The sequence below is a fragment of the Amblyomma maculatum genome, chromosome 1 (genome assembly GCF_055883805.1).
Source record: "Amblyomma maculatum isolate TAMU_Amacu chromosome 1, ASM5588380v1, whole genome shotgun sequence".
Taxonomy (NCBI): domain Eukaryota; kingdom Metazoa; phylum Arthropoda; class Arachnida; order Ixodida; family Ixodidae; genus Amblyomma; species Amblyomma maculatum.
Window position 1 is genome coordinate 277,668,464 of NC_139344.1, and position 70,850 is coordinate 277,739,313.

Here is a 70,850-nt window from a genome sequence, read left to right on the forward strand (position 1 = left end):
AATGACTAATTAATAATTTTCCCCAGTTGCGTAGCAGAATGCGGAACTCAGGCTTTCGCCTTTCACTACTTTAGTCGCTAAAGTCCCTCGTAATTTTTATTTAATAGACAGCTTTAGCAGACCGTGTTGCGTTTTGCTGTCTGCGTCATTGGAATTGCGTGATCCCTCCCACCGGCAGTGCGCACGCGCTTCATTGGTCCCGACGTGTGGCAGCTAGCCTTGAGGGCGCCAGATCGCGCTAGTTGCTAGCGCATTCTAGAGAGCCTATACATGTCCGTCTTTTACCGGGAGCCGCGGCGCCACATGTAGGCTCCCTAGGTACAACCGCTGCTAGCAGGCGAGCTGCCGCGGCAAATTTCCGCAAACGGCGGGGACCTACCATTCCCAGCCCCGTAGGGCCAGGAGCAGCCACCCTCCCCAAACAATAAAGCGTCTATTGCTCGGTGGTCCGAAGCCCTCCACTACGACACCTTTTTCTCTTTTACAGACAGCCAGGGGACAAGGTAAGGTGTGCGTGTGTGTGTGTGGGGGGGGGGGGGGGGGGAGGTCCAGAGGCTCTCAGTGACATTACGTAGATAAACAATTCTGACCTCCATTTTCTTTAAATGTGTTCACGATACATTATGGTTCAAAAGGGACACTCCCTATCCATCTCGAAGTGTGACCTAAAATCCACTGCTGTAGACGTCTTACCTTCCTCTGAGCTCTGCAAGAGACGGGCATGACAGTAAGGGTATAGTACATCCGTAGGCGAGTCTGCATTAATCAATCAACCATGGAACATTTGATAAGCTATAAGATTTCATGAACGCGAGAAGTAGCACCTACGAAAACGACATCACGACACAGATCTTCATCTGCAGCACACATGATTTGGAGTCTAAAAAAAAAAAAAAAAAAAAAAAAAAAACACATCTGCTCCATAAGAACAAGCTCAGCACGAAGCATCTAGTCTTACTAAAATTAAACGACCTACCTTTTGAACCATTTTACCATTTTATTCGTCCTCTCGAACTTAGAAAAAAAAAAAAAAAAGGAGAGGGAGCCCGGACCAGCAAAAGCTTTGCCAGGCTTAAAACCAATTAAAGATAAATAAAAGAGAACCATGTAGCCTTAGACACTGCTGCGTAGTTGTCGATCAGCGAAGATGTCTTATAAATAAAAAAAAATTATGACAAAGTGTTTATTATGCGTCGCACAACACTAAGCTGGCGTTTTGACAACAGGACACCACAATAACAGCTCAAATAAACGAAGTTCTGATTATCAATACATGTTGCTGACTCAAAGAATAATCCAAGCTTATATTAGAACAACAGGGAACTAGCCAGAAATATATTATTTTGCGACAATTTTCGCTAGAGAGCAGCCGGGGTTGTGAGTGCAATGTTGAATACTGTTTCAGCATGCCTTTTCGACGTTTGCAATTTATTCGTTTCTCAGTAAGCTAATTAATGAAATCGCGAACTTCCAGCAGCGTTCCCCCCAATCTTTATATCTATATAGCTTCCCCGCCGGGGTGGCGCAGTGGTTACGGCGCTCGACTACTGCGCCCAAGGACGCGGTATCGAATCCCGGCCTCGGCGGCCGCTTTTCGGTGGAGGCGAAAAGCAAGGCGCCCGTGTGCTGCGCGATGTCAGTGCACGTTAAAGAACCCCAGGTGGTCCAAATTTCCGGAGTCCTCCACTACGGCGTCTGTCATAGCCTGAGTCACTTTGGGACGTTAAACCCCACAAACCAACCTATATAGCTTATAGAGGAGGAGGAGGAGGAGCAGCAGCAACAGCAGCAGCAGTATTAGTAGTCACAGCAGTGTTGGCACCGCGTGTCTACAATAATCGGGGGCAGCGTAAAAAAAAAATGCCGCATAATGGTAATTTGTGGTTCTAGTGATTGAAGATTGATTGCCGTGGGATAAGTGATGAAAATTTAATGAAATCATTATAATTATTAATTATTGAAGCAAAAATATGAAAAACCAGAAACAAATGAAAAAAAGGGAGTTCAAAGGTACCAATATGCTCAAGAGGAAAAGGCAGTACTTCATGGTGCTAATTAAGGCAATTTAGAGGGTGTAATTGATCCATTACCTGAAATAACCTGAAAAATGAAAGGTGTTCGACTGCTCAGAAGGGAAAGTCAGTGTTTACTTATGCTAAGTATTGGTGTATAAAATTAATAACATTAAAACCAAAAATAGAAAATTTTAAAAGTGAAAAACGTTGTGTGCGTGATGCGCTATCGACGCCCTGAACGGCGAAGCTGAAGTGTCGCCCTAATTTTTAATATTTATTTCAAGCTTTTTAGGAAAAATGACACGTTTGATTATGAAGGGAAGGTATGTGCGCAAGAAATACGATCACAAGAGTAGAGGAGACAGGACGAAACGAGCGCAAACTTCAACTGCAAGCAACTCGCCCAACAACGTATCCTGCTGAACATTTGATTACGGTCTTTTCTCCGTTCATATTTCGCAATAGTTGCGTTCATCAGTTTGTCTTTTTACTGGTTTTTGAAGTTTTTGAAAATAATCGGCCCTTTTTCAAATTTTTCAATTTCCCCATTAATTTCATGAATCAATTTATCAAATATACACTCTCTAAATTTTCTTAAAGCATCCCCAAGCATTGGCTTTTCATTCTGAGGATTTCGGCTCATTTGAACCCACTTTTTCCAATTTGTTTTCATTTATTGCATAACATATAACCAATTAATTGCAATTATTTCATTAACTCATTATCGCGTATCCCACACCTATTAATCGTCGATTATTACAACCACAAATTACACGATACGATTTGTTTACGCAGCCCCCAATTATTTCCAACACGCGGTGCCGACTACTAATACTACTACAGCGCTAACACTAAGCCGACGGCTTCTCGACCGAACGAGCTGTATAAGCTATCGCTTAAAACGGATACCACGCCAACATCCAAGAGCAGCTCACTCATACTCACCTCTGGAATGGGATCAGCTGCACCGAATTCATACTGTTTGTGCATCCATATGCTACGTATGATGAAACCATAGTTGAATTGCACGCTCGTGTTTACAAGGACGTTGCTTTACGCGGGAAAAATCCCGGTACTACGTGCGACCTCCTAGCGTGCAGCCGCCCGACGTTTTTATTTATTTATTTATTTTTTTGTCCAGCACAAAATGGCGCCGTATGGCTTCCCTTCCTCCGCGCCGTCTCCACTCCAGCAATTTTCTTATATCCTCATAGGTCAGGACACAACGCACGGACTGATCCGGGCATGACCGTCGCTTCCGAATCCGTAAAGCCGACTCAGTGGCAACACTTTGGGCAGTTGTGAAGGACACGGCTTCAGTAAAACATACAGGCCATTATATTATTCAAAGAAGGGATGTGAAAATCCGCTACGCTAGGTGCTCTAACCTCTTCCACAGAATCATCAGTGAAAGTTTTAAGGTTGCGGGCATACTCTGTTTCAAAATAAGTACGAGCGAACTCGTTGCCGCCAAAGGAGAATTGATTTTAGAGCGAACGTGAGGTATAGTGACTGTATAGTCAAGGTTAGGAAATGAACAGGGAGGATTCAAAGGCTTGTTTCGCCTTCCATCATTAAGGCCTAGTTAACTGAAGGTACCAAATGCCAAGTAAGCCCGAGACTCAGTTCTCTTGTGTAGCTGTTGGAGAATGGCTCGTCCAGCTACCGATTCTAAAAGAAGGCCAGTTCGCATTAATAGTCTCTGTGAAGCCATAAAGCTGCAGAGGTTTGGATAGTTCCTCATGAAGCACAGCAATTTTCGCTGCCGCCTGAGGAACTCTATAATGGCTCTTCTTAGGCCCTTTCTTTGGAAAGTTTCAAGGCGATCGAGCGGACTTATCGAGGGGGAAATAAAATGTAATTGATGCATAATGCAACTAACCCCAAGAGCTCAGTGAAGTCTGACAACTGAAGAAGGGTGGTTTCTCCATTACTCACTTGCGATTCTACGGACCACGTTGAAACGCGAAGATAGAGATGGGACAATGGTGCCCACAGCTCGTCACTTCTGCAGACTGGAGTCAATAATGACACCCAAAAAGCACACGTGATTAAATTACCGAATGCAAGAATGCCCAAAGTTCATCTTCAGCCTTGCAGAACGTCCTCCTATACCCGGAAACAAGACGAAGCCTGATTTTTCCACTTTTGAGCTATCAAGGATAAGCTCTTGTGTTGGTATAGCCGGTAAACCAAATATAAATGTCATCCGATATCGACATGCACGGATGGCTGCAATATTTTTTCAGCGAACTAGGAAGGCCAGCCATTACGCCTTAGAACACTTCTTTGAAGCACACCTTGCGACACAGCCATTTCGGTGCAATCCTAACCCCAGTCGAATTGTACGATCACTCAGAAAAGAGCGAATGAATTTCAGCAGATTGTTCAGAAAACACCTATTCTTTGCAAACTATTCAAGACTGAACTCTGAAGAACGCTATCATAGGCTTTTGCGACGTCAGGGAAAATGGCTAGTGTGGAAAGTTCGAAAGCTCTCTGGCGCTTTTTAGTGTGTCTTACCAAGTCCAAGACGCTACCTTGCTCACTTCAACCTCGACGGAATCCAGTTATACATGTTGGCAATGCCTTACTGTCCCCGAGCCACCACGATAAACGTTCACTTGTCAGCATCTGCATCAGCTTAGTCACACAGGATGTCAGTGACACAGGAATATACGAAGCCAGGTCCGTTCTCTTTGCCAGGCTTGAGCACTGGGACAACATATGCCGCCTTCTATGGCGGAGGATCATCGCTAATCTTAGAGACATGATTGAGGTGGCATCTGCAGCATTTGGTTGGTGATGCCGTCGGGACTTGGTGCACACCGGCGCCGCTGGCCGTTCAGTGCTGCCTGAAGCTCCCTGAGTGTGAATGGGACATCCAGGAAAGACGTGGGGGCAGAGGGTGAAGGACATAGGTCGATTCCAGAATTTCCACGTACAAACGCATCTGCGAATTCCTTTGCCAGACACGCAAAATATTTCTGCTTGCGCATTGGAAGAAGCTTCAATTGGCTTCCAAGGACGAGATTGTCCAGCTGGATTGCAAGTTACTCGTCATAATCTAGTCATCGGTGAGAAAGCTTGTTTGTGTGTCGTCGAATTGCTGAATTCATCCTATCGAAAGTCGTCTTCAAGGATCTGGCGTCTTTCTTCCGAATGCATTGTCTCTCCGCCCGTCTGCGCGCTGCACAAAGGTTATCAGAAGCCGTAAAATGGCTGCAGGTAGATGTGTTAGGAAAAAGTTTGTTTACATATGTGCGATTGATCCATTACGCAACACGTGAACATTCACACTAGACACTCGTACGAAGGTTCACACTGGATGCGTTAAGCGAGACAAGCAAAGAAGTACATGAGCACAGATGAGTGGCATAACAAGAATTATGACGTAACATTACACAAAAGGGCGGCCTCGATTAGCTTGACCGCCGTAGTTGCTCTGCTATCTCACTGGAAATAATTTCATCAATAACACCAACAGAAATACGTCCTAGGTGCTCCCTGTAGTTGTCTCAGTTGACAACATGACTGATTTTACAGCCATGCTTACGGAAGTCAGCAGCAAACACAAAAATTGGGTTGCTATTGAGGCAGCTGTACGCCAACAACTCCCCTTCATTACGCGAAGCGTGTACAGCTCGTCCGGTCGAAACGGCGTCGTTGTCGCCGCAACCCATAATTTACAAAAATGGTGTCGGCGAAAATACGCACGTGATCTCATATAAAAGTTGTGACGCCACCGTTTCTTGTGCAGCTTTCAAGGGGTCTCATACCATTTCGCTTCCCATTTAGGACGTATCTCAGCTTTTAGTGGCTTTGCAGCGGGAGCAGGAAAGGGAAGGAGACACGCCTTTGTTACCATGACAGGGCGTCTATTGCTCCGAATAAGGGTTCGAGGGGGAGTAGAATTAGGTAGCCCAATCTCCATGGAATGGGTATGAAGGCCTCTTTCTTTCCCTTTCCTGCCTCGCCTTCATGGCTGTAGAGGCACATAATGCTGTCAGCAAGTAAGTTTCAGATAATCATAGTATAGACGAGCTTAATGAAGCTTTCATGAATTGTATTTATCCTTCCGCGCTCCTAGCCCTTCTTTAGTCCTCTAGGGTGGCAAAAAAAAAAAAAAACAGAGAGTTGGGTATAAAAAAGAATTTAAAGAATGGAAATGTACTTAAATAAAAAATTTAAACGTATACCTATGCGAAATAGCGCTTCGCGTCTGTTCTCAAGGCGAGGCTTAAAGTCAATCCTCTTTTTTTTTTTTTTCTTTCTTGGAGAGACGAGTTGGCTGACATCAGACTAACTGCAACAAATACATATTTTCTCTACTTTCAGCACTTCTGCTGGTAGCAGCGCTTTCTAGCTGCATTATTATAATAACCACATAGTCATAGACCTATTTCTTCTGGGTGCTGACGGGGCACTGGGCGATGTTTTGATCTGCCGGCTGTCGCGGATATTGACGGAGAGTATGCAGTGAGTAATGCCGTTGAACCAGCAGGAAGGAGGCACGAGTTCGACCTTACCGGGGAGCCGGCTGGCGAAGCAGGTTGCAAGCGCTGACAGCATGTCACTTTTTTTTCTTTTTTTTTTTGACACTAGTCTGGAAACATGAAATTAAAAACGGCTAACATAATCATTCCTTTTCTGTATTTGGACGGCACAGGAAAAACTCTTGTAAATCTTTTACTTTAGCTTAACTGTAATCAGGAAGCTCGGACGATCTCTCTCGTGTCACAAATTTCTGTCTAGTAGGATATGCATATGGCAAGCTTAATTCTTTGGATGGGAAGTAATTGGCATAATGGTACTGATATCGTGCAACTAGGTTTGAAACCGAAAAGCATCATTATTCTACATTTTATTTATCGGTAAACGCTTTCTCGTCCTCAGGTGGAGTCGTGCTCCCGCAGCCCATTTTATTTACGAGGTCACAAACAAGTGTTCAACGAAATATAGATTTCAGAAGAGCCGTTTGCAAAATGACCCTGTTGCGTAAGTGCAAAATGCTGCCCTAAGAAACTCTGCCCTAAGCGCAAAATAAAAAGGAACGGCAGCGGGGGGTTTATAGTAGCAGCTGAAAAATACATACGCGTCAACTGCGACCGCGTTGTCTCTGTAACTAGCCTCTATGACCCCACTGCCACGATTGTGTCGTTGACAGCCAAGGCAATTCTGAGTTGTTTCCCTCGCACTGATGTAGGCCTCCGTGTTGCAAAATATCCCGAGCAGTCCTCAGGAGTTACTAAACAAAACTTGCGGACCACTTAAGCTCCACCTTTAAGAGTGTGACACTCCCATCTGCGGTCCCAGTTGCTGACTCTCGTTCGAGTACATGAACGTCTCTAAACCCTCGATTTGTGCTTTTAAAAACGGAAGCTTTTGCTGCTGCCCTCCATAGCTTCTTCGCCGTGTGCGCCCTGTGCGCGTGTTTCACCTTGAACTGAGAAGAAACCACGTGGCAGCTATGATGTTATTCAGCCGCCGAGCGCCGCCGCCCAAACCGAGGTAACCGCACGCTCGCGTCTGTCAAGTGACAACCATGACGTCCCTCAACCGCAGCTATACGCTGGAGCCGTGGTGCTCGCTCTCTGCTGCCTCTTAGCCGGTGTCAACGGACCGCAACAGCACAGGCTGCGAAGACGACAGGCCGAATTCGATCATCCAGTGGACGTAGCTCGCCCAGAGGCGAAGAGAGGCGGGTCGAGCGAAACGTGCCGCGCCGCTTTCGCTTTGGTTACTTAGGGTTAGCAGGGTTAAACCATTGCCTAAATTTTATTATCTCGCACTTACTGAATAGTCATAAGTTATCGCGTTGCTAAAAGGCCGCTCGACTAAGCCTCACTTTAAACAACCGTACGAACGCGCGTGCGTAACGTAGGAGCAGCGTCTGACTCAAGGATACCGGAGGGTTCGACTCCCATCGCACCGTCCCACTCAAAGCAGCTGCCACGTGGTCTGGTGACGTCACATAAACAGCTGACCAATCAGTGTGCCCGGCCATGTCGCCTGCCAACTACCATCTGCCAGAGGCATTCCCGTCATTCTTCGCTCACAAAGGTGACAACGCTGATGGCGGATTTCTGAATGACGGGGCCTTTAACGCTAACGCGTTAATAGGAGCCCTGTTGCATCTCGCAAGAAGAAAGTACCACCTCTAAACAGCCGGCGTTTTCATGGACCGCTTGTCTTCTACTTTTCTTCCGGTCTGTTTTGTAGTGCGTATATATATAGTAATAACCTCAAATAATAACACATGTCCGCTTTCAAACTCAAAACTAATTTGCTGTTGCTTTCTTACTCGAGTTTATTAATAAACAGCTAGAGGAAGCGTCTAGACTGAAGAATAATTCGAAGTTGGAGCTATGCTCGTTCTCTGATCATGGTGCACAGTAAAAGAAAAGGCAGCCATTTCATGAGCGCGCCTCCGCAACTCCCGCGCTATCTCCGACAAACTTTCTGGCGTTTATCGCCATGAATTCATGCATTATCTTCGAAGCGTAGAAGCTTCGAGCGGAACTAGACACTTCGCTCAAATGCTTATATTTAGCTCGGTAGGAGTGTGGCCTCAAGATAAGGGCATAGAATTTGCCTGCGACTTGTTCTAATTAACAGATATGCGTGTACACATTTCTCTCCTATTGCCGCTTTGTTCGGCATATCAATTAACCTGACCCGAAAAAAATACACGTAACCGTGCCCCGTTCGCTAAAATTCCTAGCTTCCGCGCAGGTTCGGCCCACATGCTTCTGAAGCGTGGCCCGTATACGCACGAATGTTCCTCTTTTGCTGTCTCTCTTTTTTGGCGCTAGCTGCACCGCCGTTCGAGAGGGGCGTGTGATTAGGCGGGCGAATGAGAAGCGAGGTCACGATTTGCACAAGCGCACAGTTGCCTGCAATCGTGGCCGTGAAACGTAGCACAGCCGACGTCTTGCGGGAAGTCGCGAGGCGTTTATCTGTCGTCGCTTTTTCCTGCAGTCGGAGAATCGAGGACTGCTGTACGGCTAGCTTGCTTGGCAGAGAGGAAACTAGGGGTATTCGTTACAAGTCGCGCTGAGGATGCTTTCTTTTGCTTCGTTGCCCTCTTCTATCCACCCTTTCTTCTTTCCTTTTTTTTGTTTTTCTCTTTTCGTCCACTTCAAGTGGCATGTAGTACACTCGAGGAACCATGCCAATGAAGAAAAAGAAAGCAGGCAAACACCCCATGATGGGCACCCGTTCTGTCCGGGGCCCTTTCGATGAAGCGAGAGGCTGTTCTTGCACCCGTGTTGCCTACTCAGGTGAAGCAACCCCACAGACACGCGCTTTGCCTTTACTGCACGTGCGAGGTCATGTGACAATAAAATCAAATAACAGAAAGTGCCGACCAGGGTGAAACTGTCGCTGTTTATCACTCCGGCACTTTGAAATCGTGAACAGGTCTAACAGGGGCAGTACTGATGCTTGGGTGGGAGCCGTGCAAGAGTAACCCGATTATGATACTACGGAGAGATCCGATTATGCTACGGATCGGATCTCTCTATGCTACCGATGTCCGCCCAGTGCAAGTACTTTCCACGTCAAAAGTCTTCAGGCTATAGGGGTTTTCTTTTTTTTGTGTGTGCTCTGGCATTAAGGCTCCCACCTCGCATTTCGCCACCGTTCATTCGTTCCTCCGTCCGTCCGTTCATTAGTTAGTCAGTCAGTCAGTCAGTCAGTCAGTCAGTCAGTCAGTCAGTCAGTCAGTCAGTCAGTCAGTCAGTCAGTCAGTCAGTCAGTCAGTCAGTCAGTCAGTCAGTCAGTCAGTCAGTTAGTTAGTTAGTTAGTTAGTTAGTTAGTTAGTTAGTTAGTTAGTTAGTTAGTTAGTTAGTTAGTTAGTTAGTTAGTTAGTTAGTTAGTTAGTTAGTTAGTTAGTTAGTTAGTTAGTTAGTTAGTTAGTTAGTTAGTTTATATATTTAGGCATTTGTCCGGTACCCTTCACGAGCATGCCTCAATGAGGTGGTAGTCTGCCACTGACACAGTCAGGCACTCATTGGTTGGCGGCTTGTGTGATCACGAGTAGAGATGTCATGGCCGAATTGGTAGAAGCTGCATTCTACAAAAAAAAAAAAAAACAAAAAAAAGGCTGGTGGCACTGCATTTCGTCCACCATGGACGTTTCAAGCATCATGGCCGGTGCGCTACTTGGCGCGGAACAGTCGGACTTTTTCTAGCTCACAGAGTCATTTCAGTGAAATGTCTATTTAGGAGCTGTAGTGGAGAATCCGTACAGAAAATTTCTCAGTTGGGATTAAGAGGGAAAGATGGATGTTAAGCGCAAAACTGCTGTTGATTGCTTAACTGTTATTTCATCTAGGTCAAGAAAAGGTTGCGTTATGAGCTCGGTCTGCGCTTCGTTGCTTTTCCGACGTCTACAATTTACTTTTACTTTTTTTTTTTGTTAAGTGTTTAAAAATTTTTTTTATCGTTTGTTTTTTAGCTTTCGTTTTTGTTTTATTTTAGCTTCTGTTTTTATTTCTTGAGTTTTTTTTTTTTTTTTACTTACTTACTTCACTTTTATTTTCAGTCTTCTTTTTTTTTTTACCTTCAGCGACCTTCGGCGTATACGCTAGACAAGGAGAATTATGGACGCATTTGCAAGAAGTAGTGGTTAGCGCGCTCGGCTGGGACGGAAAGATGGTGGCTCCAGTCCTGGCGTGGACTCGAATTGTTTTCTTACTAATGCATTCTCAGTTCATAAGGACGGGCTCTGATGACGCCTCTCATGAGGCAAGGCTTTCGCCATAACGGTTTCAGAAGCGCAAGGTACTTTGTCAAGCGACAGCCTTTTAAACTTTAATACCTTCCATTTTCTCTCTTTTTTTTTCTCACTATACAGTGAAAAAGAAGCCAAGGCAAAACCGTTCAAACACGGCTTGGGGTGTCCTTGGTCTCATTTAGGAGGCACTGACAGCGGCGAGACCAGCACAAGAAAACAACTACTAGGAGCAACTTGCTCCGACATGTATGAAACAGTACATCATCCCAGCAAATATGACACATATATCAACGGACACGAAACTTTAAGCTGAAATACAGTACTATAAACTGCATGAGTTGAGCCCTAACACACAGTACATGAAATTATTAGAAGATAGAGCAAATTCATAAACATGGTAAGGGAATCAGAAAGATTAAGCTTAGTAATATCGATGGCCCAATTTATATAGACCATTTAGCCAATGTGGTGAAATATAATTAAGCATTTGTCGACCGTTATTAAGGTTAAGAAGTTTGCAGGAGTCAATTGGATGTAGCTAGCACAGGGTCGGGTTAATTCGAGGAACATGGGAGAGGCCTTCGCCCTACAGTGGGTATAGTCCGGCTGATGATGATGACGACGATTAGTACGGAAAGTTGAACTTTTCCAATACTGTGTTCACCTGTGTGTAAACCGAATCGGCTAGGTATAGTCTGGCCATGCTGGTAAGGGTATTGTTTTCCCGCTTATCACTAACATATTATTCCCGTGTCAACATATACTTTATAGCTTGCTAACCGTGGTGATATTGAACAGTTTTAAGAGAAGAGAGGTAGATTCTAGAAATAGTACGTTACTGATACCACGCAATTATGATTTTTGTTGTTATACGGATCTATATAATTAGCTTCACTCTGTCATGCAAGGGGTACCGGTTTCGACTGATAATTTCTATCATACTGGTTACTTTCATGAACACAAAGTTTACATGATCATCCTACTGTAAATGATAAAAAAAATATACACCAAAAATTTAACGCACTGCCTGATATAAATCTTCGAATATTTAATTGTGGCATCATTAGGTAAGTTCGCCTTTTGTATTCGTCGTATTTACCTTTCAGTGGTTGTTTATCGCCCACATTTATAACGGTCGTGATACATCATCTGTCTTTACAATAGCATCACTGACATTAGAAGAGGCGGTAAATATACTAATATCGTAAGCATACAGCATAAGTTTAATGTCAGAGGAGACAAGATCATTCATACACAGGATGAAGCGCAAAAGGGCTTAAAAATTCTACCTTGTTGGAAACGATTTTCTTTTAGTTCAATAGCAGATTATCAATGAAAACAAATTTATAGTTGTGTGAGAGATAACTTTTCAATAAACTCACTGGTAGTCCACGGATTTGATTACTATAGCTAATCAAATATCGAGAAGAATATGTTATGATAAATAAAATCAAAGACTTGTGTAACGTCTAAAAACATATATTACGACGAAATGTTTTATCTCTGTACGTTGTGCAAAATATGCTCTTTTTTGTGCGGCAGTGCTAGTTCTGTAGACAGGCTCTTTTGAAAGGCATTCTACGATCTTTTTACACACACACACACACACACACACGCACGCACGCACGCACGCACGCACGCACGCACGCACGCACGCACACACACACACACACACACACACACACACACACACACACACACACACACACACACACACACACACACACACACACACACACACACACACACACACACACACACACACACACACACACACACACACACACACACACGCACGCACGCACGCACGCACGCACACACACACGCACGCACGCACGCACGCACGCACGCACGCACACACACACACACACACACGCACGCACGCACGCACGCACGCACGCACGCACGCACGCACACGCACGCACGCACGCACGCACGCGCACGCACGCACGCACGCACGCACAGATATATATATATATATATATATATATATATATATATATATATATATATATATATATATATATATTGCAAAAGGAATGCGAATGCTTACGAATTATTTTTTCTAGCCCTTTAGAAGAAACGAAGGATTTAACGAAGTTGTTAACTTCTCACCTGAAACCGTTTCTATAAACATGTGCGACATATGCTAGCATTTCAGACAGCAATAGAGTTGACTATATCAAAATGTTATAAATATAGGCAAGGACGGGGCTTATCGCATCGATAATATATTTAACACTCCTAATCTGAAAGCCATTTTCGTCAGAGGCGTGTGCATTTTTAAGACCGAAAAATATGGACAACACTTCGTTTGTATCTGTAGGTTCTAAGAAAAACTAATTTGTATTTGTCTTATCCAAGGCTTCATGAGAAACCTGTGATGCAACATTAAAACCGCCATAAACATATAATCATTGAATGTATGTACCATACCTGATTGCTTACGGGAAATATCCGTATGCTGCGCTTACCAACATGAATATGGCGGTCACTGTCGGCAGGACAGGTTTCCACTTCTAATTTCATGTTTTTATTTGCAACCCCGTGCGCGCAGCGTCAGGACACAGTAAGAGCAGGAAGTTGGCGCGTTCAGACCACTTTCTGAAAGAGTAAACATAGGGCGCAAAAGCATAGTGGTGAAAGCGCAACAGCAAAAACACGCATGAAACGTTTGTTTTCCGAAATGAAATAAAAAGGTTCTTAAAGTGTATAAGGAGATTTTTTTTTTTTTAGATTCTTATTAAGTGCAAAAAAGAAAAAATTGCTCGATTTCAACGGAGAACCTATTAAGAGAAGGCCATCTTTCAGTGTGGGCGAATTTTGCACATATGTGCTTTTCTGCGCGCTTGTTGCAATTTATACCAAGCCTATAGAATGTTCGCATGTTTATGATTGTCAAAAAAAATTCAGGTTATCTTTGAATTATTTATTGGTCAGTCGACAGTCGTAGCGTACCGACCAGCTTAAGGCGCAATGAGGGCTGAAGTTACCTTTAGGAAACTCGTATAGACAGTGGCGCCAGCTTTCCATGTTGGCAGTTGTAAAAAGCTCCGTGTGTGAAACGGCAAGCGAGCCTACCAGGACTCCTGAATCCCGACACGCTTCTCCATGCAGGTGCGTTCGTAGCGCTTAGTTAAAGTGCCGATTTAAGGCCAGTTTTCCGCTGAAAACGCTTTTAATTGTGAGGCAACTGTGGGGGCACACGTTGACGGGAATGGTCTAAACTTTGGCTTCGTAGCAAAAATTTGTTGCCAACCTTTTTCCTGCGCTCGCAACGAGTAGTAAGTAGTAGTAGTAGTAGTAGTAGTAAAAGCACTTTATTTTAATGTGGCACTGAAAACCAGTGAGCTGCGGTTTTTTTTTTTTTTTTTTAGAATACTGGGAAATGTAATTATGTCACTTATTTTAGTACCTACATATCTCTTGTTGGGCGTTTCAGAAAAAAGGGGGGGGGGGGGGGGGAGGGGTTGCGTGGCTGAGAAACGCTTGACTGTCTCAAAGCTGTGAGATAAACCAGGTTCAAAACATAACGTAAACTACAGTCGAAGGATGTCGTAAACCAAACAAAGACTTCATTACACTAATGTTGGAAACAACATATACGCAAGCAAACCAGCAAGGCAGATGCAAGCAAAGGAGCAGAACCAAGTTAAACGTGCTATAAGCTCATTTGAAAACCTTGTGTCATCAGCATCTTCAATAACGCCAGTATGACTATAGAGCCGATTCCACTGACTGATAGTGAGCGGAAAAAAATGCGTGCTTATATACAGAGGCGCAGGGTAAAATTTGTTTTATATTTAGGTTGTGCCTTTCTCAGGCGCTCAGGCACGTAACTCGGTGCCTGTGAATATCGGTTTTTGTCTAAAGAGTACTTGATTACAGAGTACATCCTGCAAACATATAAAGCGAAATATTTTGCGGCGCGAAGACAGGTCGACCCAGTTAATTTGGTCTTTAATATCAGAGGTGCTTCTTGGAAACTGGTAACAATTTGTTAGAAAGCGGGCGGCGTGATTCTCAATAGCTTTGAAGTCACACCAGCTGTCACTCGGACGTGGTCTCACTTCCGACACTCATATCTCCGCCCAGGGTGTCCGATATGTAAAGACGAAAATGTTGAAGCTCGACATTCACCACTTGCTTGTGGGTCTGCCCAGCTCTGAAACCGGCACGAATCCGGCACTTGATGACAGCTGTCCTTTCAGCAAGCAATCCTGCCTCGTATACCGCTTGTACGCAGGGACCACATCATCGCTCACTCCTGGACTTCATAAAATCAGCCGACCTTTTTCCATTCATTTGATCATTTCCTCATTCTTCATCTCATACGCTACTGATGCGCTGAGGCAATAAATATTGTTACAAAAAAATAAAAAGATTTTAAGTTGTTATAAGATATGGACAAAAATAGTCTAAGCGTTCGATGCGGAGCCAAATTCTGCTTCCGAATTCTTTCCTGCGCTCACAACGAGTAATCTAGACGTCCATAGAAAACCAACGGGATGGGAAAATAGATGGCATACAAGCCTAGCGAGGGAGCATCTGTGTATGTATTGATTGGTATGGTACAGTTTTACAATACCTGGAAAAGAAATACGTAGAAAAAATCTTCAGAATGTGTCCAACATTTCTGACCATGGTCGTGCAGGCTTTTAGAGGTTGTTGTTCCTCTTCATTCACAGCCGACCAAATTCGCTGGGTTTCCAAGTTTTGTAATGGCAGTTATTCACCTAATAAAAAGGCATTCCTTATCCACCGACGAAAGCGATTTATTCAATGCAGCAGCAGTACGGAGCAAGCGTAACTATAGGGCACGCTGTTCAACTCAAAATATTTTTCTCACCTTAAACCAAAGTTCCCCGATGACAACCGCTGAGCGAAATTACAATAAAACTATCAATCAGGCCACATTTTATACTGTTACTATAAACACCACTGTATGAAATATATGCCCTAAAACTCCGAAAAACGTTTTTGTTTGCGGCATTTTTTTTAACGTTGGTTTTATTTCACTTTTGAATGAGGTACTACGTGTTAAAGAGAGTCACTAAGGAATTTTATATTTTTCATAAATATTGCGCGATGGTTATTTACGAAAACAAGGCATATAATTGTTTTACTGAAGATTTCATGGTGTGGGCTACAGCGTACAATACGTGCGTATTAATTAGGAAAAGCTTGGATCATAAAAGTAAAAATTTGTTTGCTTTTTAATTTTTGAAACGCGTACTTTTTTGCACTCGTCTGCGAAATTCAAAGCGCTTTCACAGAACTGGTATTATTAGAAATGAGTTTCTACGGTTGAATAGCAGGTCAAATGTTTATGGTGGAAATCAGAGATGGTCGAACGCGAACTGCTGTGTGTTTGGCATGGAATGACCGCACTGTTTATAGTCAACTGTTTACTGTTTGTATAAACAGTTGTCAGTTCGCTGTCTGTGTGTCAGTGCACTTCGCCTTCGGACTTCTCTTACGTGCTCGGCGCGCCGTAGCACTACACGCAGTTCCCGAGCTCTTTTATGTAATGATAGTTTCGCATCTTAGGTTCTGTGTCGAATGGTCCACTAACACCCGCTCTGACAGGGAGACTGAACGTCGTCACAGAAACTGGACTGAAAAATATCAGGCCATCGCCAAAACGTTCGACTGTGACGAATGAGTCTACTTAGTTGGAATGGAATGACAACCCTATTTCAGCGTTCCCGTGCAGACGGTGCTCATGACTTCCCTTTTAATTGTGCAGTGAAAAGACATCTTGCTGTTAATCCTCGCTCCCGATCAAAACCCGCTTTTACTTGAGAAGACCGAGTGAAGGCACTTGTCTCGTAGAGATTTGAACCTGTCCAGAAGTGGGAGGCAAACAGATCTTCGGAAGCGAAAATTGACTTTATCTGCGCTGTCCAGAAATTCGCGAGGACGTTGGGACGCTTGCGGTTCTGTAATAAATACACGGCGCGCCTTTATCTTGGCGAGGAGGAACTGTGCCTTTTCTGTTGTTTTTTTTTTTTCTTGGCACAAACTTATTTTGCTTAAGCAAAACATGAGTCAGAACTGCAAAAGGGTAAAAAGATGCAAAACGCTTCTGCCTGACTGTAAGCCGGGCGTTTGTTAGGCTGTCGGAAGGGTGAAAACACTTTGGTCATCTCGAGGCGCCTGGCAATTCTCCAGTACACTTTTTACGAGCGCTAGGGAGCGACATGGCGTCGGCCGCCAGCGCTGGAAAAGGCTCGCGATAAGGGCGCACGGTGATATATTTTAGTGCCTAAGTAGTAGACCGTACATAAATACATAGTCTGTAATATATAAACACCTTCGAGATCACTGATCCGCACAACGAGGCAGGCTCGGCATGCAGATCAATGGGCTCTGAGAGTAAGTGCCGCGTTAACGCACGAACGTAACGCAAATAAAGCCGGCGCAGATTCAACGGCCCTTCACTGCTGTGTTGGGTTCATTGAGAAATCGACCCAAATATAATGCTCTGGATGAAAACAAAGAAAATTGAGCTTGGATTATGCTGTTATTTCAATTTCAATGCCGGTTTTCTTCAGAAATGTGATTTCTTTTTCTCTTATGTTCTATTTGCTGCTAAATGTCTGCTTCATGTCTGTTACATAAAGTAAAAAATGAATATTAACTCAGCCAACTTAAGAAAATCTCTAAACTGAACATTGGAAACAGGAGCGAGAAATTTATTTTGCATGGCTTGTTTTTCCGCGGATTTTGTCAGAAATGTATACAAATGACTTGAGGAGTGTTGCATGCCTTAGATAATCGGAGCGACTGCACTGTGTCCGCTGCCAGCGATTATTGGTCATGACGAGACAAAACGCAGTAGGTTAAAACGCCAGACCAAGAGCCGCAGTGAAGCCCGCAATGGGTTCTATTCCTCTACGTGGCACTTGCTGCAGTGAGCGACCATCTTGGATTCGCGGTATACGTTCTCTGCTACGTCCATACTATGGAGTGGGCCCCCTTTGAAGCCAGAGTTGTTCAGTGGGTTTTAAGTCGAAACCAAACGTACAGGCCGCGGCATCGCCTTAAGGCTGCATAAACCGCATAGAAATACCAGATCAGACCCGCTTAGGTACTTGGTCTGAGGCACTTTTCATGAAGCGGTCATATAGAGGAAAGCTAAGAAATTAAGGCTAAAGGCTAAACATGAAATCAATCACTGATGACATTTTGTGAAATCATTGAATTCGGTCTCCAGCACAGAAAGAGGCGCGATAGTCAACAACCTAAGCACGCGTGCTTCTTTTGCGAGGCAGCGGCTTACTGCCTCGCAAGCCGCTGCCTCGAAACATGAGGCCGGGTCGTAACGACGGCCGCAGAACGGCTCGCATAGCGGCCTTGACGGATACATTAGAGAAAATAGAAGAAGAGGAACAGGGTGCCACTCTCTTCACAGACGCTTCGTTACCCATGTTTTCATCGAAAGGCACGCTGGCAGTTACGACGCGGAATATGCTCGTAACCTGCGCCTCTATTGAGACGCCTTTTCCAGAGGTGGCAGAAGAGGCCGCGATAGCGCTTGCACTCGCGCAGCCCAAAGTGGGAAGAATTGTCACCGTCTCGCAAAAGGCGTATAACAATTACAGAAAGGGATGGGGGTCTCTTGCGGCACTAAGAATTCTCAAAAGTAAACGCGACTTTCCTGAAAGGAAAGTTGAGTTGATATGGACACCGGCTCACTGTGGGCTGGAGGGCAACGAGCTTGCCCACCAGTTCGCCCCAGAGATGGAACACCGGGCAGAGGAAGGTGAGCCACAGTCCATTACTAGTTATAAGGAAATTACGAACTATTACAAGACGGAGAGGCGACGTTACCCCGACCCTCACAAATCGCTTACCAGAGAACAGCAAGCGATCTACAGGCAGATACAGGCAGATACAGGCAGGATCCTTCCCGCACCCTTACCTTCAACACAAGATGTATCCGGAAAGGTACCAGAAGGAATGTGATTTCTGCAAGACTGAGATAGGCACGCTCCAACATGTCATTGGAGTATGCAACTTCATCAAGGAAATCCCCCCACCTCTTACCTGCCCCACTACCCCACCACCCCATCCCTCATCATCCCTTACCGAGCGATGGGAGACTTTGCTAACCAGCCCCGCCGTAGAAGACCAGCTCGTCCTGATCTCCAGGGGCCAGGCGGCCAGGGATGCATATGGGTCCCTTGAAGAGGGAACCACTCCCATCGACGGCGTCTAAGCAGACGTCGTATTTAGCTCGAGCAAATAAAGTTGTTTCTCTCTCTCTCTCTCTTCTTTTGCGAGGTCACGCTATTACAGGGGCGCGCATTCAATGGTTACACGCCGCCATCATATTTCAGCCGTTGAACCACGGGAATCCATTTAGTGGTTGCTTCATGGATAGCAACTTGTTTTCCCCAGGTACGATGTTGCAAAAGTCAGTTCAGTTCAGTTCAGTCGTTCAGTCGTGTCCGACTCTTCGTGCCCCCATGGACCATATCACGCAACGCTTTCCGGTCTCTCACTATCTTCCTAACATCACATAACTTCATCTGCAGCTCCTCGAGGATGCCATCTAACCATCGCGTTCGCTGCCTACCCCTTCTCCGGTGACCCTCAACCTTTCCCAGCATCAAATCTTTCTCCAGCGACTCCTCTCTTCTCATCAGATGACCAAAGTAGCTGAGTTTTAACTTTAGAATTTGACCCTCCAATGAGCAGTCAGGGTTTATGGTCGACAATATCGACTGAATTGATCTTCTGGCCGTCCAAGGAGCTCTCGAGAGTCTCCGCCAGCACCACAATTCAAACGCGTCAAAACCTCTAGCAGGTAAGCGTGGCCCGTGATTGGGGTGTGCCCGAACATTGGCCAGTCATGGTGCGAGACTGATATGCAATGAAAAAGGCGCCAGCAAAGCACGAAAGACATTGAGTAAGAGAAATCTACTGGTGAAAGCTCGAACCGCAGCACATAACATGAACCCCAGTTCACTTCTATCATTGAGTTTGACAGCTGTTGGTCGAAAATGCCCTTACGCAATTAAAAAAAAAGTAATTATAATCATAATGAAACGTCATGGTTCCCACTCCCGAAATCCTCCGAAGTCCGTGAGTGTGGAGCAATTTCCCTCTTTGAGTCAGCTTGCTGGACTAAGGATATTCCGACACTTCTTCATGCGCTCTTGCTAGTATTTTTCTTTCGCTTATTTTATTATTTCGCAGTGTTCGGCAACTCAGCGAAGAAAGACACGCATGCAATCTCTCGATTAGTTGGCTAGGATGTTCAACAATGCAGCATATGTTGTCGGCATGTCAGCCACATGACACAACTACAGAGCGTCGCTCTAAATGGTCAGTATGAGTGGCGCCATGCATGAAACCACTGCCGCAAGGTGTCCCGCTGATTGGTCAGCATGCAGTAGCACCGAGCCGCCTGACGCCAGTTCAATGCACCACGCTGATTGGTTAACATGGAGTGGCATTACGTCCCTGCAGGGCCCCGCGATGGTCTGCCAGCATGGAGTGCCTTTGCGCATTGCGTCACTGGAACGCTAAAAGTTATCCTGATGGTGATCCCATGCGCACTATATATGCAGAGAAGACTACAAATACTACTGAGCAAAAAAAAAAAAAAAAAAAGATCTTGTATTCACCGCCGCGCAGTGCTGTCACTGTACCTCTCGCTTCCGGGTGGTATAACTATCTCGTGAATTCTGTTGGAAATATCAAGTTATGAACGGAAGCTTTCCGATATCGCCCACAAGAACAGCATTCTACTTGTACCACTCTATGTGGGGCCGAAACTTGAAAGCCGAAGAAAAAGCCCCAAATCAGGTGAAATACAGCGCAGCGTTGTGTGCAAATGAAAATGGTAATGGTAGCGTACCGAGGCAGAAAGGCCACAGCGCAGATTGAACAGAAGTTAAGGTAGTAGCATCGCCGCGGAGATCAAGGGAAAAAAGAACGTACAGTGCTTGGCAGATGCGTCTAACCGGTGAGAGTGATTAACGCTGTTTTGTAAGCGCAACAGAGTGCATTCCAACGAAAAAAAAAAAGTGCGTCAAGGGGAGGTAGTCAGTCAGGTAGGCAGACGAGATAAGTTTGCCGGCATATGGTGGTCGGGGATGGCGCAAAACAGGTCTAACTGAAGATTTATGGGAGATGAATTTCGGCTGCAGTGGACGTAGCCAGGCTGATCATGACATCCGATACCCCTGTTTAAACAATTGAGATTGAGGCATGTCTTTTCTCGGTGTGTGCAGGACCGCTTTTAAACACACACTGGCATAAATTCTACAACTCAATTAAATGTTCCTTGCGCAGATAAACAACAATACTCTGGCAAGGAAGCTGTGAGAAAACCTTGGTAAATCCAGGGCACAGGTAAATGGCCGAACAGCAAAGCCCTTTTGTGATTCAATAAAAAGAAAAAGAATTAACATCTAATACATCATTAGGAGCAGCAATAGGACAGCTAGCGCACGTTTACAAACACATAATAGGCCTATTTCGTAATCTTGTTTGCAAAATGTGTAACAAAAGTGGCAGCGTACGGAAACTAAACACCGTATAAAACGTTACACCGTACGTACAAGACTACATCACAGGACAGTCTACATATGTACAAAACATTATGTTCAATGCTTCTGTAATGACGCTACCCGGTTTCTTCTCTTGCTTTATCACTGACGGTTAACGCCGAGAAGCAATATGCTTAATTGACTGGCTCTGATATCGGTAGTAAGGAACGCTAAAAGTCGGAAAGATAGAGCGAACATTTTTTTTTTAAACGGTGCGACCCCAAGAAAATAGGATTTAGGGACTCTTCCCTGAGGGAGTGTTAGAGTAACGGGTATTGCAAGCAGCTTTATTAACGTGAGGGGTGGGGATGAAAGGGGTATTCCTTATTGTTGCACAGTGTCGAGGTAAACCCATGTGTTACAGTTCAAACTTCGACGAAAGTTCGTCTGTTCAGGCATTAGCAGAAAGAGTAGTATAGCAGTCACTGACCAAGTCAATAGAAATGACGTTTCAGAATCTGTACAGGTTCCTCGTTCACAATTAGGCATGGCAGAAGGATCAAAAAGCATCAACGCGATGTCCAAAACAAAAAGTGACTTCGAACGCAATTGCCGAGCACGCACAAGAGCGCCAGCACGTCATTGACTGGAACAGCTCTGCTATTTAATCGAAAGAATGTGACTTGACGGCACGCCTTTTGCTCTAATCATCATTCAACCAGACGACGCCAGATACCATGAACCGGAAATAAGGAACCATGCCACCTGTCTATCATGCAATCATTAACTCATAAGTTTCGTTTTTAAATTCTGTCGGTCTCTCCTCTGCCATGCCTCACTGTGAACAAGGAACCCGTACGGGTGCCGAACGTCATTTTTCTATTGACCTGGGCCGGCTTGCACGATAAAGTCCGAGCTAAGTCCAGACTTAAATGGTGTCTTTAGAAAGACCACGCTTATTTAAGACGGCTCGTGTTCCGAACGTCGAACGCTTCGGGTTCATGTTCACCAGAGTGGCTTCCCAGAACGGCCTCAGCAACCACTTGGGGCATTTTTCCTCGTAACACAATCTTAAGCCGCAAAAAGCAATGGCACGGATTTTACACAACGCGAAATTGGCGGAATGTGTACATCTTACAGCAGGGACAGTGCCAGCGCATCCCTGTATTTCCCTAATTTCTCTACTTAGACACCTGGCGTCCTTGTGTCTTAACCAAGACAGCACTAGAGTCGTAAACATACAAGCGACTTATTCAAGTCAGGACTGAAGCCCAGTCTTAACTCCAGTCTTAAGCGGCCATGCTAGTGGCCTATTCTTTAGACTCCAGTTAAGTCTGGACTTAGCTAAGACAGTCTTAAGATTGTTTCGTGCAAGCGGGCCCTGGTCAGTGACTGTTACACTGTTCTTTACATGTGTTATTTATGTTTAGTTTGCCAACGTTCATCTACAAAAGGTAACTACACATGGTGTAGTCGTGAAAAAGTTCCTGGGATGGGTTCCAGGGCCCTCGAATTAGGCCGCCATTGTATGTTGAACTTTTAGTGCAACTCCGGCGTGGTCTTCCGGGGAGAGGCAATGTTTCCAGACTCCAGAGATTATCTTCGTGTCTGCACACCCTCGCGGCTTGTGCCGTGTGCTCTGCGCGTACAAGCTAGGGTACCTCGATAACTTCGCTTGGGGCACCTTAGCACAGAGCGAGATGAATGCGCCCTCTGTTCCGGCCGCAACGGCGTGCCGCTGGCTTCACTGGGGGGACCGAATAGAAAAACTTTCAAGGGCAAAGAAGACCCGATCCGGCTCTGTGTTGATGCGCTCCTACGACTCTTCCAACGCCAGCAAGTACGGTTGTTTCGGCACCATCGACGCCCTCCGTCACGTGTGTCCCCTACGTATTACGCAAATTCGCTGCAGCTGTATCATTTGATGAGGCACTAGAGATGTAAAATTTCAGAAAATTTGGAAGGTTGGAAAAAAAATCAAGGAAAAGAACCAGGTTTTTCCCTGAAATATTGAAAAAGTTTGAAAAATATCAATTATTTGTATCGATCAAGAAGTGTAACTGCACTAAAACAGCAGTCTTTTTTTTTTCTTTTTTTTCGAGCAGAGTACTGCTAGTGCAAATGTCGCGCCGCTTTTAGACGGTTGTAGGAAGACAAATGACACATTGGTTGATTCTAGAAGATTGCTGTCATATGTGGTGCAGCCTTCACTACTTCGTCTCAGAATTTGTCAAATTTAGTCTGTGTGCACATTTAGTGCAGGCATAGACACACGAGACGTAGATTACAGAAGGTGTGTTCATTCATTCCAACATACAACTTAAAGTGTCTAATTTGATGAGCGGCGCTGGAAATGAGAGGAGCAGCAGAGGAGCAGAGAGGAGCAGTATAGCGCGGGTAGAAAAAGTTCTGTGTTTGTTTTCGTGCCTCCTTTTCCTTAGCGCATTCGTTGTTGTTTTTTTTTTTTTGTCTCATATATATTTTACTTGTGATTTATTTTTTGTAGAAAACTCGTATGGCGGAGTTCAATCTATATCTGAATTTTTCTCTGCAATCAATCATGTGGTAGTAAGGTCTGACCACGTTTCTGTGTTTTCTCCTTCCTGGTACAAGTCTAGTCTCTCTATATTTACATCCGAATGTGCTTTTTATATTCTCGTGAGTTATCTTGTACTGTTCAAGGTTTATCTTATTTTTGTTTACATCAAACACGGAACCATAATCACGAACATTTCTGTATGTTCATCGTGCATTTTTATACATGCTTACTCTTGCTCATGCTTTTATTTTTGTTCAAAGTTTGCCGCATTTATCTCCAAATAAGCCATATGCGTAAATACGTATCGGAAATTTCTGCCATTTCAAGCTATACACTACTCTTTTATATCAACGGCTCCTTTTTTTCCTTTGTCAAATCTTGGTAATTTAACGTTTACCGCTTTTCTCGTTACTACAGTACGCCATCTGACAAAAAAAAAAAAAAATGCTGTTTTGCGTGTGTTCTCAGTTTGTTATAGTGAATACAACATGAGCACGTGAACTGCAAGTTCTGTTCATTTTCTTATAATGTTTGGCAGACAGATTAAAGTTAATCGCATTTTTAATTAGACCATTGACATATACCAAGGCGCTCTAGCACTGGCGATGTGTTTGTGCTTCTTTCTACATTCTTCTAATCTGTTCATGTTGAGTTTCCGACCATTTTTTCTTCCAGTTCAATTTTTATGCATTCACATTTTATCGTGTTAATTTTAAAGGGGGCTGGGACACAAAGTTTTGAGGATTTATAAGCATGTTATGGGTTTTCTCTGTATGTGAGGTCACCCACAGCCAAAATTTGGACACAACAAACCTTTTACATATATCTTAATTCAGCTCCAAAAAGGCGTTAAGTGCTCCTTCGCCCGATCGAGACGCATCGTTAGCACCATTTATTTAATGACGTATGAAGCAGTGACGTGACGTACTATCAACGGCGCAACGACGCGCGACAACGGCCAGCTACTGCATTAGTGGTCGATGATGGGCTGATCGAAATCGGCGCCCGAACGAAACCTTCTCACCAATGAGACTACAACCTGACTAGATTTTATCTGAAATTTATTGGAAGTACAAATAAGCAAACCAAGACTGCATTTCATATCTTCACGCTTCGACACTCAACAGAAGAGGGAAAACAAAAGAATGCATCATTTTGGCATCTGAAATGGTTTTAATAGACGAAGTATTTATTACGAACGTTCTGAAGTAAGTCTAATTTGTACAACCAAACTAAATAACAGCAAATAAATTATATCCTTTCTGCAGCCTTTTCAGTGCTCTTTCTTACTTAGAAGTACTATCAATTAGCACAAATCTTCATGTTTCTTTAAGGCAATCATACCTTATGGTTTTTTCCCGATTTTCCATGCCTCGGGAAAAAAAACGAGAAAAAGCTTTTTTTTTTTTTTTCCAAATTTTTCTGTTTTTTTCCGACTGTACCCAACGGTGGAAATTTTTTTTTTCTTCCGATTGCATGCTGCGTGGCCCTTGTTGGCCAAACTTTTGGCAATGCCTGCAACCGTCTCCTTGTTTATGAACCCTTTATTGCTGTTTGTTTTAGGATCTTTTCCGCCCCATTTAATGTCGCGTGCGTCGCCTGGCGACCCTGGTGTTTCCCCTGTCACCGGTTGTTGCCGCAGGTGTGGGAAAAGCGGCCCTCACACACGTCACGTGAATGCGTTTTCACTCCAGCGATAAGGAAAAGAAAACAAGAAAGGGTAGAAAGACGTTCCCGCGTGTCAGCACATGTCCAGAGTGGGCAGCCCACCGACGACGGGCGAGATCGGCTCCTTCGATTACGCGCTCAGTTCGCGCTCTGTACGGAGCGTGCGTCACGGCTTACTACGCTGGACGCGTTAGCGGCCGCGACGAGGACGGGGTGCTGGCCACTGGTTGCTCTGCTTTGCCCGTCGCCCAGCGATGACGCAGCCGCGTGCGCAGAAGTCGGCAGCACGGCCTGATACACGATGTCCGTTAAGTTATACGGTGACTTCGGCGGAAAAACTCTCAGCCAGCTTCAGTCTCCTGTTTCTGGTTGGCGTGCAACGAACGGAGCGAGTGACCGCCGCTGCCTTCGGCACTCTGCATCCTCGCCTGCTGAATACGTGACTACTACGATGCAGAGGAGGCGAACTGAACCTAACCGAGTTAACGCTTCCTCCTACCTTGCATCAGTATTTCTACCCTGAGCGCCTTAGCCTACAGTTATACACCTCAACAGCAAGAGGAACTTAGTAGAAATAAGTGTACGGTCACTGCCACCACCCAGGTGGGACATGCACTCTCTCAGCAATTAAGCGCACACGCATGCGATTACTCTCGATAACCATTATAGCCTATGAATAGATTCGCGACCCATTAATGCAGATTAGTTTGCCAAGTGATATGCCTACCCGTGTGCATTTGCTTTCAGTCTGGCCATGATAGACTGCCTTCTTTCTCCCACGCGATACATAAGCGGTACGAGAGAAGACTTCTCCTTGCAACTCCCTCCATATTCTTCCTTGCTTCTCGAGGCTAGTCTTCCCTGCATTGTAGCTCTTAGTGAGCGGCCTCTCGAATCGGGCGTATAAGCATCAATGCGAGCACGAGGTTGAACCCACCTGAGATTTGTTACAGGAAAGGGGGCGTGAAATTTTGTTGAGGCTTTAACAATGATCTTTATGGAAGTAGCATGAAAAACTGTACTGGTGACAGCTTCACATAGCAGACAGTGTAAGTGCCTAATGCGGGCTGCACAATCATTAAACGTCCCTGTCGTCAGGGTCTGAACGAGGGCCTCGCAAATCTTTAGGCTGGCGACGGAAACCTTAATAGCTTTCTATGATACGATAATAATAGTAAGTTATTTACTAGTGAAAAAAGCGGAAATGAACAAAATTCAACCTCGATGGCTTAACTTGAAAGTCTAGTTACGTCGAAACAACTGGCTTTAAATCCACCCTACAAAAAAAAAAAAAAAAATTCGTAGTTTCTCATTCCCATCATAGGCAGGCTATTAATATCCCACCGCTTTACTTCGTTAATCAGATCATTTCTCTTTCTAAATTGCTTGATTGCTTGATTGGTTACTTGATTGATGTCATACTAGATGAGAAATTGATATTTAGCGCACACAGTGAACAGTGCGCCAAAAAGACGTTATTGGTATCACAGTGCTTTAGTTTCAGCAACGCATTCTTCGTTCACTTCAGTCCAAATTTATTTCAGTCACGCGTCATGTGCTAGATAGTATCCTGATGGTGGCTAAATGCTATCTCATACCTCAAACGGCATCCGTTATCGGCAGTATCGTGCAGTTCGAATGCAGCTGCTCCCTTTCACCGAAGCCTTAATATTATTCTAATTGTCTACCTCAGTTGGTTGGTTTTTGGGGTTTAACGTCCCAAAGCGACTCAGGCTATGAGAGGCGCCGTAGTGGAGGACTCCGGAAATTTCGACCACCTGGGGTTCTTCAACGTGCACTGACATCGCACAGCACACGGGCGCCTTGCTTTTCGCTTCCATCGAAAAGCGGCTGCCGAGGCAAGACTACCTCAGCCAAAATTAACATAACTCATCAGTGCTGGTTAGGAAGACACAGTGATTCCCGCACTTCGCTCATCTTGTGTCGCAAACATTAAATATCACTAGATTTTGTAAGATTGACGATTTGTTATTCTCAAAAGTTAACAGCAACCGTAGCAAGCAACGCCTACTGCTATCAGCAAATATCATTATCTAACTATTTCCTTTCGTGCGTTAAAACGCATCAGTCCTCCAGGCCTTTCATTATAACAATATATCTTTAGCAAACTTACAAAGACATCGTTTTAATATCAAGGCGAAAGCCTTTAATGGCTTATTCTGTCGTGGACAAAGTGTGTCCCGCTTTTGCGGAGTTCTGATTGGCCGAGGCGGGATGCGTCCCAGCCATCTGCAATGCCTTCTTGAACGCGCGCCAAGGAACGCCACGCGACAGGAACGATGGTGTACCGTCGAAACTCACACTTGAAGGAGAAAGTGTGATAGATACTGCGCCTTTTCTTTTCTGTAAACAAATTATAATTGTATGTAGCACTACAACGAATGCCGACAAGAGGCTAACGATGGGAGGCAAATTATAGGATAGGAAGGATAGACTTTCGCCGTTCTCCTCTTAAGAGAAATATAAGAGACCCTCTATTTTTTTTCTATGGAATGAGTTATAATCGTGTTAAATGTTTGCTGTTGCGCATGGATTATAACATTATTAATGCCGTATTTGCGTCATTTTGTTATGCTTGTATAAAGAAATTTTTAATAGATCTCCCTGAAGGCTTTGATTTGGGACCCTTTCTGTCCCACTTTAATCAAAAGTCAGCTTTTGTAAAGCATTTTTCTCAATAAAAAAAAAAAAAAGGCAAGAACGGTTTGAAACGAGTGGTGAGTGTGGCAGTGTCTCAAATCCGAGTAACATTAAAAACAGCCAGACTGACTAAGTAAATAATGCTTTTAGCGTTTCGAAAGCCGTGGGTTTCCTTTTCCCCTTTCACATTCATGGTCACGTAGATCTGCGGTGAAAAACAACTCAAAACATTTGGTTGAGCGTTTATTGCAGTCACCGCACAATTTTTTCATAAGCTGCTATATCTCATGTTAAACCCCATAAACCAAACCTGTAAGCCCCCATTCACATACAAAGCATGGTTGAGATGATCACCGGAGTGTAAAAAGAGCACTGCAGAATCTGCATTGGAGTAATGCCAAAGCACGGATGCTGCTGTTGGTTGCTTCTGGTTGCTTCTAGTTGCTTAATTCACTTCTTGTTTACCCATTTTAGTCTTTGGTACTTTCAAATTGCGTGCCAATCCCTTCCTATGCCCTTTTTTGGCTCGACTTCAGGTTGCGTGACGTCAAATCCTTGACGTCACCTTAATTGACTGATTTAATAAACTATTTTAGTAATCGATACATTCAAATGTGGCGCCAAGCCATAGGCTAATGAGACCATTTTCGCCTTTGCTTCTACATTTTTGCCTCTATTTAATTACCTAATTAACCTATTAGCCTAATTATTTTTTCAGACACAACATTATTTCACCCTCTACCGATTGACACCACTCATTAACCTCTACCACTTCTCAATTACTCACAACTGCTGCGGACACGAGTTTGCGGACACGTTTGCGGACACGTTTGCGGACACGCGGTTTGCGGACACGTGGTCTACGGACAGAAATCTGTGAACATAGCGACGTAATGATTTCGCATTAATATTCATAGAGGAAACAGCGTGATATTCAAAGAGCATTGGAATATTACGTAATCTTCCTTAAAGAGGCGCTTAAATCATATAAATGGCCAAGTAGCACAAAGTGAGCTATGAAGTGGGAGCTTATGCAGGGTCCGTGTGGGCAGCCCATGCGGGCCCCCTAGCGGTATTTAGGATTCGTACCCAGAAGGGTCATTCTTTGGCTGCCCACATATGCCCCAATCGCTCCCATATCGTTCCCGTGTGGGCAGCTATCAAAATCATTAATGGGTCCTACTTTTGTACAGGGAAGGAGGGGAGAGGGGGCAGTTCCAGTGGATGAACGTGGCAATGCTTATGCTGATTGACCCCTGTAATACCTTAATATAACCGGCGCGAGTTCTACGATGGCCAGCCCACTTGTTGCCTTCATGGGGTGATGTTGGCATTAGCGCTGCAAACTCAGGGGGCTAAAATCTGTCGGCAACCCCAGTACAGCATGCTTCAAAGCCTACGACGTTGCTTTCGCACACAAAAATTGGTCGAGGTGTTTGGAGCGTGCATATATTTGCGCCATTTCTTCGCAAAACCTTAGCTGAGAGTTATGCGCCTGTATTAACTTTTCCTCCATCCTGTTGCGCCTTCCCGCTCTCTTTGGGCTTGCTTGTCACTGTTAGTAAGCATGGGGCAGAAAGCTGGAAACTCGCCATCTGAGATGAGGTGAATTTAGCGTTTATTCCCTTCGTTATTGGTGCCTGCGAGCAGTGGTATACCTCCTGCGTGGTCCATCAGCGGGGATCTTCTAATCTTTGTAACGGTATGAACTTTTATATTTACTTGGAGGTCAACGAGCTATTTAAGAGGGAACTGCCTCTCTCGAGATTTGTTTCAGAACTACACCGCGGTGCTTAAGAAGAATTCAAAAGAGCAAGAGAACCACGTAGCACAGCCTTTCACCTTTTGTTTAAGGCTGCCCGACAGTTCAGAAGTCAGGACACTAGCTCCCGAGCGAATAATCTTCACTACGGTACGAAAGAAGAATAACAACAGCAGCAACTTTGTGTTTATTGTAGAACCCCAGAGCGTGATTTAACAGCTAGTCGAATTAGGCTAGCTGTTTTAAATTGCTCGTACAGATTTATTGCAACAAAGACGAGATTAATCTTTTTTTTCTAACTCTCCTCTTTGCTGGACCAATCTTTTAGGGCGCACAGTACGGTGGTGCGGGGAAGGTCAAGAACTAGAGTTACGCGAGGGACGTCACGTCAGTACAAAAGGTGCCATGTCTAGCAGAACGAACGGTGACAACGGGGTGAAGAAAGCTGATACACACGCAGAAGAAAACAAAATGATCCGCCGCGAACTACGTGCGACGACATCTCAAGCTCACGCAACGAGGGAAAACCCCCGAGACGCGACGCCGCCGTGGCGTCAGCGCCAATTATCAAGAGCGGGAAGGGAAGGTGTTCGCCCCTTATCGGGGTCAATTTCAGAGAGGAAGATATCTGAGCGGTGAAATTAGACGTCGACGCGTCGCGTTCATTTACAAGGCGTTTCTGCGTTTTCTTCCTTTTTCTTTCCCTATTATTACCCAAACGCAGTCAGCGCTTAACGGTGAGCACCGCTCGCTTGCAACCTGACGCCGGTTGGTACGAAGGCCCCCTCGCTTTCTGTCACGCGGGCCTCTTTCGCCAATGGAAATTCCGCTCGCGGTGAAAACGTTGGTCAACATTGTCAGGCGCGCCGCCACGTTCTCGTCGCGCCGCACGAAAGCGGAACCAGTCCGTCTCATGCTCTGCGGCCGCTTGCGCCCCTGTCCCAACACCGCCGCGTCAGCTGGTTCATTTCAATTCCCAGAACGGCACAGCACAAACGCGGCTAGGACGGAGTAAGCACAGCACGGATTCCTTACGAATGAGCCAAAGGTGTTTTTCCCTTAACTGTTTTTTTTTTTTTTTTTCAATATTTAAAGACTTGTCTTCGCCGATTCCTTACGGTGGGTGTGCTTGTGGTAGCGCCTTTATTTCATTTATTAACAATTGCCGCCTCGGTTTCGCACGTTCGAGTGGCCGTTAACTTTAAACAAGCACTTAGATCATATCCACCGGGCCATATTTTCGTCCATTGGTGTTCCATGAATAATGAATGATTAGCGGCATAGCTATGCGGGCGAATTGGCAGCACATACTGAGCTGCAGCTGGCGACATGACATTTATATTCAACTTCGCCGCTGACCATGAGATAGACTACACACACAAAAAAAAATAACAAAAATAAATAAAACACATTACGTGATCGTGCCTTACTCAAGCTGCGCCATCTCTCGTATCGTCAGTGCTATCGAGGCCCGGCTAAGCATATGCCTGCGTCTTTAATATTATTGAAAGCCTCTGCAATTTCCCATACTTGTTGATGATCCTGTCGACTTAGAGGCAGTTTTGTAGAAAAACACGGTCGGCCACACTTTTTGCAATGGGTGGCCAAATGTGACAAACGGTAGCCTTTCAACGACTTCGCACGCTTCCTTCGCGTATGTGGTATTCTGGCTAGATGATGCGGCGTTTTTGCCGTTTTAAGTTCATTGCACACCTGTTGCCTGTTCTCTCTTGTCCCTTGTCTTTCGCGCGGTTCCCGAAGAAGTTGCTGCGTCATCTAGAAACGTTCTTACGATATTATTTTTTAAACGAACCTCTCGCGTGTTCAGCGCCGGGTGTAAGTGCAGTATGGGGCTCAATCTGTGACGTGCAACGCGCGACCGAATGGCTGCAGCGCTTCCCGTATGCACAAGTGTCGACAGGCGGCACTCTGAAAACAGAAGGGAAAGAATTTTACCTTTGCAACGATCAGCAGCGTCCTTCGTGTCGCCTGCTCTTTGCAACATGAGAAAGTCGTTCCTACCAGACGCCGGCGCATCTATTTTTGTTTTGTTTTTTTGCCGGGGTGCTGTGCCACGCAAGCCGAAGATGCAACTACAAATTACCAAATGACGCAGGTGATACAGGCAGTTGGAACGAATAACTGAAATAATTTAGCGACAGCACACATTACTGGGCCACAAAGCGCCTTTCTAAACTTACACCGTTGTAAGCACACAGCAATATGACTCTAAAATGTCTCTCGAAGACTCCCGACGTCCAGCTGGACCTAACCTTGAGGGAAAGCATCGAGGAAAGAGCTATTAAACAGATGTCGGTTTCATATTTGCTTTTGCTACGCTTTACCGTAGTCGTTTTTTGTTTTTGTTTTTTGTCACCGGGAAAGTCGACCCGCCGCCACCGGTTCGACCACTCGGCTGCTGAGTCAGAGTACACGGGTTTGATCCCAGCCGAATTTCAATGGAAGCGTAATAAAGTGAAAAGAAAATGTATTTTTCTTTGTACAATTTACAAGTCACAAAAACCTGCTGCTGCCAGCAGCTTGACGAGGCGACTCGACCACTCTGAACAGCAGCATTGGTACACTATGCAGTGCCTAGTTCGCAGAATCAACGTAAGGCGCCCGTGTAATGTGCAATGTCAGTGCACGGCAAAGAACCCCAGGAGATGTAAGTTAATTTTGGAGCCTTTTCCGCCGCCCCTGAGACTTTAGGCTTCCTTTTCCATATCATTCCACACCATACCATCATCAAGGAAATCCGGTCAGGCGGAAGGGGGATCAGCGCACGTATTTCAAGCCACAAAATAAATCGTCGCGCCGGCGTCAGCAAAGCATTCGGTAGTCCAAGAGGACGCTGGAGGACCTTGCCGATTTTGAGAATAGCAAAAATATTTGGTTTCTATACGCGCTGCTGGTCGACCCGCGCATTAATCGCCTTCAAATGTCGCTGGAACATGGGACTCGTTGCAACACTGTACCTTGTCCATTGCTTTACGGTTGACGGCAACTGCTGCTAGGCTGAAGCGAAAGTAAAGAAAAAGACAACGACCGTCGCTTCGTTTCGGAGATTCTTTCTGGCTTGTGGTCGAGGGCCAACGATCGGGTGCACTATTCGCATAAAGTTGCTTGCTCAGAGCCCGTTGGCTTGACCACCAGCTTACGCGCGACACACCGTGCACGTTTACGAGTCCTCTCGGCCCTGGCTGTGAATGCATACCCCCAGGCGCATCCCCGCAGTCATTCGTGGGATGCTCTTCTCCTACCGACCTGGGAGCGGCAGATTAAAAAAAACAAGGCAGAGGAATGCCGCCAACGCCCGAGATGAACAAGGACATGAACAGAAAAAGAGCTACACGGAAATGAAAGCCTGACGTGTGCCAGAGGGATGGATTCTGAGAATCGGAGCAACGAAAGTTCGCAGGCGTCCTCATGAAGGGGATGACTCGCAGCACACTGCTGCGCCTGGAGTGTGAGCGTATGCTGACGTGTCAAGAATACAAATAATACCCCCGCACTGCTCGAACACAGAGCCTCTTTTTCAGTTCCACTTAGAAGCAAAAAGAAGGATATGAATGCGTGTTTTGAAAGCCACACGATGCGGGCAAAGAGTTTCATTCATTAGCCGTTGCTTCGTAGCCATAGATAGTCGTATTAGGGAGGTTTTCTTCTGTTTGTAATGCGTTAAAGGTAGTCTTCTGCTAACGGAAAAATTAATGACATCACCGCTCTAGCAGGTTCATCCCGCCAATGCGAATGCTTCGTTCTTTGGTTGGGCGAGAAGTGGGCGGATTACAGTGAAGGTTAATAAGATGTACCAAGTAAACAAATGCTTGGCGTTAGCTGTCGATTTCGAATGCAAAGTGTATTTGAACGTATTCCTTGTTTTTGACAAAGCTGATTTAATTTAAGTCGACAAGAGTTTTAAGTTTTGGCGGGAACACAATCCGAGAGCACTGACGACGTGTTTGACAACCCGTCTAAGGCAGCAGCTGATTGTTCTTGATTAAAAACGTCTCGAGATAGTTTTCAAGTTTATACAATCGCCCGAGTGTAGCACAAGGCCGAGGAGATGAAAAGAATGGTAAATGTTTGGCTTGGTTTGTGGGGTTTAGCGTCCCAAAGCGACTCAGGCCATGAGGGACGCCGTAGTGGGAGGCTCCGGAAATATAGATCACTTGGGGTTTTCTAACGTGAACTGAATCGCACTGCACACGGGCGCTTTGCTTTTATTAGCCTCCATCGAAAAGAGGCCGACCGCAGCCGAGATTTAATCCCGCATTCTTGAGTACAGCAGTCGAGCGTGCTAACCACTGCGCCACCGCGGCGGGCAGACTTTGCAAAGGGTCAACATATTACCATTCCATGCATAGCGCAGTCATTATTTCCTTTCGCGTTATGCACATTTTGGCAACTGAAGGTTGTACTTATAAAACAGACAAGTATCTTCAACAGCCAGGAGTAGCAGTTTTAGAGGAATATGACCGCTTTGCCATTGGATTTTCGAAAATGCCCTCTGTCGTAGATCTGTGCTTCAGCAACCCCGTGCCTGCTTTATTAAACGCGGCATCAGTTGCACCGGTGTGGGGCATAGAAGGAGCAACCATACGTGAAGAAGTGCAAGCGTGCGCAAGCTTCATCGTATTTGTGAGCACGAATAGGCTCGAACTGCTGGGAAATTCCTTTGATCCGGCAACGGTGAGAAAGTGATATCGTAAAAGCAAATTTATGTTAATCGTTAAAGACTTTACATAAGACAATAAATTTCGTAGGAGCTGTAGGGAAACGCTTCCATGAATTAGCAGCCCGGCGCGATTGTCAAAAATGTTTGAATAGTGCTCGCTATAATTTTTGCAGGGGATCATTCGCGAGCTGCTCGGGCCGTGCAGTTGAACAGGTGCAGGGGTTCTAATAAAAAGGGCCACATCACGTTTCGAATTAGGGGACAACTTTCTGAACGTCAAGAGAGGGACCGCAGCTGTGGTCTACACAGAACAAAATTAATTTTTAACAGACAAGAATAATATAGAGAGGAACAACAACAAAGGATTTAACGAAGGATTCACACATCCATATTGTAAATATTTGTAAAGAGTGAGGGTGCCAACACTTCCAGCACAAATGCATAGAGAATGCATGGGAAGCCATTGAATTTATTTTCACCGGATCTGTAGAACCCAAGCGGGAAAACGGCTGTGCTTTTGATCGCATGCCCTGAAGTTTTTTGAACCCGCAACCATACAATAACTGAACTTCCCGTTTTTTTTCTCTCTCTCTCAATTATCTCCTATTCGCTTGCTGACGACGGCAGTTACCCGAATGCAGTATCAACTTTAGCGGTTTCTATCCCATAAATGCATCGTCGCGCCAGGCAGTCCAAGATTTCAGGTTAGAGTTGAGAACCAAAGCAGCCAGATCGAACTCCTGTATCACCGCTTCCTTCTTCGCTCGGTGGTTGAAAAAAGGGAGGATTTCAGAAAGTCTCTTGCTTGAGCAGTTGTCTGAAAGTGTGCCGGGGGCGTCCACGGGACCAATGCAGAGTACGTAACATGGCAACACAGTGACCGGTGCCGGCCTTTCTTAGAAGGCGCCAGAGAATATACGGAGGCAGTAAAGCCTTTTTCAGTGACCCCTTCTTGCTGTAACACTCGAAACAATCTCGGGACATCTTTGTGAGGACAAGAAAAGTGTCCAGGCCAATCTTCTTCTTGCGAAACCGTCGGCTTTTCTTGTGTTTTTTTTTTTTTTTTTCAAAGCTCTAGGTCACATTTCTGCAACAAAATCCCCGGCTTACTGCTCTCACTACAATAGCGGGCTTGACTGCAATAAATGTGAGAATGTTCCCCGCGGCCACTATCGCAAATATCAGTTGCAGCAGTTCCATCTGAATGCAGACCGCTTATCGAGATTGAGACGCAGGTCATAAGAAGCTTCAGATGGATGAATTCCATCCGAAGTGCCATCCACAGCGGCATCTCGAATTGCCTTCGCGATAAAGCGACTGACGTTGTTATTGTGACGCGGAATTAAAGCGCTTGATTCTCCCCTTGCGAGCAGGGTTTGTAGCAAGCATCGAATCTCAGTTACTCTGCGTACTCGTCTAAGCCAATGAAAGTGCGTAGTAGAAGGAGAAGGCGTTTTATGTACACACTTTGTGCGTAGGAGTAGGTGGCGACGTGGAATAGAGTGCGATCGATAATGAACGCCCAGGCCTACATAGTGGCCACAAAGCTGGCCAGGAAGAAAAATATAGAAGTTTAACTACCAGGATCAGTGACACTAACATGCAAGGGGGGATCTTTTCTTCCAGTTTCATTTGGCAATAAGATACCCGTTGTTTCTTTTTTTTTTTTTTTTTTTGCCTCTTTCATTTCGCGAAAGCTTCGTTTTTGCCTCTCTGGGTTCTCTAGAAGCCACCTATCGTTGCTTGATTGCACCTTCTTTTATTTTTCCACCAACTTCGCGGCTGCCACTTCACTTTTCAGAGGATTAGTCATTTTTACTTGCTTAATTTTCTTACAGATGAGGCGTTCTACCCCCCTTCATGTTATCGACAAAAGGCACGTACTTCTGCCATGTCCTGGAGATGTCTCAACACGGAGCATATATGCATCTACTCACTTCATTACCTGTTTCCTTTCCAAACATTTCGTTCCCTTGAACGAATAACAACGAAAAGCAAGCGAGGTAGGCTGATTCGTCATGGAACAAACTCGCAGATAAATAAAAAAGAAAATAGCAAAAAACATGTCTGAGTATCCGGTGCAATCGCATTCAAAAGTGTACGGCTAAGGCTAGGAAATTTATGGACGACGAACAATTGCAAGGCATAAAAGAATCTAGTAAATGTATCAATGACGATATAGAGCTGTTTTGAGGCATCATTTCTGTTGGGAGATATGAAGGGTCACGTAAAGGGTTTGAATGAAAACACGAATAGTAATCAGAAGTCAATGCTGGAAGCCTGCGCAACTTAGTTATTGGGAATAGAAGTAGCAAATGTGTAGGACACATCACGTGAGAATTCCGGCACAGACAGAGTGAGTACTGTGGCGGAAAGTCTCTAACGAGTTCGCAAAAGTGGAAATAGGTGAGGGGGAAAGTAAAGTTTGGAAAATGATCGCAAACACATTATAGACTGAAGATACGACATCTGGTCAAAAGAGAAATGCAGGACACGCAAAATTAAGCAAAATTTTAAACGACGAGCAAATCGAGCTAATTGCAGCAGGTGTTGAGGAAGAAAGAGAGAAACGCCCCACGGAAAAAGAGGATTGCAATCAGTTAGTACGCCTCATCTGTAAGAAAATTAAACAAGTAAAAATGGCAATCCGCTAAAAATTGAAGTGGAAGCCATGAAGCTGGTGAAAAAATAAAATTAGGGAGCAATCTAGCAACGATTGGTGGCTTCTACAAAACACAGATAGGCAAAATGGAAGCTTTCTTAAAGCGAAAGAGGCAAAAAAAAAAAAAAAGATACGGGAATCTTATTGTCAAATGAAACTTGAAGAAAAGATCCTCGTCCAGGGTAAATAAAACAGTCCCCCGATTTCTGGATGGCTTAAGTTCGCAATAAAACCAAAAGTGAGCCAAAAAGGTCCTGCAACCATGTGAGCTGTCTAGGTAAAAAGAATCGTAAAGACTGGTGCAAGAGGCTGAGACAAAATGTTTAGAGGGGGACGACGCTGTGAAATGCGTTGCACCCGTTATAGCTGAGTCATTCAGAAGAGACGATAGGGTTATTACCTTACCATCACTAAAGAAGCACCGCATGACTAAATAACGGAGAGATGTTTAGAACTGAACAATCTTAAAAGGAAAACAGAGAAGGCAAAGATGCCCAAACGAACGACAGGGATAGACGTAATTGCAATCAGGTTAATTAATGAATTTTGTCCAAGAAACAAGAAAGCAGTGTTAAAAGCATTGAAAACAGTAATATCACCAAAGAAAACTGCAGACACCTGGCGATTGAAAATGATGAACTTCATCTATAAAGGGAAAAGAGATTTGACCAATCCTTCAGACCGATTGCGCTAACTTCGACTTCATACCGGCTGGCCATGCAGGCAGCGAAATTAAAACTGCGGGCTTGGAGAGAAAGTAAGATACTAGGAAGACTTCAGGATGGGGTCAGATACGGTAGGCGCTTAGATGATAGTCTGTCCGGGCAAATCCAATATAATGAAATAGCTACTGCGGAAAATACGCCTTTGTATTTAGTCATCCCGGACAAAAGTGGCGCGTACGACAAGCAAATATGGAGCTCTTGTGGAGCATATTTCAAGATGGTGGTATCCGTATAATGAAGTAATAGATTTGATAATAGAGATATACCGATATCATAAAGTTGAGATAGCATAGAAAAAAAAAAGAAGTGCGACAAAACGTCGAGGCACTCAAATCACTATGGCATTGTCGCCCATTCTCACCGCACCGCTTCTGTCCTAGACGCACGTGATGAATATGGAAAGGCGGTTAGAAGGCATTATTCTTGGTTTTCGCCTCTCATAAAATATAGGCGGCATTTTTTGTAGGACAGAGGTACCCGACCTTAATGCATGTGGACTATATTGCGCTATTAGCTGATAGTAGGAAGGTTTAAATACTTCGTAAATATTTGTGTAAAAGAAGAGGACACTCTAGACCTTTAACACACACACGCACACACACACACACGCACACACGCACACACGCACACACGCACACACGCACACGCACACGCACACACACACACACACACACACACACACACACACACACACACACACACGCACACGCACACACGCACACACGCACACACGCACACACGCACACACGCACACACGCACACGCACACGCACACACACACACACACACACACACACACACACACACACACACACACACACACACACACACACACACACACACACACACACACACACACACACACACACACACACACACACACACACACACTTGCGTACGTATTATGTAGGTACATACAGTTTATCTCACACGGTTATGGAACATATAAAAAATTCCATTCAATGCCTCCGTATCAGTTAAATATATTTCTGGAAATTTCACATCTAGGAGACTTAATTTGACTACTCAGCGCAAGTAGAAAACAATCCGTAATTAGACATCAATGTTTAAACGGACTCATCCAGGCACTGCCTAATGGTGTCTCCACCACTGTAAGGCTCCACCATCTTTGTATCAAAGCTATATATGCCAGCCACTCCCACATGTCCCCGTTGAGTGATAACATGATTGGTCATATTATGCTAGTGTAGTCCGAACCGAGGAAAGGTAGATCTTGCCTTGGTTTTTTTTTTTTTCTTTTCTTTTCTTTAAAGCGCTCCCTGTTGCAAAAGCTGTTAGGTTGTGCTCGACTCGTAGGCCGCGTACGCCTTCGTGTGACATTATGACTGGTGCGTTGTTATGACATGCATTATTAGAACGACACCTTCTGTGCATACTGTGAAACATGGCTAGGTCGAGACGGCAAGGTCGTGACGGCAAGGCCAGTGATGCCTTGTCTAGTGTTTTAATCCGATGACGAACCCAGGCGCGTGCCGGAGCCGGCGCAGCGGGACGATGACGATGGTATGTACAAATGAAAGAAGAATATCATGGCATGTACAAATGAAAGAAGATCCGTAGAAGGCTCACACAACCTGCCCGGGGGGTCGGAAGCGGCCAGCCTGGCCGCTCCTAACTGATGCACCGCGGCGCACAAACGGTTTCAAGCGAGAAACATGAACAATTTCAGTTCCGCGGTGGCGTCGATCGGCTGGGGGATCAACAGGCGTGACTTGGTAGTTCACTGGGGAAGTTTGGCTGATGACCTCACCTACATAGCGGTGGTGAAATTTGTCACTAAGACCAAGGGTGCGCAGTGGTGTATAAAGCAGTACTTCGTCACAAGGACGAAAAGAGACCACGCGATGCGTAGAATAGTAACGACTCTTGCGGTTTTCGTGTTGAGGCGGGCAAGATGACGGAATCTGGCCTCACGGGATGAGAACTGGGCAGGTACTGATGTGGAGAAGTAGTCGGGCGTAGAGAAGAAGGAAGTGTCGAGAATTGTAGTGGGAGGACGGCCATAAAGAAGGAAAAATGGAGAGTAACCGGTAGTCCACTGTACTGTTGTATAATAGGCGAATGTGACGAATGGTAGAATAGTGTTCCAGTTTGTATGATCCGGTGTGATATACATGGATATCATATCCGATAAGATGCGATGAAATCTCGCAGTCAGACCGTTAGTCTGGAGAAGGTAGCTTGAGATTGTCTTATGGAGGGTGGATGACGCGGGAAGAACTTCGGCAACGACTTTCGATAAGAAGGGCGTCTCGCGGTCACTTAAGAACACTCGAGGAGCGCCATGACGCAATACAATTGATCGCAAAAAGAAATTAGCTACCTCTTGAGCGGAACCAGTCGGTACAGGGGCTGTCTCAGCGTAGCGTGTAAGGTTGTCGACAGCTGTTATAATCCAATGGTTACCCCCATCGGAGAGAGGTAGGGGACCATATAAGTTGATGCCGACTACGTCGAATGGCGTGGCGGGACAGGGAAGAGGTTGTAGAAGGACAGCGGGCGAAGAAGTCGGCCGTTTGCGACGTTGGCACAGAGGGCAGGATGCGACGCAATTGGCAACGCTGGAAGATAGGCCAGGCCAAAAGAATAGTTTTTTCAAGCGGTCGTAGGTAGAATATCATGGCATGTACAAATGAAAGAAGATCCATGGAAGGCTCACAATACTTACAAAATTAACAGCACCCCACTCTAGAGCTTCAATGAGAACAAACAGCTTGGTCTTCTTTTCAACCCAGCATGGCATGGTCCAAGCCAATACATTTAATAACCTGACGGGAACTTAAAAACTTAGGATACTTGCGTCGCTCCATAACGGCAGTTCCTAAGGTTACCAAATCATTAATGTATAAGTCACTAATTCGTCCACTATCTACATACGCTTCCCTTGTCTGGAACCCGCATAAACGAAGTGAAATTAATCAAATCGAAGCAGTCCAGAAGAAGGTTATTTGTTTCGTATGTCACAAGTTCGGCAATGAGTTTTAGCTCTCCTGCGATGTCAGTGCGCGTTGAAGAACCCCAGGTGGTCGAAATTTCCGGAGTCTTCCACTACGGCGTCTCTCGTAGCCTGAGTCGCTTTGGGACGTTAAACCCCACAAACCAACCCATTTTTAGCTCTCCGCAGTGCTTTCATAACTACGCTTGCAATCGCTATCAACTTGCCGAAGGACTGAGTCTTCAATGCTTATGCATTCCATTACTAACTCCTTCAAATAATTACCTAAATTCTGCGATACCCCCTAAAACAAGAAATCATCACAACCTAAACACAGCGCCTTATTTTGCCTGCACATACGCTTTTAAATAGAGCTTCTTTCCATGTGTAATAGAATGCTGGAATCCATTGCCCGGTCATACCCCTTCTCTTCCTTTAGATTTGTTTTTAGCGGCTTTTGAATAGTTTTGCTTCTATATTTTTTCGTTTGGTCGTTTTGCTCATATTGTTACGGCTATTCGCCACTGTTCTGTTGATTTTTTTTTTTTTTTACATTGTGCTTCTCAAATAGACTCAAAAGCCCAATAGACCAATAGATCTAGAGCATGTGTATAAAAACAAATAAGTAAATATGATTAATGCTAGGGGATCGCAAGTAGAAATGGTTTCAGACAGGAGTTCTCACCTGTTTCCCACCCCTTTCTCACCACAAACGACAGACGAAATAGATAATCTTCACGTCGTAAGAAAAATTACACTGCTTTAATTTCTCTGAGGCAAAAAAGAAAGAAAATGAAGTCAATGTTCTAGGTGCATGTCTGCGAACGAGACAGGGATCATTGGTGGAAATAATGGTCAAATAATCCCCGGAAAAGTACAAGGAGAAAACCGCCCCAGGACGGCGGAACCAGTAGAACAAGGATGCCCGAATGAAGGACAGGAGGCATGGCTAATTCTTGGAGGCGCCTGCATTCGACGTTGGTATGCCGCAAGAAGATACCTGATGGCTGGCTGAGTGAAAAAACAAAAAGGAGGGGAAAGAAAGAGGTGTGTATGGGCAAACGCCGAGAAGAGCACCACGCGTCTCTGAAAGGACCAGGATACGACGCGAATCAAGGTTACGCAAGGCGAAAAGAATGCCTGCGCACGAGGCTCATATGAAGAGGTAAACGGCAACTTGTGCTGGCGCTTCTCCCAAACACTCCCGGAAGCCGCCGCGCTTGGCCGGGCGCCTTATGGCCTCCGCCGCCACCGCTGACCAGCGGGCCACTCCGTTGGCATCATTAGCCCCTCGGGACGCCCGCCGCCGCCGCGCGGAGTCGTGACCACCGAGTGCCGCATGTTGGTGGCTCGCGCCTGCGAGCGTGCCATCGCCACAATGACTGCCTGCCCACCTTGGTGTGACTTTTTTTTTTTTTTTTTTACTATTCTCTTCTTTCTTCTCTAGCTGCGTTTTTGCTTTGTTTCTTATATTTTTGATTCCTCGCTGTCTGCGCTTCTAGTCTTTTTGTGCTCTGAGCGTTGCATGAAGCGTCGTCTCGTGCTGAAGATGGCGTCTTGCGTTGTACGCGGCCCAGTGTTTGCAAATGGCAGCCTCCCTCTCGTATGCATCCACCAGAACCCTCACCACTTAGCCGACACAAGGCACAGAGACACAGAAAGAAGTCGGCTGCACAGTTCCCGGGCGACACTATCACAGCGGGCGTGTTAACGCCACGTACGGTGCGAGACACGCCGTCCTGGCCTCGTCGCTGTTCGGGGCCCGATGTGCGAGCCGACCTATACAGACGCATTACCATGTTAGCAAAGCACGTGAATTGGCTGGCCGATGACTTAGTGTTCGCCACGCTAAGAGTATGTGGGCGCCCTATCGTTAAATTGCAGTTTGGCATTGCTTGCTCTCATCTTAAAAGAAGGTTTTTATATGCAATAAATACCTTCATTATGAGCTCTGATAAAACTTCTTAGCGCTAACCTAATGGAGTTGAGCGTAACGCGCGCATAATATGCATGATGCTTGTTCGTCTGCGGAATGCCTTGATGCAGTGCGGCGTACATCCCCTTCTACCGACTTAACGTGTCAGTACTATTATTAACGATAACCTTTAATAGCTTAATGCAGGGCTGAATACTTTTGAAGCGCTCATATTAAGCCTGTCCTGCGCCAGCCACCCATTTGTGAAAAAAATCAAAAGGTAGTGAATTTCATAGCGGAAGTTTCCTGCCTGTGGCACTTTATAGCCGCCTTGATGTTTCGAAAACAATTATTCTAGTTTTTTTTTTGTTTGTTTTTTACTAAATATGAGCTGGGGTTAGCGGGCCACACAGAGTCCGGCTTTAGCATGCAGAGTTTCAAATTTAGCATAACGCTTTCTAGCTAGACTTAATAGAGAAATTAGCGTCGATTAATGATGAACGAGAAACTGTCTTTTTTTTTTCGCCTTTATTTTCTTTATTTGTTCTAAAAAACTGTACATGAACAGTTGGTTGAACCCATAGTCTTTACGGCTAGTAATGGGTCCAAATGAAAAACAAGTACAATGTTACTGCAGACCTTGTACAGAAAAACTTCAAAATTAACACACACAATCAATTTATTCCGACAGTTCCGTGAAAATTAGATAGTGTTTTAAAGATGCCGAAAAGTTATTTTTTTCCTTAACTTCATTTGGGACTTCATTCCACACATGGGCTCCACTATATTCTAGGAGTCTCCGGCCGTACATATTGTTACGGACGACAAGGAAGAAGAAGCGGTCAGTGGCACGGGCAGGAGCGCTCGCGCTAGGCCCGCCGCGAACATTCATAAAACGTCATCTACCATCGTCATCGGTCATGTTCTGTCTCCTGTCTTCATCGGCTTGCCGCTTCGTAACATTTGGTTGGAGGTGCTGGGTACGACATCCCCATCCTCGCCTTGGAGCATCGAGGCCATCTTCAAGCCGGGACCATCACCGAGGGCCCAGGGACATAACCGAGCAGCTTCGCCCCAGCCCTTCAAGCCCAGACCTGAACAACTACCACCGCCCAGCCCCCAGCCCGGACCTGAAGACAAGGAGAACAGACCAATCAGAACCGAGATGAAGGACCCGAAAGACCCGAATGACCCGAAGGAACCGATGGACACGAACACGCAACCCCCGCCCAAGCTGCCCGACGTGACCTCGAGCCATCGGTCCCATGGACTCTGGTGACGGATGGTTGACAGCTCCAAGGGAGGCGGATCACCCACGCATCAGACATCGTACCGGCAAGCCGTTCTATTCTTCCTTCTTCCTCTTCTTCTTCAAGCATCCAGACACGCCCATCATCGCGCCATAAAATCATTAACATCGCTAAACTTCTTCGTCCACGATCGGGACGATCGCTCGGTGGCCCCGGGTCATGTTACGGACGACAAGGAAGAAGAAGCGGTCAGTGGCACGGGCGGGAGCGCTCGCGCTAGGCCCGCCGCGAACATTCATAAAACGTCATCTACCATCGCCATCGGTCATGTTCTGTCTCCTGTCTTCATCGGCTTGCCGCTTCGTAACAATATTATAACAAGGTGGTAAATTAAATAGGTTGTTAGTTGCAGCTCTTGTTTGTTTCATTGGTAATCTAAATAAACTAAGGGGCAGTGGGTTATTACAGCGTTTACTATTTCGGCTATCTTCAGTTTATATGCCATTGATAGCGTTAAGATGCGAAGCTGCTGAAAAAGTGACCTACTGGGGTATGTACTATTTGAATAAGTTATCATAAGAATAGCTCGTTTTTGAAGGCGAGAAACAGGATCTAAGTATGTTTTATATGTACCACCCCATGTTTCCAGACAATAGGACAACTGACTGTGCACAAAGGCGAAATACAGGATGCGTAAAATTGGAAGACCAAAGCAGTCCCTGGCCCTTAGTAAAACATGACAACCATAAGCTAATTTGGAGCAAATGTTATTAATTTGTTCTTTCCAGTGCATATCTGACGTGAACAGGACACCAAGATACTTGTATTGGGGTACCCTCAGCAGATTCGTGTTGTCGATAGTTAGAGATATAGGTTCGTAGCTCATGTTCTTTCTGCGCGAGTGAAATACGGTGTACTTTATTTTCACAGTATTAAGGGTTAGCCGATTACTTTTAAACCACTGCGAAACTTGATTAAGCTCTTCATTAATGATGCATTTAAGTACCTCTAAATTTTCTCCTGTAAAAAGTAATGCGGTGTCATCGGCATATATTACAGCTTTTGAATATTTCAACGTTGATGGAAGGTCATTAATACACAGGGAAAAGAATAGCGGCCCAAGCACAGAACCCTTTCACCCTTTCACTTTACTTCGATACCTTGTAAGCCTTAAAGCTGTGCGAACTTTGACACGAGACAAGCTAGATCAGTAGCTTTTACGCGCTTATATTGCCACCAGAAACATGCACTTCTTCAAAGTGTCGCCGAGGTCATGCAACTTGGTTTTGTGGCACCTTGAAACGGGTGCACACTCTCGCACAGACTGCCGGATGGCGTGGATGATGGCGTCTTAGAAGTTAGTAAACTTGTCGCGCCTTGTTTTTTTTTTTTTTTTTTTTTTTTTTTTGAGGGTGCAGGCGTGGTGATCAAATTAAGACACTCACTTCTTTGATGCATTACTATGCTTATAATGCGCACATTCTCGCATAATATGAGACCCACAGTTTATATTAAAAAGGGGGGGGGGGGGGAATTAGTAATATACACACATATCTTGAGACGACTACTTTTCTTCTGTATATGAGCAGTAGTAGCAGTGGCTTATACTGTTTTCCGTTTTAGCCACAGTTCACTGATCACGCGCTATGCGCAACAGCAGCTTTTGCATGTTCCTCATGCGCTAAACGTCCCACTCTACGCTTGAAGAGCCAGTCAGTCACCGTCACGTCCTTCGCCGGAGGCAGTGAAGCATCGCGAATGAGATTCAAGCCAAGTGTCGCTGGCAATAAAACGACTGGAATACAAGAGCGGGACAAGAAAAGGAATGCAGGGGAGAACGCGCCTCCGTGCGTCGGCAACTTTCGGGCTATGCCTGCAGACGTGGTGAGTGGCGCTAAAAGAAGAGGAGAGTATGACGGAGAGCAGCCGCCTGACTCAGTCGCATCAAAGACGTATCTGCGTAGCCTATGTTTATCCCTGCAACAAATTTAGCGGCAGCATGGAGAGTATGTGATGAACTCAACACGGATAGTCTGCTCGCTTCGGCGCTCGAGCTGTGCCTACAACCCTCGAAAACAAAAACAAAAGCGCGCCAAGCTCACGCCGCACACGGAGGAAGGCTGGCCTGCGCACTGACTGTGCTCACGAACGGCAGCGAGGGTTCGCCGAATGGAGCGCGAACAGTCGGGGATCCTGTGCGCACCCTGAATGCTCTTCTTTGTCAGCACGCTACGCGAACGCGAATGCGGCACAGCAGTGCACTGCAACAGCCTGGGAAAGAATGTAAAAAACAAAATGAATGTTTCCTGCGAAAAAGTACGTCTGGCCTATTTCCCAACCTTAAGTTGCTACTAACGGCACTGCACGTGGTTAAAATATCGACCCTGGAAAATCAGACAAGAATTACACGCATTCGCTTCAGGCGGTCGCAGTACAACTGCTGCCGACTGTTTCAATCATATACGCGGAAATTTAAATGAGCTGAACTAGCCACTATTAAAGAGTGTACAAAAAGTAGGGCTTAAAAAAAAAAAAGAAAAATAAATTTCCACAAAATGTTGCCGATCTTGTTAAATTAATCCATGCATTATGTCGAGCACGCAAACATTCTCAGGTTACGGCGCATTGAACACTCAACCCTGTTCAGCGGTAATGCCTCTATTATAGACTTGCACAAGCGCACAGCCAACGCGATCCCTCAGTAGAGGCCTCAGAAGCTTGAGTAACGCCACTTGCTCCATCTTGTGAAAGCCCTGAACGGCTCTTATTAGTACTGTAGAGCGCTGTAGTACTGTAGACCGCTCTGTGTAGAGCGCTCGAGCGCTTAACGCAGCTGCTTTTTCAGTAGCATTGCGCTCGTGTCTGTGCAGATAACGTGATCTTGCGGCTGCGATAGAGCGCAAGTGTATGTGCTGTAAGTAAAAGACGGCGCCCAAATCCATCCATCCAGCTTTCCGAGACACCGCATTTAATGGTGAGGCAAGTTGTATAGGATCATATTATGCACATGTTGATGAGAATGCTCAAAGCTTCCAAAGCGTATGCGAAAAACTTGCTTCTGAAGTTTGTCCTGTGCTCACAGCAGATAAATATAAGACCGGCATGAAAGACCAATGTTCTGCTTATTTGGAAATAACACGAAATGACAGGCCTGCCCAGGGAGGATATGAGCATATATTGGCTATTATCGTAGATTTGTACAATATGTAAAAACATTATGCGGTACACTTATGCTCCGCCTTTATATCGTAGTTAACCAAGCCGTATGAGTGTGCGTGCGTGGCCCAGGGGTAACGTGAAATCAGGGGTCCTGGCAGGCTGATTTTGACATCGCCCTCCCATATGAAAGGAAAGGCCCGAGTCGGCATCTCCTGCCGAACGTAACGTCAGGAAACCTATGTGTCCAGTCAGTGCGCGGCCACGTCAGCTGCCAGCGATATGCTAGTGATGTTTCGCTCACAACGTCAAAGCCGGTTTTTCAGTGAACAGGGCCTTTAACGCTATCGTGTTAAAATTACAGTTAGAAACTCTTTGCCCCAATTAGTCCAAGACGTCTGAGCATGCTTAGAATTTCCCTTCCTCCGCACAGCGCCGCTAGAGCGCTCTAGTCAAAGGTGGTCGACTTTGTACATGGCGAGAGCTGGCTGGATCAGAACTGGTATACCAGAAGACACATATGAAATGCTTTCATTGGGTGGGTGTGATTAAAAAGAGCATTTCTTGCTTGTTTGTTTTCTTTTTTTTCTTTTTTTTTTTTTAATGCGAAACCATTTATTAGCTCATGGGGGGCATGGACAGAGACTGTAGACAGAGCGTGTAGGCCAAAAATGTGTCCGCGCGAATTTCAAGCATCAGCTGTACGACAATTAATAACAATACAATATTTGATTAAGGTTATCGAGATTTACTGGAGAGAAGAGAGCTAGGAATATAGTTGCTTGTCAACAAGGATATAGCTGGCAATAAAGAGGGATTTTATATTATTAATGAGAGAGAGGCAGGCATCGTAATTCACCTTAATAAGCGGTATAAACTGATGGTTGTACAAGCATACGCGCCTACATGTAGTCATAATGATGCGGCAGTCGAAAGCTTCTACAAAGATGTAGAAATGGCTATGGGGAAAGTAAAAGCACAGTATACTGTACTGATGGGCGACTTCAATGCAAAGGTAGGCAGAAAGCAAGCTGGAGACCAGGCCTGGGAAACTGGGTTAGGGAATAACAGGGGGGAGGTATTAGTTGAGTTTGCTGAGCGCAATAACTTACGAATCATGAATGTCTATTTCAGCAAGCGGAAGAATCGGAAGTGGACACGGAAAAGCTTTAATGGGGAGACTAAGGATGAAATTGACTTCATACTCTGTCCTAGCCCTGGAATTGTGCACGATGTAGAGGTAAGCAGGAAGGATCGATGCAGTGACCACAGGATGGTAAGGTCTCGAATTAATCTGAATTTGCAGAGGGAACGGAACAGCCTAGTGAGGAAGAAATCCATTAACGAATTGGCGGCAAGGGCAAAAGTAGAATAATTCAGGATCTTTTATGCTCGCCTAGATGCAATCAACAATAACTTCAGAGATATCATTATGGAGTGCGCGGTAGAAATAGGCGGTAGAATTGTTAGAGAGGACACCGGTAAACTATCTAAGGAGACGAAAGATTTGATTAAGAAACGCCAAATTATGAAAGCCTCGAACCCAACAGACCGGATAGAACTGGCAGAGATATTAAAGCTAATCAATAAGCGCAAGGTGGCCGACATGAATAAGTAAACATGGAGAACATTGAGCATGTTCTAAAGAACTGTCGTAGCCTGAAAGCGGTTAAGAGGAAATAAGGCGTAGGCAAAAATCAGATGTATGCACTGAGGGAGAAGGTGGGAAATGTGATTACTCACATGGACAGGATAATCAAGGCAGCCGAGGAGTTCTATACGGACCTCTACAGTAGTCAAAGTAGTCAGGACAAAAATGAAATTGGCTGTAGTGAAGAGCAATAAGACGTTCAGCCAGTAACTAAGGATGAGGTTAAGAATAGAAGCTATGAAAAGGAGGAAACTTGGGAGGATCAGGTAACTACAGATTTGTTAAAGGACGGAGGGGATATCATGTAGAAAAACTGGCCACCCTATATACGCACTGCCTGATGACATCGAAAGTACCGGAGTCGTGGAAAAAGGCTATCATTATCTTAATTCATAAGAAATGGGACGCTAAGGACTTGAAACAATTACAGACCAATCAGCTTACTATCCGTTATGCACAAAGTATTTACGCAGGTAATCGCTAATAGGATCAGTACAACCTTAGACTTTAATCAACTAAAGGATCAAGCAGGATTTCGGAAAGGGTACTCTACCATCGATCATATCCACACTCTCAACTAGGTAATAGAAACGTCCTTGAAATATAGCCAGCCTCTAAACATGGCATTCATTGACTACGAGAAAGCATTTGACTCGGTTGAAACCTCAGCAGTCATGCAGGCATTGCAAGATCACGGAGTAGGTGAGCCTTATGTGAAAGTACTGGAAGATATCTATAATGGATGCACAGCAACCATAGTTCCGCATAAAGAAATTGATAAAATTCCAGTTAAGAAAGGTGTTAGGCAAGGAGGCACGATCTCCCCAGGGCTATTTACAACTAGCTTAGAGGATGTATTCAAAGACAAGGAATGGGGGCAGTTACTCGTAAGGGTCGATAGAGAATATAGCAGTCTTCTGCAATTCGCTGATGACATTGCCTTGTCAGTAACTCGGGGGACCAAATGCAACTGCTGGTCAATGATCTAGATATGAGAAGCAGAAAGGTAGGCCTAAAGATTAATATTGTCACGTCTCGACAGAACGCCAAGGAGGGTCGAAATATAAGACGGTTTGATTATTGGCCTAGAACGAGTCTTGCGATCAAGCTTCCTCCTTCTTCTTTCAGCTCGCGCTTGTGTTGCCATAGTCGTCATCTTTTGCGTCGCCTTCTATGCGGCAATATGCAGAAGACTAAGGTAATGCTGAAAAGCCTGGGAAAGGAATATCAGTTTAAAATAGGTTGCGAAGCGTCGGAAGCTGTAGGCGAATATGTCTATTTAGGACAGGTACAGACCGCAGGTCAAAATCATGAAAAGGAAATAATTAGAAGAATAAGATTGGGATGGAGCGCATTTGGCAGGCACTCGCAGATTGACTAGCAGCTTACCGGTATCGCTCAAGGGGAAAGTATACAGCAATTGCACCCTACCGCCACTTACTTATGCGGCAGAAACATGGAGGTTAACGAAAAGGGTTCTACTTAAGTTGAGGACAACGCGGAGGCTATGAAAAGAAAAATGGTAGGTGTAACTTTAAGAGATAGGAAGCGTGCAGAGGGAGTCAGAGAAATAACTCAAGTTACTGACATTCTAGTGGAAATTAAGAAGAAATGGGCATGGAGAGGACAACCGATGGTCCTTAAGAGTAACCAATTGAATTCCAAGGGAAGGTAAGCGTAGCAGGGGCCGGTAGAAAATAAGGCGGGTGGATTAGGTTAAGAAATTCGCAGGGGTCAAGTGGATGCAGCTAGCACAGGACCAGGTTAATTGGAGGAAAATGGGGATGCCTTCGCCCTGCGGTGGGTATAGTCTGGCTGATGGTGATGATGAGGATCATGATTTGATTAATAAAAAGTTAATAAGCACCATAAACATGCAATGATACTAGTGATAGTACTAAAAATATATAGGGATAGTGATTGTGATAGCTAATGGTAGTGATAGGTGGTACTAGAGATTGATAGTGATAGTTGTGACAGTAATGATAGTTCATGAGAGTGATAGCTAAAGAGTGTCATAATTAGTGATATGATAATTTCTGATAGATGATGATGATATTCTTGTTATAGGTATTATGATGATGGTTATAGTGGTGATGATAGTGATAGCAAAATGATCGGATGGCAAGACAAAGGCAAATGCCTTCGCATTTCCGCTCTTAAGCAGACTTAAGCGCGAACATATAATTGTTTATCTGCTGTTGAACCTCACTTCCTACTATGTATGGGATGAAGGCATAGCCTCACTTTGATTTATTTTCGACGATGCCATCCTTTCCACTTGCTGGCAGTGGTGAACTTTTTTTTGCTGGGAACATTTATCCCGCTTAGCTATAAGCGTCCCCTGCCCCTAAAAAAATGAAATGTTTTCAAGCCTCTTAATTTCATTTTTACTGCTTCAGGAAACGCTAGTTTCGAAAACTTGGCTTCTTCAATAGGGCAAGCTGGCGGGTTAATCGGTGTTGCATCATATTGGTCAAGAGTGCTTATACACACGGACCTAACGCACAACACTACGACACAGACGCTTAACTTCAGCTTTATTCCAAAAAGCCATCGAAGAGAGGAGAATGCATCATAACGATCAATGTATCCGCTCATCATCCCAAGTGTCTTTTGCGCTTTATTTCCAAAAAAAAACGCATCCCGCTACGTTGTCTAAGGTAGCTTACTCGGCGAGAGCGCAGGACAACATTTAGAAGCGTGGTTTTTCTCCACATCAGAAGATTAGACTATTCCCATCAACATGTATGTAAAAGTCGATTGCAATATTCCAATACAGTTACTGTAAAACCCCACCACATTGGTTTTCTAAGATGGTTTTAACTACTCGCTGCGAGCACAGGCAAAACTTTGCTAACAAGATCTCGCTATGCATCGCATCATTCCCATTGTTATGTAGTACATAACAGTACCTTACAATATTCCAGTTTCATCCCATCTTGAACTGATATAGAACAACGTTGAACTTGACCTTTTCATGAACATTTGCGGAGGACTTCACAAATTATCTATAATTGTTTCCTTCTATTTTCAGTTGAAGCAAAGTTCTTTGCTCATCAAACCGAGATTCGCGGGCTGAAATAAAGTAAGGGTCACCTCCAAAGAAAAGCGCTCGTGACTGTGTATGCTTACTTTTACGTTTCTTTCTTCTTTTCTCTGTGTTTCACTCCCCCATCTCCTCATCTAATCCTTTTTTTTTTCTTTTTTTTTTCAGGACAACTAGCTAGCATGGACAAACCTGTCCGTTTCCAAGGCTCAATTTTGTTTTATTCTCTGCTTTCTATCTTGTTCACTTACTCAGCAAGCCCAATGTGAGGTATTCGCTTCTAATTATTCAAAAAACGTGTGCTAGCGGGGGACGTTCGCAGAGCGTAGTAACTAAGCTCAGCCAGCAGCTAACCCAGGAGGCTACGGAGAGGATGACAAAGAAATCTAATATCTGGATGCTTAGTGCTCAAATGCAGGCTGTGAAAAGGCCTGTACAATTATGCCGCAACAATAAACCGATTTGTATCTCGGCTTTGCATAACTTTGGCGCTGTTGAAAGCAAGGCACCTGGAAGTGAGCGCTACATTTTCTGGTTCCTGTATGTATAATCCAACAGGCACTTTTGTTTTGTTGCTAGGCCTGCGCGTCTCAGGCAACGGTAAAACTTGTGCCTGAAGGCCGGAACTCAAAGAGGCAGCCCGGAGGTCCTCTCACCGGGACCAATCCCCGGCACCTCCCCGTACACGCTAAGGGGGCAGAAAAAGCTAGAAGGAAAGTTCCTCTGTCACCCTCTCGTCGTTGCTTTAAATGGTGCCACACGATGCCCGCGACTTTCTAGGAAGAGCGCCACCGACCCTGCGCGCACGGCATAAACCAAGCGCGTAAACAAGACCCTGTGACGTGAGCCGCGCCGCCGATACGTGACGAGCTCCCGACAAAACGCATGCTCAGGCGCCGCTGACCGGTTTCCTTCTCGGCGGGGGCCAGCTGGCTGCTGTGGGAGGCCGCATCGATCCTTCGCCGGGACTCCCCGAAACATGCGTACACACCACTCGTGGCCCGCAGCTGGGCCCGTCTGATTACAGGTTCGCACGCCAGGAGCATTGTACTACACGGCGTAAAGCTGCTGCGCGTCGTGTATGTGGCAATCAGTGTGACCTGTGGGTAGCCGCTACCTATGCATGGGACGCCAGTCGCTATAGCATGCCACACCACGCGGGCCACACCACACCATGCCACACCACCATGCCGCCTTCGGCTCACCACCGTTGCAAAGGGTTTTTGTGGACTTCTTGCTCGTGTTTAGACGCTGAAACAGTTAGCCAATACTATTTCCTTGTTTCTCTATCTTGATGGAAAGTTCGATTACTTGTCCTGTCACAGCAGCAACGTCGCGTTAGTGAGACTGCGCTAACATGATTTAAAAGCAGGGCTTCTATTTAGGGGGTAAAAAAAAAAAAAAAAAAAAGAAAGAGGCAATCTTCATATTTACAGTGCCGGCATTGGATAACCCTCGATAAACGGGACGAGCGTTGAACACAATAGGCGTACCTATGCAAGCTTCCCTGAATGTGAACGGCAGTTTGCATTTCTGCAGACAGGTACTAACAGATTCGTCGTTTTTATGGCACTTTACAGACTGGCAAGCATACACGAGTTCCTTGCGGGCATTCATAACCACCTTACTAATTGAATGCGAGCAGATAAGACAAAGGCATGTAACAGAGAAGTCCGATGGCACTTGATAACTTCGCCCGTGCCTGCCAAGGGGAATCAATTTTAGGAATGAACTAAAAAGGAAATTTTAGATTTCATAACCTCTCAGAACAAGTTGGCGAAGAGCTGAACATATCTTGATTATTTTTTTTTTCTCCTAAGTCTAGTAATTTAGTCGAACCATCCTGTAGCGCTGTTCTACGCAGCTGTCCACAGTTATGACGCTAGAATGATCTCGTGTGTTAAAGAAGAAAGCGGAATATGTGTGACTTTGAAGCCTGCTTATGCTACTTCCTACTCGAAGAGCCGTGCTGTAAGCAGGTGGCAGTCTTCCTCTTGCTCTCGTGGAAGCGCTGCAGCATCGAAAATGCTCTTCAGAATGCACATATAGCGAAGCATCTGAGACCACACTGGATGCGCACGTGTTCATTAATTAAAACCATTCATATGATCGCGGTCGGACACAAGTGATGTGAAGCGCTTAGCAAACGCCCCCATTTCCAGCCTCCGCCTCCGGTAATGATTCCAAGAAGCGGCCGGACGACGCGCTTGCTATGGCGCTTTGGCTGAGAAAGAGCGCGCGTCTCAGAAGCACTATAAAGTAAAAAACAACAACAACAACAACAACGACAAAAGAACTGCACTCCCTACTATAATCCTCACCCTTGTACTACCAGAAATGGGCAAAAAGTATTGCTGCCGTACGTACCATATATTGAAGTGGGATATGTATAGTTGCACCCTATACCGTACTACATTGCAGCTGCATATGGCTTTGGTTGCTTCACAGCTGCACAGGTAACGACTACTTTAAAAGATCTGGTCATTTCTGCGGTAGGCGCGTTCTTAGAGGCAGTCATAACAAATTCGTACAAAAAGCTATAATTACAGAACCTAGGAGTATAATCAGGATGCCCTGATATGTCTTGAACGGTACGTTTGCACCGGTGTGCAGTAAATGGACATTTTTGATGCCCGCCTAGCGCTCATATCCCCATTTTCTAGTAAAAAAAAAAAGCAAAGCTCCCCAAATGAGTCAACTTAAGCAGACCTGCTTGAACTTGTGAAGAAATTGTCAGAATTGTCAGAGGAACACAACCGACCCGACGATGGTGCTGGAAAGCGTTTCACTTCAAACATAGAGAACAATACAAACGCGTGCCTTACGCCTGTGCTTGCCCATAGTCACACATCCCCCCCCCCCCCCCCCCCCCCCCCCGTCACCTCCCCCTTCCCTCTGCGCCAATCATATTTATTTTTTATTTATTTATTTTTACATACTGCAGCTCCATCCGGAGCTATAGGAGGAGTGGGAGGTGAACATTAACTCTGTCTGCTACCTTCCAAACACACCCAACTACTGGTTACTGCTCCTATACTGGCACAAAATCAATGCGGATCCATACCTCCGCATCGATCGCCACACATTCGACTGGCATGGCCTCCTCACTCCAACTCATCCGTTGCTTAAAGTTGCATTTTCACAAGGCAAACGCGTAAATATTCGGTGAAATGCTTTTACGGACTCGTCAGGAGGGGCTTCTACTTCTTTTTTTGCCTTGTCCCCTTAACGACTGTCGCGTGGCTTCCTGTTACGCAGCAGTGCAGGCACTTATTTTTTAACCGCTTCGGGTCCGCAAAAGCCAAACAATACTAAATAAGAAAAGACAGTTGTCTGATTCGATGCAAATACTCTCTTTCTCACCGGAACGGAGGCGGCGACGAATAGCCCGAGAACTTTTTGAGTAACGGCAAACACAGTAAAACAAAACAAAAACAAAAGTCAACGTTTCTCGCTACCTAAAGCGCAAATGATGGGTGTACAGCTCTCGCTTGAAGACGAAGCACAGTTAGGGTGCTTACACCGCAAAGGGGTCTCTTCTCGTCCAAACGTTGACTAGCACCCGCTGTGTTCTCTCGGCCTAGTTAGACTGGAAAATCGTTTTTAGCTTTTCACCACGAAGACGCCACGGCAGCATGCACTCTTTCCGTTGAAAGCCACCAAGCAATCTGCCCGCGCGGCTGGAAAACACCGGCGTACAAATGGGGCCGAATCTGGCACACGCTTACCATGCTGCCGCGGCGCAAGCTTCAGCGATACTGGAGGCGACGAGAATTCACGCACTTCATTTGTGTACACGAGACTGCGTATGTTTTCATTGCAATGAAAATGGGGGGGGGGGGGGGGGGGGGTCAGTGTACACTTGCCCCGTTTCCTGGACGTCCGACGCAACTGGTTCATGCTTAGGTCACGTGCACCGGAAAATATACTCTTCCTGGTTCTTCTACTGCTCATGTAGAACAAACGTTCACAAGCGACATTGAACTTACCTTTCTTTCGCGATGCTTCACAGCCTACGAACGAGAGCGAAGCGGAGACTGAGTGGGTCTTCAAGCGAAGAGAGAAACGTTCAACTGCTGAGGAGCGGGCGTCTTCAGCAAGATCGGAGAACTACGAGAAAAATAGAAAGTGGAAGCAGCAAAGAGAACTAGGAGCACGTAAATAAGAGGTAAGTCTCTTTTTATTTATTTATTTATTTATTTATTTATTTATTTATTTATTTATTTATTTATTTATTTATTTATTTATTTATTTATTTATTTATTTATTTATTTATTTAAGCATACTGTAAGCCTTGCTAGGCTCTTACAGGAGTGGGTGAACTGATGGGACCGTTATACACAATGAAAGACATCAGAAACACAAAAAATGGAAAACATACGCACTGCAACACTATAACTGGTATTCAATTTGTCGCATATGAAGCACTGAAAAGAACCGCGAAGCGACACAATAAAAGAACACGTTATACAATAGGTACTAATAAGATAAAATCCTAAACTGAACACTCGCAGAGAATAACGAAAGACATTTTAGGAACGATCTTTTGTTTACACCATTTGCTTCTCAAAATATGACTCGACGATTTTAAGAAAAATATCAAGGCAGATATCGTCCATAAAATCATGTGGCAGCCTATTCCATTCTTCAATAGCTGAAAGAAAAAATGAAAATTTGTATGCGTCGCATTGAGCTGGGATGGGTCTGATGTACTTCCCATGATTTAACCTCTTCGACCGATGATACGATGCCTTGATGGACTGATCTGTATCAATTTTGATTCCACCGTTATAAAGAAGGTATAGACATTTCATGGAAGCTACGCGTCGCCAACAAGAAAAGGTAGGAATACCCGCTTTAGTTCGCATGGATGATACACTATCGTGGCGTGAGTAGCTGGAGAAAATATAACGAAGGGCCTTATTTTGAATTTTTTCTAATTTTCGGCTGAGGTATGATTGATGAGGGCTCCAAATAATGCTACCGTACTCAAGGATGGGCCTTATGAGGGTATTATAGGCTGTTAGCTTTACATGAGAAGGAGCTGCTGACAGTTTTCTACGAAGAAATCCGAGTTGTTTGAATGCTTTTGCACACGTGTTATTTAAATGAGTGTCCCAGCTTAGTTTATGGGTAAATGTGAGGCCTAAATATTTCACCGTATCAACCCTCGTTATGTTACATCCTGATAAACTGTAAGAATATACAAGAGGCGCTTTTTTACGTGTAATTGTGATGGAAGAAGTTTTGTCGATATTAATTTCCATTCCCAATGATTTACACCATTTGGCAATACTATTTACAGAAGAATTTAAATTTAATTGGTCATCCCATGTACGTACCGCAGTGTAGAGAACACAGTCGTCAGCGAAGAGCCTTATTGTCACCCCAGGTTCGGCGCAAGCATGAATATCATTAATATATATCAAGAATAGGATCAGTCCCAAGACGGATCCCTGTGGGACCCCGGACTTACTCGTTCTGATTGTGCATTGTATACTTCCACGTACAGCATACGACCTGTGAGGTAAGATGCTATCCAGGTTACTACTTTTGGATTAATGCCAATGGCACGAAGCTGCTCGATTAATTTAGAATGTAGGACACGATCAAATGCTTTCCTAAAGTCATTCAGTATAGCATCTCCTTGAAGCTGAGAATCAATCACTTGTGCAAAAGCATGTGTTATTTCCAGCAGCTGGGTAACCGTTGACAGTCCTTGAATACGAGCGTTTATTGCCTGGCGAACCGAGAGATTTGAATCTAAAGGCGGAGCATTTAAATATCAATATGAATGTAATGCCGTATCTAATAAGTGAATTTCTTTCCTTCGAAAAAGCAAATTGTATACAAAGCATCGATAGTGGATTAGCTACGACGTAACTCGTGTTTGGAAGCGTATAATACGTGGACGTATACTGACTCAAAACGAAAGTTGAAATCACTCTAGTTTATCACAAGCTGCCTAAAAAGCAAGGTACCTATTTGAAATATTTTTCTAAATTCTAAGCAGCAGTCCCCTTAACCTTGCATCTTAAGGATGAACTGTCCCATGAGGTAGCCTGCCTTTAGCGCCACTACACATTAGGTCTTTATTATTTTATTTGTGTCAGGAAAGTCGGAACAGCCCGCAATGAACATCGGGTGTTTCATAAGTGGTTTGCAGCGTTCACGTGCACATGCCTGCAGTCAGCTAGCACTAAGCAGGGACCCAACTTAAGCACACACCGTTCGTTCCCCCGTATGACTTTGCTTTCGTATCTAAATACTGTTAAGATAATATTTCTGTGCAAGGACTTAAGTAACGTCTGAGCTGTCATGTTATTCAAGGAGATTAAACTGTAAAATCTGCGTTTAGCATCTTCTGCTTCGTTTCTTCCTTTCAGTCATTAAAACTTGGTACTCCTTTACGCTGCTTAATTAACGCCAACTTTTTTTTCTTATTGGCTTTTTTTTTTCTTTTTTCTTTTTTTTTTTACGAAGGGGTGGTGACCACGTGATGAAGACCTTCGAAAAAGCCTCTATGCGCGGATTTTAACAGAGAACGCGCTCACCATCGGAGTGCACGGTGCAATGGCGGTGAACGACGATTGACCGAAAAACAGCGGAGCACGTTGGCATTAGACGAAGAAGCTGCTGCTCGCTTTGTGCCAAAGCACCATAATGATATGGCGCTGATAATAAGCTCAGAAAATTCTCAAGCTACGTGCCTATTTCTGAAACTGCGACGTTTTGCATCGAGCTTTCTCTGAATGAGAGCAGTACGTTGCGCCAGCAACAATGAAACCGTTTTTGTGAAAAGTAGTCGGACAACGGCCTTTTTTTTTTTTTTTCAGCTTTGTAATTGGGCAACCTTCAAGCTCTAAATCTGTGGCATACTAGCTCTACTGAGAAATAGACCCCATTATCTGGCTATTTTTTGCAAGAGACGATGCGTGCGAGGACGGCGTTGATTCTCTCCAATTGTTTTTTTATTTCAGTGCGCAAGAACTACTTTACGCGGCTTTCCTCTGCGGAACTCAGGTTTAAAAAAATAAATAAAAAAAGTTGCCGCCTGCTGGATTCGAATCCACGAATGCAACGTGGCTAGTGAGTGTGGAACCTCGCAACTATCGCTGCTGCCTTCTCTTCCAATCATGGTATTTAATACACGAGGTTATGTGCAGAAATGCTATATGTAAAAACTGCAAAGCCATTGCTGAGCTACACTATCTTAAAAAAGAAATTAAATCTAAAAAGACGGCAAGCGTAAACATCGTGTCAACAGCGGAAGTCACTCTGATTGAAAGTCACTTTCTTCACAAATGCCCTTTAGTTGGAGTATCATTCAGCTAAAATGAGTTCTGGGTAGAACAATAAGTTAAATGTTGCGATCCATCAGGCGCGTGTTCGGCAAGCTATGGTGTCCAATAAGGCAAATCTTGTCATAGTGCTCGTATTCAGACTTAGTAACTGCAACGTATTACACACTACGAATTTAGAACAAAGTCTTTCTTTAGAATTCTTTGTAGCACGTCCCTAAAGGGAATTGCGTTTTGCAATTAAAGAAACAGTCTTCAATTGTTTTAGGCACATCACACAGACAGCATTTCACAGAAGATGCAAAAATATTTCTCCTATGTAACCATGTGCTGACGGGTATAGTTGCAGTCGATCACCCCACCTGATAAACAGAAACACGCTCTTGCGGCTTTGCGTCGCACGTCGTCGTCTCCATCAACTCCATCTATGCGCAAAAGTTTTCGCACGTTCTGCTCAGTTAAACGACGCTAACTCACCCTCCTTTATTTTTGTGCCATTTACAATTACTAGAAACTTTTGTGGTCTCTATTATTCTTTGGGTCTTGAGTTGAACTGTACTTGAATCAACAGGTTATTTCCGCTGTTAGAGTGTACTTATCCTAAGCTGAATTCGAGAGTAAGGTTTCTTTAGCAGATGATTTCATATCTTATTATTTCGAAACTGAGCAGAAAAAAATAATCACGGTGCAGTGATATGTCTGGAAACGTCTTCGCGTAGTCTGCCTTAAATAAGCGTAGCTCGCGGTGCTTTCCACGTCCAGTGAAGGAAAAGAAGAGTTTATCCCCAATTCTTATCACCTAGGCCAATTGGAGGGTGACGCAAAGCTGCCTTTGGCAATAGCCCTCTAAGCAGCCATCGCGACGCCGACGCATGGATTTTTGTCTGTTCCGGGCCACGATTGCCTATTTGGAAGATGCGGCGCGTCGATCATGACGAAGCTGTTCGCGAACACTCGGTGTCAAAGATATCACGGCAGTGCGCAAACAATTCTCTGGGCCCTTAGCTTTGTCGGAGAAAGACCAAAATGTGTTACAACACGTTTTACAAGCGCGCGTCGTTTCACCCCGGAAAGAGATAACTGCCCGGATGTTTGCGAGCTTTCGCGCGTGACGATGTATCTGCTTCTCTGACCTTGAAGGCGGAGAAATTGGGATCGGTGATTTTCGTTCGCAGAGAACTCGTCAACGAGAAGGCCCTGTTGTTTTTTTTTTCTCCTGGCACAGACAGCGACCACTTGTCGCGGTAGGCGCAGGAGCAGGCGACGTCATTGCCGAACAAGCCTGCGCGCTCTAAGTTGCAACGGTGGCGTTGCATTAGGAAACCCATCACAGCTGATTCGCACTGTCGCTTGCGGACTCGGTTGCTTCGCGCTACGTGACGTCGCTTCGTCTCTACTGCCACAATAAACAAATACCTTGGATGCTGGAACATTCATCAATCAACGCCGGTGAAGCTTCCCCGCTTGCGGTTCGCTCATAGCGTCGCGTTCGACTTTCGCCGAATCGGCTCCCAGCGTGAAGCCACTCGGCGTGGCCCCGGGGTACCGTCTAGCTTCGACGACCGGCATGCACCTGCCTAATAATCGCGCGTTACGATATTTGCAACCGAGCACAGCCTGCGGAAAACCTTTCCTCGAGGAGCGACTACAAGGAGTGCTGCTGCGAGGAAGGCCGTATTGACACAAGCGAGAAACAGCTGCGGGAAATAGTGGGAAAGGAAGGATCGTTCAACGGTTTGTAATGCAAGAAATGCCGATTCCGCGGTAAAAATGCTGCGCCCGCTCTCTATGCGCATGTATAGCTAAACTTGTTTGCTTTTTCCGATTTCGCTTCTGATACGTGGATGCACTGAGCGAAGCTTTATAGTTCGTTCCTCGACTCGTATTTCCAATGCATGTTTCTCTCTTTTACTCTGTTCCGATGACACATGCGAGACTCCCCCGGAATGCGACGCAGTCGAACGCAGCTCTCACGTTCCAACACTTCGCAGCGTGGGCTGCTTTCAGTTTGTCCAGATCCTGAATTAAAACCACGCAGACTCCATCCTAGAATTTTCCTCCCATCGCCCACGTTGACGTCCTTGGTCGTTCAATTTTCCTCTTGAGGCAATTAAATATACCGCTCCTTTCAGCAGTTGGGCATCATCCTTAGTATTCAGACCAAATTCACGCCAGAGCGTTTTTAGGACACGGAATGCTTTGTTATGTCCTGGGCCTATTTCGTGTGATTTAACTAGCGGGATGCTTTCACATTTGTTCCGAGTGAATACTTTCCAAAATTTGCTTAATAATAGGAATTACACAAAACATACAAACCAGAAAACACGGTGCACTTTTTTACCAGCGCGAAAACTTATCTGCATGCTGACCCAAATAGCACATTCGAAGTGCGTGGTCCGGACGTTTCAGAATGCATAGTGCCCCAAGAAACACAGGTATACCCGGTATACTGACACTCTCTTGTCTGATTCACGAGGGAGCAAAGGAGGAGGAGGTGGTGTTGTGGGGAAATTTTATTTCCTGCGGATACAGACGGACCGACCTGAATGGCCGCCCCCTGCTTAAACGACGGCCGCTATCCCTTGGGCAGCGGCGGCGTTGTCAGCCAGCAAAGGAGGAAAACACAACTGATCATCTCGCCTTGGGCCCAAAGCTATTCGTAACAGGTCTAGGTCCTACTTATATGACCACCTTTTTGTTGTCATGTTTCGATTCAGATAGGTTAAAGCAGAAGCTGTATAACCTGCGGTCCTCACAATCTTCTGCGACGCATTCAAAAGAGGCGCCAGATTCGCAAGGCTGAATGTTACTTCTTCGAACTTGACACCAATTCATGAGAGGCCGTAGGTTCGTCTGCCATCGCGGTTGCTCCAAGGTAGATGCATAGTAGAGGGATCCCGTGGTAGCGAAAGTCCCATAGACGCCTGCGTAATGACTGAGCGAGGCTTTAGTTTCGTGACGCCCCGTGCGAACTGCAATGCAAAAACGATCACGTGGAGATATGACGTCACGGGGGCGTACCACTCACGGGAAATTCGATTTTTTATTTTACATTCGGAAGAAAAGCAAGGCCAACAACGACGGAGGCGGAACGATGCCTAGACGCCCAGATAAGGCGGAAAAATGGGCACAGTAACTGTTCAGCCAACTTCACTTGGCATTAATTTCGAATGCCAAGTTTTACGCTAACTGAAATGTTACGGCATCCTCATAGCACCGTTCTGGCTCTGTCATCGTTCTTTCGTCGCACGTCATGTAAATGCATTATGTGGCTTTCTCTGCAGACAACCTTTATGGATAAAAGGGGCGTTCAAATGAATCATGCAAGCACATGAATATGAATCACATGGCTTGAATGATTTCACTAAGTGCATAAATGAATGAAGCTGTGTCCCATCGAAAGCCAAGCTTTTTTAACTCACTATTACATACATAGACGCGTCACGACTATGCAAATCTTGAACTGCAGGCAGGCGACCATTTTTCATTTGTCTGTCACGGCCTTCATGTAATCCTCGTGATAAAAAAATGACCTGAGCGTAGCGTCTGCAGACTAAAGGCGGCGAGATTATGAAAGGGACAGGCACTTGCGAAAAAGCAAAGTACGTGTCAAAGTAACGCGAACGGGATAACTCTAACGCTAGCAACAAAACAAATAGCTAGAAGAGCTTAGGTAAGAAATCCAAATGGGGATTGTTATTGCTTAGACGTTAATGCGCTTGCGAAGGATAACACAGATAAATAATTAAACTACTAATTCGACTGCTCTGCTCCAAGTAAAGGAGCTTAAGTATTAACGTACCTTGTTTAGCGAATCACGCAAACTGTTTTGCTAGTATCATTGTGTTAAATTTTGTAATTTTATTGCAACCCGCTTATTTTACCCCTTGCTTATGACTGTGTTTGCATTGGCAGCGTGGCTTCGCAAGCCTTGTTGCAATTTCCAGTCGCAATAGCGGGCGCTTGTGAATTCTAGAAGCAGGTAGCAGAGCAGCTTCTTGTCGCTGCAGCTTCTGTCCCCAATGGTGCGTCCAGAAAAGGAGCCGTATTTTCTGATGTATAAGGCCAACCTTTATACAAGACGCTTCCCTAATATTAGAGAGTTTCAATGAAAAAGTTGGTATATAAGAACCACCTCAATGCACCCAGTTAGGGCAATGGGACTTGACTAGACATGCTTGCGCGATCGTAGCGAAATTCTCGGTACCTGTGAGAAAACTCATTACGCGAAAAGGCAGGGAAAGAAAAGGTTGACACTAGCGCCCAAAAATATTTTTGAACAGGCAGAGCAGCGACGCTTTTACTTAAAGCATTTAAAGGCTTCATCCTTGGACGCATCATCGAAAAGTTTGCCAATTTCTGGCGGCAGCACTGCTGGGACATCACCTTCTTCGCACTCGTAATCGCTGCTCTGATCGCCGCCGAGATCGAATTCCGTCGGGCACACACGCGGCGCAGTAGACGCAGGAAGCGAAAAACACGCATGCAGTAGCCGCCGAACAATGTTGAGAATGCTAACTGGAAAAGTGAGTCGGTTTGCCCTGGTTTGCCGCCATATACCTTGGCATTTCATATTGGATTTTAAACAGAAAAGAACTGGAATTAATAAGAATATAATAAAATAGATTAAAGTATTCTTAACGAATCGTAATCAGATAGTGAAAATGAATGGTCATGTTTCCGGCTAAATAGCATGCAGTGCTCTCAGGAGTTCAGCACGGTTCTGTTCTGGGACCGGTGTTATGTTTGCTATAGTGTATATTAACGACATCTCTGCTGTCATGGAACCAAATATACAACTAAACCTCTTCGTAGATGGCTGTTTAATTTATTCTACAGTTAGAAACGCAGACGATCAGCTTAGAATTAACAACTCTTACAGACATTAAGCGAATCGTGTAAAAAATGAAGCATGGAAATAAATTATTTAAAATAAACGCACACGCACATTACAACAAAGAAGTGTGTTCTTCCGATCCCATATTTCATTGGTGACAAGGGTTTGGTAAACGTAACTAAGTTTAAATATCTAAAAATGACAATAACACAAAATTTAAATTGAGGCACACATATATATGTATGTTCTAAAGCGTGCCAGAAGTTGTTTCTTTAGAAAGAAAAATTGGAGCATGCTACTCGGTATGTAAGAGTAATTGCATAAAAATTTTTGTGAGGTCAGTCCTTGAGTACGCATCAGAATAAATGAAGTCCTAATGAGAATTATTTATAGAATTAGGAAGAGTTCAGAGGTACTCAGTACGCTTTGTTTGCTGCCGATATCGAAGGGCAGACTCAGTTGCAGAGTACTGTTGTAACCCGGATTTATTACAAACACGTAGACAAGAAATTGGCCGAAACTATTTTTCTAGGGGCTGCAGGGACAGATAAATATTCAGAAAGAAACGTACCGGTGCGGACAAAAGTAAACGGAGCACGCAATTTTCTTCTAACATTTTTCACGCGTTGCATAATTGAAACTGGTAGTCATTTTATGTCCGAACCGGTAGTAGACGCCAGTGACCTTTCACTTGGACAAGTATTGTTTTCTTATCTCCGGTGCAGAAGGCGTGATTCTAATTTGAAAGGAAAAGCGCGCTCCATTTACTTATGTCCGCACCTGTACATAGAAGCACTTGGCAAACGTAGTTCTAGAACAAACCACAGTGAGATAATACAGCCGTACATCGTTCGTTGTGGAACCTTCAGACATTCCTTCTTTCCCCTTGTAATAGAAATGTAAAATGACTAGCTAATGTGCGCTGTGAAACAGAGCGATCTGCGTGAATTCGACCGATCTCTGGATAACCATCTACTTAAATGTGCCATTTGGTGCTGATGTATTCAGTGCTTGTGAATACGGCTGTTTTTCTATGGAGTTTTTTTTTTTTCATATCCTTTATTTAAGGACCTTCGCACAAGGGTTAACAGTATTGCTAAAATAAATAAATAAATAGTACTAATGCTTAGGGCCCATGAGACGACTATAGATTTTGTAATCGTGGAAGTCGCTGCCACAGCCATTTCACGATGAAGTTCGCCTAGAAAGATTTCTCAATACGAAAAAAAAAATTTAAGGTGCACAATTGTACAGGGCACACTCGCAAATTGAAAGAAAAAAAAGACGCGTATTAAACACCAAAAAATAGGGTACAAAATTAACTCGCTTGTCTCAAAACGTGCAGGTTACGAAGTTTTCATCTTGCACGCTAGTTGGTTCTTAGTCATCGCTGTTTGGTTGCAATAATTCCCCGCCTGCTGCCCAGTTTTCTTCCGTCGTTTTGTCGTACTGAGTGCAGCCAGCGCGAAGTCTTCTTGCCCCGTTGTCGAAGCGCTTGCAGCAATATGAAACTGAGCTCGAGGTATGCGAAGAACCTGTACACCATGACATATCCTGACAATATGGACTCTGCGTCGCGCTCATTTCCCGTATCGTTTTCACATGTCAGCTCTTGTCGTCTGCTTTACATATACCGATTGTTGGCTGATTTGTCTTGATCGCTGCTGGCTGTGCTGTGCATTTTGTTGATATAAGACATCGTTGTCTTTGTGTAGTTAACATAATAAATAACGAAGATATACGATCCATATACTTGTTGGACACCCTATTGCGAATTGTGCCCTTACGGAAGCGCTTTATAGGTCATACTTTGCTGTATTGTAGGCAAACCATTGGCGCAAATATTTAATAGAATTACGCTGACCATGTCCCTTTGAAAATGTTGCTGGCTTGCTCCCTTCCTGTGCCTGCATAGCTGCGCTACCAATTCAAGCGCATTCATAAAAAGGGGGTGCAAAGAGCGTGCTGTAGCAAAATTACAAATTTTAGCACAATAGTATTAGCAAAACACTTTTGCTTGATTCACTAAACAAGGTATTTTAATACTGAAGCTTCTTTTCTTGGATCAGTGCATATGAATTAGCAGTTTAATCATTTATATATGTGATTATTTAGCCTCCCGCACGTGGCTACACAGCGGCTGTGCTGAGGGCGCTTCTGACTGCGTTCACTTGACTCTCACCTTCGCCATCTTTATGCATCCGTCTTTGATCGTGAATCTGGCGCCACAGCAGGTGATACAGCTTCTGTTTTGACAGCGATGTTGGCGAACCGCACACAAACTTCAGAAATGGAAATGATCCGCGAGCGTCGAGAGGCCACTTTCGGAAAGGAGGAGCTCGTAAATGCGACGGGGTGGATCGAGAAAAATGCCACTCTATAATTCGCGCCAACTGCGTATGTAGATATGACTGTAACGCGCAAATGGAAACGCGGACGACAGAAAGTGCGACGCGAACAAGCGCTAACTCGCAACTGAAGTTTATTCGAGAAAGACACGAGAACAATTAGAAACACGAAAGAAAAAAAAAACACAAAACGAACAACCAAACAACTATTTTCGTGTCTTTCTCCTATAAACATCAGTTTCGCGTTAGCGCTGGTCCATGTCGCTCTTTCTGTCGTCCGCGTTTCCTTTCGTGCTTTACCAGTCATGCACCTCAGCCAACTTGGCCAACTTTCTGCTTTTAAAGCTGTGTAGGCGTGGCGTCAACCAACGTCATGAAATTGACTGGCACCCCAGCACCCATGGGCTGAGGAGCCCCTGAGCTGCCACGTGTTGAGCGCATGGACGCGTCTATGGAAGCTTCGCTACCAGTTTACTTATCCGTGAGCTTTGGTTGGTTAGCCGAGGCAGAATCGCTGTAAAGGCATTCTCCACCTCACTGCCTATTGTGACACCGTTTCCGGCTAGTGAACAGAATGCAATGTTTAACTTTAAGCGGACATTCAAAATTTGAAAGTCCACGTATAAAGCACACATCGCTTCCTTACAATCAAGCGCTCGTCTAGGCCGGCCTTATCTTAGGTCTGATCGCACGAGTCTTCTCGGAGCGCGTGTTATTACGCACAGCAAAGCAGATCCGTGACTAAAGCGGGAATGCCAACGAACGCATTTCGTCAGCCGCCAAGAGTGCCCTGAATTGTAACGAACGCACGCACAACTTCCCAGTTCGAGGGCTGCAGTTCCAGCCTGCCTAGCAGGGCCTGTGCGCTATCTGCACCGTTTAGATCCACGCGCGTGATGCGATTAGGTGTTGGCTCCTTCTCTTTTTGTTGATACTGGAATAGCTTATGAGCAAAATTAGTTTGGCCGTCGAATCATGTATAGTTTCACATTTCTCGTGGTGTTTTTAAATGGAGCAATGTTAGCATAGATGCGAAGCTCCGGTTCTGAAATAAGCTGACAGTGGTGACGAACAACTTCCACTGTATCAGTCGTACCTCCGACACCGCTGAATGTGCTCTCGAGTTTTTCGTCTAGGGACATCGTGACACTATGACAGTGTTTTCCCGTCTCGAGATATTAGCGTATAGCATACACACTTAAAAAAAGGTCGTGCTAGTTACTAAGGCAAACCTAGTAAGGAGCTGCAACACTGGGTGCTAGCATAAAGGTTCCGATGAAAAAATACTCTTTAAAATAAACTCGTGCGGGTTACTAAGGAATCTAGAAACCACCATCGTTACTACCTTTTTGCGACTGTTACTAGCATGCTACTAAATATTTACTATCCCAAACGCAGTGCAGGTAATAACTGCAGTCATTACTACATTACTAAGCGAGGTAGTTGATGCAGCAGTGGTTATTAGGAACTTAACTAGCATCGGTTACTAGAACTAAAAAGGTGAACAGAAATTTGTAAAATAATGTGGAGAAGGCTCGCACCAAGATGGCAGAGCGGACGTTTAAAGTAAAACCTACTAGCAGCATGATCATACACTCTGTATTTTTCATTTTTGCTATTTCAAGCGCAAAAATGATTGAAATATCTTGTCTGAACTTGCGAGTGTCACTGGCTCTAAGCCAGGGTGGCATCGTGTTGGGGATACAACCTCGCTGAAAGTTGCTGTTCTGTGTGCGCGCGCAGAGCGGTTGTGTGCTTCCCCGCAGCGCTTCTTGTCCGACTGATATATATGACCTGATGCGCGGTCTGAATATGCTTTACGCGCTCTGTCAAAACGTTTGCAACGTTACGGACCGATATCTGAAGACATTCAGGCAACGTTTCGGCAACATTTTGCGTTGGTGGTTACAGGTGAAAAGCTATAGTTCTTATTAGCTCCCTTCGATAGGTTAGTTACAGTGGCTAGCTCTTAGACCTAGGCTAAATGTCGATGCGTTTTATACAGTTGTTGCTACAAAGGCCGGTTCACAAGTTTCTATTTCCCGATGGGCTTGCTCTTGCGACTAGCTAAGTTGCGACAGTTATAGCTGCGGCGTGAACCTAACCTTACAATCAATCGATAACCTCGAAGAACTGACCCGGCGTATTTCTAGCAAGATCGAAAGCACCCGCCGGCGAAGCAAGTATGGTAATGATCCTTCCATTCAAAACAAACAGCAGGCGGATGTCTTTTTTTTTTTTTTTCACCTTGCATCGATTTAAACTTGCCGACGCCCGCTAATGGAAAGCTTGCGCCAATTCATTTTCGCCTTCTTGAGATACCCTAAATGTTTTTCCTCATCGAGGGCAAGCGTACATGTTGTGTGCAACGAATTCGCCGGGCTTACGTGTTCTCGCTGCAGAAGGAGGCGCTCAAATTTGAACGTAAAAATGAGGAGGGAGCCAGACGGTGCGCAAGCTTGGCTTGCAAATGAAATTGTGTGCCCTTTAACGAAACAGACCTGAGTGAAAAAGCAAATGTGTAAATATATGCAGTTTTATAGCCATCCGCATCAAAACGTGCCAATGTTCTATTTCTTCACATGCTTCACGCTAATAGTTTAAACACAGATAATCATCTGGGTCACCTGTGCGCAAACGTCTCCCAAACGCAAGGCAGATGTCCTTTGAGCGCAGATGCAATATCCTTGTATTTCTTCGCGAAGATAATCGCGATAAAAGGATGCCGCTTTACTGAAGCCATTCACTGCACAAACCGATTGTCATTGTTAACATTATTTGATGTAAAAACAAAGCACGGGCTTCTGAACACAGAATGATAAATTTGATGGGAGCTATTGGGCACAAAGTAGGTGCTTTTTTATCATTTCGTGTTTATGTGAGAGGTTCAGATGTCCGTTGGCTACAGGTGTTATGGCACTGAGTCTAACAATCCTGCAGGTGATCTACCGATCTACCCTGGGGATACGATATAGGTGAGAGTTACAGTCAAGAATTTGTGGCACTCTTCTGTGACCTAGCTAGCCAAGTCGCCGTTTGAAGCCCGGCCCGGTTCAGCATCCAAATGGAACTGAAGGAGAAGACGTGGAAGCGTCCCAAGAACCAGACGGCGCTTTTATGCCTGTGAGACTAAAGTCACTGGAATTGTATGCGCGGCACACTGCCCGCACACTCCAGACAGCTCTAGAGCAATGCTCCGCCGACGGAAGTGGCGCGACATGCGCGTCCGCTACACTGTGCGTTGGCCGATAGGCGGCGTGCAAAGCAAAGGAATAATTCGATGGAAAAGACGCCGACCCTAGACATATATAGAAAATGGAAAAGTCAGATTAAGAAGGAAACCTTCTATGATAACTCAAGAGGCAGCGGAATTCTCTTTGAACCTAGATCAGGATGTTTTAGAACCCGAAGCTGCAAAAGGAAGTTCAATCAAGTAGATGAAACTGTGACATGTGCGGTAGATGCCCAGAGCATTGAACATCTTGTACTGGAGTGTGGCAGTATCCATCCAGATGTCGATGCAGATGTAGTCACTTAAGCCGAGGCCCTGGGGTTTAGACGTAACAAAGGAAACATGAATGAATCGGCGGTAGAGGTTAGCAAGAGGCGTTTGAAAGATTTGCGGATAAATATCTAGGCAGGGACACATGGAAGCGAAATCGAAATTAAACAAGGGTATTTAAAGATAGCCCGTGTCTAAAATTAAAGTAGTTAAAGTTGAAGAGTTGTCTAATTTAAAAAGCATAAAAAAGAAAGGTTGATCATGGTGATGACCCTCCCCACCCCGTTTCAAAGGGGACGCTCTTAGCATACATCCACCCACCCGCCCACCCACCCACCCACACGCTCAATATTCGGTTCAGCAGCGTTGAACTGTTCAAATTTTTTTTATACTCACGAAATATTTCGGGGTATCTCTTCCTTCGCGAAGTGTTCGCTGGTGGTTAAATAGCTCACATCAAGTCAAGTCGAGGTGGACATTATGTGCGTATGAAAAGCGCTTGCGGTGCAGTACCGAGGTTAAATGCAAAAACCGACCGGCGATTATAGTACTCCTCTAATGCGAAATTTCAGTGCAAAATGTTTGGCCGTTTTGATTTCTCGATATAATTGAGGTAATGAATCCCATTCCACCCGTACATCCAGTCCATCCGTACGTCCTTTTTGTTGCCAGTCAAAAAGCGGCCACACGTTAAAATTTTGGCTTGCACGTGCAGAAGCCCTCGTGATCTTGCTTTCGGACTGCCTTGTGCACGAATGGATTAAGCTGATCCAACATGTGGCGTGAAAGGCTGTCAATTCACACTAGGGATGTTCGGCTGCGGCGATGCCGTATGGTTTAAGGCAGCGCAGTCAGCTGACGTGTTCGCGCCTCCGCGTCTTGGAATGCCGCTCACGGCCATATGCTGTCTAATTTATCAGTTTTTTTT

At 45.0% G+C, this 70,850-nt stretch overlaps 1 long non-coding RNA gene across 1 annotated transcript; it reads right to left on the minus strand.

The window, feature by feature from the left end:
• Positions 1–13,281: 13,281 nt before the first annotated feature.
• Positions 13,282–60,734, minus strand: LOC146206627 (uncharacterized). Its single transcript, XR_014703273.1, has 3 exons — positions 60,652–60,734; positions 55,924–56,044; positions 13,282–13,359 (listed from the first exon to the last, which is right to left on the minus strand). It is a non-coding gene; the product is annotated as an uncharacterized LOC146206627 (long non-coding RNA).
• Positions 60,735–70,850: the final 10,116 nt, after the last annotated feature.